Source organism: Lichenostomus cassidix, chromosome 3 (genome assembly GCF_008360975.1).
Source record: "Lichenostomus cassidix isolate B80296 chromosome 3, HeHo_3.0, whole genome shotgun sequence".
In the NCBI taxonomy this organism is placed as follows: Eukaryota; Metazoa; Chordata; class Aves; order Passeriformes; family Meliphagidae; genus Lichenostomus; species Lichenostomus cassidix.
The window spans coordinates 77,876,698-77,948,786 of record NC_139483.1 but is presented as its reverse complement, the minus strand read 5'-3'; the positions used below and the strand labels follow the sequence as shown (position 1 = coordinate 77,948,786).

Genomic DNA, 72,089 nt, shown 5'->3' with positions numbered 1-72,089 from the left:
TTTCCAGCCAGTGTTTTTTGACGTTAAGGCGTCCTGGAGGGAAGACCCCAAAGCCCATTAATCACTTCAGGATGTCTGAGATGTGGGCAATAGCACTGCAGAGAATTCAGGCCCTCTGACACTCCAGTGCAGTATCTGAGCATTTAACAATAACAGTCAACACTGCTGATGCCTGTGAAAATACAGATGTAAGCCAGCTGTCTGTCAGGGTGAAAAATGTGTTTGTCTTTTCGTTTTAACGTGTCATTTCCCTCTTGGACATTTGCTGTGTTACTGCCAGGATATCACGTGCTTCCAGCACAAACTCTATCCCAGGAAGAGAACCCCGTTCACATTGGGGGGGGGTGGGGGGTGTCACTGTCCTGTTTCTGCAAGGTTTTTTCTTCATCTGAAGCTGAACAAAACATATCTGACATAATTCCTTCAATTTTTATTACTATTGAAGTGATTTCCAATATCTATTTCAATACAAATTCACAGATTTGTGTGTAAAAGGATCATAGGAGGGGTGAAGGCAAGTGTGTGTGAGCTAGGGGTTGTGTCAATATTGAGATTAGTAAGAGGAGATGGAAGTATATATGTCATGATCAAAAATTAATAGGCTTAAAATATGCTTATGGTGGGATAATTGAAAGAGGGCAGATTTGGATTACATATTAGGAAGAAATCATTTACTGAGAGGGAGATGAGGCACTGGAACAGGGTGACCAAAAAAGTTGTGGATGTCCTATCCTTGGAAGTGTTCAAGGTCATGTTGGATGGGGCTTTGAGCAATCTGGTCTAGTGGGAAGTGTCCCAGCCCATGGCAGAGGGTTGGAATGAGATGATCTTTATTGTCCCTTCCAACCCAAAACGTTCTAAAATTCCCTAATAACTGATGATTGGCATATTAGTAGAAAAGGATGCAGATGTTCATGAAGGACCAAAAAGGGGACTTCAAGGACACAGCTCTCAATATATTCAGAGAACAGGCAGATAAGTTCTTATGTAAAGACATCTTATGTAAAAAAGGAGTTAAGGAAAACTGACTTTTTTTTCTTTTCTTTTTTTTTTTTTATTGAGAAGCAAATATTGCAGGTAGATGCATAAACTATTCCAAAGCAGGTGAAGAAGAAGCAATGATAATAAACCAAAGTGATTACACCACAAGCTCTTTCTTGACTTCAAACACTGGGATACACACAAGCAGTGGAAACCAAGCTAGACTACTAAAGCCAAAAATAAGTAGTTTGACAATAAAAGACAAAATCAGGAAGGCAAAGGCACAAAATGAGTATAAGTCACTTTGTAAGAGCAAAATCACCACAGTACTGAAGGAAAGGTATTGAAGAATGATCTCCAGAAGGCCCAAAGCTCTTTTGCTTCAGCCTTCATTGAAAATAATTACTATACTGGGTGGCTTAAATACAGCACAGCAGACAGAAGTAAGATCTGCTAGAGTGTGGGAAGAAAAAACAAGGGAGTGCTTACATAAATTAGAGCCTTTCAGATCAGCCACACCTCTACTCTAAAGTATCTGGCTAAAGTGCTCTCAAAGTGTTACTGGTTGCAAATACACTGCAAAACTTGCAGAGTTCAGGTGAGGATCAAGAGGAGGGAGAAGGCTAGGAAACATTCCTGTCTCTAAAAGACAAAGCTGAAATCATAGCTGCCACACACTGTATTGAATTCTCAGAACTGGACCAGAACAAATAAAAATAATTCATAAGAACCTGGAAGTTAACAATGCAAGTAACACTTGAATACACTGAATCAATTTGAATTATTTCCCTCTCTGACAGTGTAACAGACATCATGGATGGATAGAAAAGAGCTAATAAATGTAGGTGTAATGTGATTTAACAAGATTTTTGACACTGCCACATAACTGAAGGACAGAAGCATGGTCTAGATGAAATCAGTATTGAGTAAATGTAAAAAAGTGTGGAACAATGTCCTCAGATAATAGTTAACCTTTAACTTACTCTGAAACTGGTATTCTTTAAGAGTCTGTCCTGAGCTTAGCAACATTTGCACATTCTTTCATGATCTGGTGTTATATTTTGAAGATTTCAATGTGGGAAAATCTGCAGGACAGAAATAGCAAATTGGAGAAATTATCTGAAAAAGAGACAGGATGTTGTTCACTTTGGATTCCTGCCTACATGTTACACCTAGCCAGGAATAACCACCTGGACAGGTAACGGATGGATGGGCTCTCTGGGAAAGTCCTTCTACTTGTGGCAGATCATAACTGAGCGCAGCTCAGCAACACATTGTTTCTGCAAAGAAGACAGAGGCAATCGTGGGCTCCATGACCAGGTCTACACCCTCAAGGCAGAGCAGGTCAGGTCAAAAAGCATCTATAAACTATATAAAGCTTTTGGAGCAGGTATCAGGGAGGCAACTGTTGAGGCTGGCTGTTTTTTATGTTTTAATGCAGTTCTGCCGTCCCCCTGATAAGCACTTTTAGCCAAGAGCTTTTCGTACCTAGAGAGCAATTTAAGCAATATAGGAGCCAGCAGAGACAGTCTGTCAACCACACTGGAGATGTTGTCTGGAGACCTGCAAGTTAAAAAGTCGATTTTGGTTTTGTTGTCCAGCAGAGCTGATTAACAGTGTAAATACATGTAAATATATTTGACAAGGACAGCTATCTCAGGTCTGTTTCAATTCATTTTAGTTCAAGAAGGAGATAATTCCCCCTGGAATCCAAATCACACAGATCACTTAGGCACCATGACAACCTGTATGGAGGAAGTTGTGTTGGGGTAGCTGGCTGCTCTGTTTCATTTTTTAGAAGTCAGAAGAAATTATCTTGACATTCTTTAAAGGGAAAAATTGCCAGAAGTTTCATGAGAGATTTTTCCTTTCAGTGAGAGTGAAATCTTTTTTAACATGCCGCATTGTTGCACAAGATGGAAATCTTTAATTTCCAGACATTTCTGCTGTTCAGTTAACTCCTTCTAAAAGCTGCTTGCTCTATTAAAAAGGAAAAATAGCTTCAAAGTTCATAAGAATTTTAACCTCCTCAGCTGTGGAGGCCTGGGACACAGATATTGCATCTCAGAGGTCCAAACTTGCTTGCTTACTCCATTTAACTTCCACTGACACTTCAGTGCCCTGCTGCTACAATTGCCTTTGGAAATATTTTTCTGATTTATTTTGTCTTACCCATACAGGAAAACTACTACAAAGGCAGGTGTGAGAGTCTAATTTTCAGAAACTGTGCAGGGAGAGTTATTCCTCTGTGTTCAAGTCCATCTGCTCTGCAGTATTCGTGGCACCTAAAGCTCAGTTTCCACTCAGTTTCTATGGTTTAATAATCATCAAATTCTCATACAGAGTCTGTGGCCTGAGCCAAGTTTCTCCGTTAACCATCCTAAAACATCTTTGCTCCTGAGATGAAATAAGATCAGATTCATTAAGTCTAGCATGACCATAAGGAAAATATATAGATATTTATTTGGAAAAAAAAAAAAAAGAAGCCTCAAATTCTTTTATCCCAGATAATTTTTTCCTGCTAAATATCACGTGTTGCAAACGCCTGCAGTTCATAAAGATTTTATGAATCAGAACTTGGGAAGGCTGATTAATGTAAAATGGGTTATGTGGCATGGACCAGGATACAGGAGAATGGTATGACAGGAAACTGTGTGGGTGATTTCAGGTTCTGATGATACTTAGATAAATGCTAACATTAAATCCACCTAAAAATCAATAGAATAACACACCTCTGCAAGCAGAACTTTCCCCCAGTGACTTATTTGTTGAACACTAAGTGTCTTGGATTTTCAATGGTCAAGAATATTTTGAGTTTGACAAAGGCATAAAGTAATAAAATAATACGTTTCTTGTTTTTCTTTATCCTTCAGGTATCTTTAACCTTTAACATTAATCACAGGATAGATGAGGTGAAAAATGTAATTCATTGTGTTATATTGTATTCTTGCTGATTTTTTCCCCTGTAATATATCCAGACAAGTTGCATTTTGATATTCAGGTCATTTGAAGATTTTTTTTTTTATCTTTTTAAGCAACGGAATAGCCATACTGTGCTTCACCTTTTACTCACAAAATTTTTTTTGCAGTGGTCCTCAGGACAAATCTGTTCTATTCTAAATCTGCTAAACTGGAGTTCTCTGCAGTGCCATAGAGCAATGGTACTTCTTCACCATGGACCTTGTGCTAAGTATTGACCACAGACAGACCCAAAAAGACAGTCTAATTATAAAAAAAGTTGAAAGAGACAATGAGCCTGATTCTCCAGAAGCATGGAAGGAGTACCAGAAGAAATCAGCTATGAATGTTTTAATTGGTTATTAGATGGAAGAAAATTTCCTAAATATGAAGTTATCAACACACAACCACTATTTAATGAATATAAATGCACAAGGGGCAAATATTTGTGGATGATACTTTTTTAGTTTCAACCTGACAAGGAGTTGGGCTAGATCCTTAGGATCAATTTCATTTTTTTTTCTAAATATATCTTTTTATTTTAACATATTATTTTATTCTAAATTATGGCAAAGACTAATTTCTAAAGAAGAAATGCCCACATATTGGGCATTGTATGTTTAGTAAAAAGCATTATGGTCAGCTTCAAATAATTTGGGAAGCAATCAAACTAAAGCTATTTTTCTTTAAATTGATTCCTTTTCTTTTGTATCTGCATATAATGTAAACATGCATAAAATTATAGATCATTCAAAATTTCAATACATCTTTAAAGAATTTGCATGGATGCAGCATTAAAGAGGCATCCTCTCCTACATGGAAGAGCAGCCCTGTTAAGTTGTCCCTGCTGTGACATGGCAGAATTCAGGTCCTCCAAAGCCAACTCACACACTTTCTCCACAGGCCTGGAGAGCTACTCAGTCCTTCAATGGACAGTTTAGAATGCCCTTTAGACTTTGGAATAGAGGAAAAGGACAAGTTAAAAGTGGTGATATTTGTTGCTGTTTGGTGGCAACAGCGTGTCCAGGGCTGAGATTATGTCAGCATTTGGCGGTAGAGCTGCAAAAGTGCAATTGCTTATCACTGCTTGTAGAGAGAGTAATATAGAAGATAAGGGGCCCCCATCTCTCCAGGGGACCTCAGTACTCACCCTTCCCACTCCTTAAAGAGAAACAAGTGTGATAGTAGGGGAAACTGAAATCCAGAATCATCAACAGCCTCACTTAAAAAGCTGGAGCTCTGCATAAGCAAAGACATTAACTCTCTATTGTATGGACCAACAGCTTTCTGCAGCCTTCATGTTCCAAAACATTCAGAAGCACTGAGTCAGGCCTCAGCAGAATGAATAATTACACAAAATCAGGCCATTTTCAACACTGGCAAAGCTTTGTTCAACGGAAATGCTTCTGAAGAGTGGAAAAATGGTCTCCAAGCTGTCCCACTGACAAGGGACTAAGCAGTTATAGGGTCAGTACTTCTCCAGGTACTGCCTCTATGACATTAGGTAAGTCAGCTGAGGTTTGATTTCTTCAGCAGTGCCAACCAGGCTTTATTATATATCCATTAGCAAGAGGTAGAGAGAGCCGGTGTGGCTGAAAATCAGGCATTAATCTCCTTGTGCCTCACCTTCCCCTCACTAAGAACAGCAGTGGTGTTTCCCCAAGCATGAATGGCTAAATTCACATGAATAGGGTAAAAAGGGCAGTTTCAGTCCAGCATGGAGCTGTGTTCCTTTCCCTAGGGGAACAGCTGCACAGCAGCTCCTTGCATTAGCTGCAACCACATAGACCTGCATTATGGGCCCTCAACCCCAACCTAGCAGCAGTATCCAAAAGCTCAGTATGGAGCAGATCCAGGTCCTTCAGCAGTTTTACAGCCTGTGCTGTTTACAGCTCTGTGCTGCCTCAGGCAGGCTGTTACCAATACCCAAGCAAGCAAGTTTAAAGCTGGCTTAGCGTTTGTGGGTGACTACCACCCTGTGTTACTGCTTCAGTATAAACATGACCCTAGAAAAACAATAGCTTCCATCCACCGCATTCCTTGGGGCCCAGGCCCCTGTAGCCATGCTCTCTCACTGGGATCAGAATCCACTGTGCTATGGCAGCGGCACTCTGGCAGCAGCAGAGGGTGTCACTGTCAGGTTGCAGTCTCCTGCAGCTTTCCGAAGTAGCAGCATCCTCTGATAATGCCAAAGGCTGTAATTTGAACGCTGCAAACTGCAGGGCCTCAGCTAGAAGGGAAACAGCGAAGCAGGAAGAATGGCCATCTCTGTACAGATTATGAGAGATAGATTACAGTCAACTGGAAAAAAAAAATCACCAAGCAACAAAGGTGGCTGGAAACCTTGGAAAAAACCCAATTCAACAGAACATCAGTATTTTGAGAGTCCCAGCCAGGAAGCAGGACACAGATACCATGCAGCAAAGTGCTGCCAGACATGTTGGTTATTGATTTTTCTGAAGATCCCACCTGAACTGAATGTGTGGACTGAATCCCAACGAGAGTCCCAGATGGAGTAGGCAATTGTGGAGGCAATGGACTTATTACTCTTTAGGACTCAAGGGACCAAGATAGGTTTTTACAAGCAGCTAAAACGAAGAAAGAGATCATATGGGAAGGTGCTAGGCTCCTATTGTTTCCGGACACAAGTCCTATAACCCAGGGCAAAAGGGAAGAATTAACTGTGGTTAAAAAAAAAAAAGAAAAGAAAAAGAAAAATATTTGAGATATAAAATGTGTCTGCATCAGTTTCTCTGGCTTGCCAAAGTGTACAGTTCACACAGTGAGAAAACCAGCATCTTTGGGGAGCAGAGGCAACAGAAGTTGCTGTCAAAATCATTGGAGACAAAGAAACTCTGCAACTGCTCTCTGCAATGTGCTGGGTCCCCACTGCTCCCCACAGCAGGGAACTGAATACTGGCGCCATGTGGGAGTAGAGGAAAAGCTTATTTCTTTTTCCTTTCTCTTTATTTTATGTCTTGTAGGCTGTGCTACCATGCTACCATCTGAGCAGTTAAAAGTACCTGCAACTGCTGCCAGGAGTTTTAGGGTAAGCACATCCAGTCCATCACAGAACTGCATCTGGCACTAGTACATGTAGTGGGCGCAATTGCTGTGTAAGCTCCAACGTATGATTATCTATTTTGGCACTTTCATCCATGTCCTGACTGTGTTTGATGCATAACAATACCATGTCAGTAACATCAGAGCCCCCTGCCTTTCACAGCAGGGATGAATCCAAGAGCCCAGAGAGTGTCTGCTTGGGATAGCCTAAGCATTAGCCTTGATTAATATCAGCCTAGGTGCCCAGAAAGGTTTTTATTTCAGTGCCTGTCCTCCTGCCTGGAAACCTGGGGGTTTTCAAAGGGGTAAAATATGACTGCTCTCCCTTCCCAGGATGCTCTACCTATGGAGGAATAACCCCAAGTAGCAGGAGAGGGTGGGGGCTGGCCTACTGGAGAGCAGCTCTGTGGAGAAGGACCTGGAAGCCTTGTTGGCTGACAAGTTGACCATGAGCCAGCAGTGTGTCCTGACAGCCAGAAGGGCCAATGGGATTCTGGGGTGCATCAGGGAGAGTGTGGCCAGCAGGTTGAGGGAGGTGATCCTGTCCCTCTACTTGGCCCTGGTGAGTGTACCTCTGGAGTGCTGTGTCCAGTTCTGGGCTCCTCAGTGCAAGAAAGACAAGGAGCTCCTGGAAAGTGTCCAGTGGTGACCATAAAAATGATTAGGGATCTGGAATATCTCTCTCATGAGGAGAGACTGAGGGAGCTGGGCCTGTTTAGTCTGGAGAAGAGAAGATTTAGAGGGGATCGCATCAAAACATAAATATGTCAAAAGCGAGTGCCCAGAAGATGTTGCCAGGCTCTTTCCAGTGGTGCCCAGTGACAGGATGAGGAGCAGTGGCCATAATCCACAAGAAGCTCCACCTCAACATGAGGAAGAATTTCTCTACATTGATGTGGCAGAGCACTGGAACAGGCTGCCCAGAGAGATCATGGATCTCCTCTCTAGTGACACATTGCTGCATAACCTACCTGGACACATTCCTGCATAACCTGTGACCCTGCCTTGCCAGGGAGGTTAGACTGGATTATCTCCAGAGGTTTCTTCCAAACCTAATGATTCTGTAATTCTGTGATTCCCTCGACTCTGAGGGAGCCTGAGGGCCACTGGTGACTCTTTGCCCCTCAAAAGCATGGCCTGGGCTCCTGGGGGAGATGAAACTCAAAGGAAAAGGCCTTTATGAAGCTGAGCAGGTGGTAGGTGGAAGGCCACAGAGAAATTGCGTGCAAACATCCCATTCTCTGGCAGTGGTCCTCCTGGGCAGCTGGACACTTGTGGGTTGCAGGAGCAGCACAGGGCTTATACATCCTGGGTGCCCAGGTGCTCCTGGTAGTGACTCTGCTGCTGGCTGCATGCAGCATCCCTAGAAGCCACCCTGCCCAAGCTGTTGGCTGGATCCCCTGCATCTAAGGAGGGCTGCTTCAGCTGCTTTAATTTTATGCTTCTCCATCCTTCTCCTGGCATCTTTTCTTACATGCACAAGCACAGCTTAAAGCCTGCCAGGAGGCTTGCTGCTGTAGCTGCTGCTTCTGAAAACACCCTAGGAGCCCCTAACCCTCCCTTCCCCTTTCTCTCATCCATACATCCTCCTCCTCAGAAGGAGGCAAGAAACAGGCTGGAAAAAGAGACACATTTTTTGATGCTGATTCTACAAATCTTCCTGCCTGTGATAGTAGTGCTCCATCATTAGGGGCTGGACTCATGTCCCCAGTTCATGTGAATACTTTCAAATGCGTAGAACCAGAATAGAAAGAGAGCCACTTGCTAATAATATCCATTGAAATACACTGGCATTTGACTGCCTTCTGCTTAATCCTTTCATTTTCTTCAACAAATGAGATTTGCTGCTATAGCCCAGATTACAGTGCAGTAATGAGTGAGGAAGGAAGCTCCCACATGCAAAGAGAGGCTTAGCCAGAAAATAAACAAACAAATCAAATAAATAAAACGCCATCCCACATTAGATGAAGTTGTACTGCCACCTCAGGTTACCATCTGTTTCTACTTTGATTCCAGTGTTTCTTTCAACCATTTTGTCTACTACTTATGAGTTCAGCTGGCGGCTGTTGTTTCTAAACACAGTGGGGCCCCAAGAGAACCACAGTGCCCCATTCTCCTAGTCCCAGATCCTGGGATATGATCTGGGAGAGAAAGAGAGAAAGAAAGAAGATAATGAGAGGGTGAAAGAGTGAAAGATGAGAGATAAAAAGAAAGAGAGAAGAAAGAAAAAAGAAAGAGGAAAGAAAGAGAGATCCTTCCCACTATCCTACATTCTTCTAATCCCTTTCTTTTTCTTTTTAAAACAGCTCTTCAGTTTGGAGGGATATTAAAAATAGAAGAGTGTTAGATTTGGCAATAAATTAATGTCCAGATGAAGGGAAAACAATTACAAATTGGAAACAGATTTATTCACACTCAGTGTATTAATGAAAACGTAAAAAAAAAAAAGAAAAGCTAAACTGGGTATACTGTGTGGAAAAAAATAATGGCCCAGCAGGTCTACTTTTTATTAACAACTCATCAGTAAGCAGGTTGTAATTCATAACAAAGAATTTACCCCAAGGAACACCACAGGACTGTGAGCTTTTTAGTTTCCTAAGAAAATACATATGTTGTTCCACTTGGTTTCCTTTCAATAAAACCCACCAGTTAGCACTTCATTTTCGAGCTGTTCTGACAAATCAGGTGAGTTAGCTTTGTAGAAAAAACAGAAGCCAACTTTTCAGCTGAGAATTTTAGGGAATTTTTTAATAACTTAAATAAATTTCCCAAATGGCAAGGAAGTATGATAAAAGGCTGTGAAATGAATTTGTTTGGAACAGCTTGAAAGGATTTTTCTTTTAATTTGCTTCATTAATTTTTCCTGAGGAAATATTTAGGGATACATCCCTTACTACTAAGGTATGTGTTTGAGACAAAAGGAATTTTTATGATTTTTGTTGTGTTTTTATAGTGTCTTGAAACCTGATTAAAGAAACTGATGAAAACCTGGCCACTGGTTTGCAGCTATGTGCAGGGCCTGAAGGAGATTGAGACACCGAGAAATCAGTTTCGTGAAGGTCACTCTAATATGATGGGCTTCTTACTGCACAAAATCCTGTATTGTTTCCTTCAGCTACCCCTATCACCTACATACAGAAAAGCCCTCTTTTCTTGAAGGAAGAAAATAATTAAGGAGGCAAGTGGGAAACTGGAGAGAATTATATGAAATGGCAAGAAAGAAAAAGGAACTGAGGTGCAAAATTGGTACAGATTTAAATAAATCACTCCAGTTTGAGTTACTATGGCACAGTGCTGGTCACAACATGCCCCATGCCCAGCTTGGGCTCAGTAACAGACCTTCCACAAGTGCCAGAGCCTCCCATCTGCACCAGTATCTGTTATACCTGAACAGAATTCAGTCACTTTTCAGAAGGAAAAGAGCAACTTTCCCAATATTTCATCAGCCTTTCTGCATGGTTTGGTAGAGTGGAGATCTAGTGCAAGGCTGCAGGTGATCACTGAGAGCTTTCCCATCAACTTTTCGGTTCATATACACTGCTTATCAAACACCACTGGAGGAAAAAGAACTACCTACTCCAGGATTTCCAAGCATTATACTGAAACATAATATGAGATGCAGAGGACACTGTGTTCCTAGTTATTTATCATTCTTGAGTTGATTAGAGAGAAACACAGAAAAAACAAGGAGTATTAAGGAACACAGAACGTACATGGAAAGACTCTTTACAGACAACAACATATTTACACTGCATAAATGCAATTGCAAATTAATTCTAAACCTCCTCCAAAAGGAGAAGTAATTGTAATTGAGAGTCAACTGTTTCTCTTGCATCTGCTGTGTCTCTGATGACCATCACTCCCTTGGGTACAAAGTTCTCAGTGGAAGAGATGTGCACAATTACTTGTTTCAGAAATAGTGAGATGTGGGAGTGTGCTGGTTCACTTGTCACTACCAGAATTGTGTGTTCCAAAAGCATGTACATCAAGTGGCAAAAGTCTCTGTGACACACATGTAGATTATAAAGCTCATATGAATAAACCCAGGAAGATTCTCAGGCCCAACTGTAATCTTTCAGAGGGACTGACTCTGCATACAGCTGTTTAAAGGAGTTTAAAGTGGTAAAGACTGTGTCTGAACATAATACTAGAACATTTCTAAGGTAGCACTCTTAGGTCTTTACCTCCAGACCCACTTTGCAGGATCCAGCTGCAGAAAAGGATCAGCCCATCTTGTCAAGACCAACCTATTACTGTGACTTTTGGGGTGGAGTTGAACTTGGACATTGACATTTCCAAAGCACTTCATCTGAGAAATGCTGGTCAGGCAAGTGGTTAATGCTCAGAGACCTCTGCAGTGACATACAAATGGAAACAACCTACTCCCTCTTCCATTTCAACAGATACAGACCATGGTATCCTCCATAATTAGAGAGAGTATAAGTGCTTAAGGAGGCAGCTCATTGCTTGGAAAGTGTAGGCAGCTGAAGCATTTAGGCACATGAAATCACTGCAAGATTAAAATACTTATTGTGTTCATCCACTTTTAGCCAATCTCCAATTTGTAATCTGTCCAGAAAAAAATGAGATCATATATCTGCTACTCAAATTATTTTGCTATCTGCCAAAGAATGCTTCTGGGAAGGGTTATACTTCCCAGCAGAAATGTAGGAAATAAGTTGGAAAACATTAATTCATATTAATAAAAAAGGCCTGTGAAGACAACAGCTGTTTGATCCTTAGATAAACTGTAGACAGTTTTCACTATTTAAGTCATCATGAGTGATGTACTGTAGGCTTAGAGGGAAAAAGGGAGCCAAGAAAAAGAGCAGAGAAAAGAAAAAAGTCTGGAGAAAATATTTACTTGCATACTTTTCCTAGGAAAATAGAAATGTAGCTAATGAAACAGACTTGTTTAGATACTCCATAGCACTCCCTGAGGGATCTGTGGGAGGTACTTTCCACCTCCTCCTAAGCTCACTTCAGCAGTCATAGTTGGGGTTCTGAGGTGAGACCCTCATGGGCAGGGGCTTTGCAGGCATTTGCAGAAATGTGGCTTTGGGGGATAGACAATGCTTTGGGGCTGGAGGATGGCAGTGGTGCTGACGTGGCAGTCACTGATCTTTGACAGGGCAGCTGCTCAGCCGGGTGTCCAGCTGCAGGGGGGACCCTGCCTGGGGGAGCCAGGAGCTGCAGGGAGCCTGGGGTGATGGGGTGTCCACATCCAAATAGAGCTACAGTATGTTAGAGGGAGTCCAAAGCACGAATTATTAGTTTCAGCTGCCCTGCCACCTGAGAGGGGCTGTAGGTCCTTTTCAAGGTGGGCAGTGCTCTCAGGCAGACCTTCACATCCCTTCCTCTGCTGCAGTATCTCTCCCTGTTCCCAGAGGACACTCCTCAGTAGCACAATGGTGACTTTAAAACAAGAAGTATACTGAAAAAGAAAACAGAGGCTAGCAAGTGGTTTCTGCTCCAGAGGCAAGCAGACACATGAGGATGGACATGGCCCCTTAGCTGCTCTCCACTCCACTGCACTTTGTCCAGGGAAAGGATCTTCTCAGCTTTGTCTGCCCTGGTGTGGGGTATCCAGGAACAAAAGGGAGGAGACTTTCCCCAGGTCACAGCCAGGAAAGAAGGTGGCCCAATGCTGTGGTTTTCTTCAGCCTAAGCCCCAGATGGAATACCTGGGTAGCAGGAAAGCTTAGTCACTCCCAGTCCTGACCTCTGCTTCTGCTGGTGAAACTAGTCTGGGTAATCTTTTTGTGGTTTTTTTTACTTGATTGCTCTGGATACATGGGCTGGATGTCTCATACATCCTAAGTTTATATCAAATGCAAAAATTCCAGCTTGGGCATTGTTTTTTTCCTCATAATTAATATTTATTCCCTGAGGTCTGCATGCAACTCCCTTTCCTGAGTGCTTGGCAGATGCTGGGGTTCACTGCAGATGTTCCCACAGGGGTGGACCAGGTGATGTGAGGAAGCCTTTGGGAGGCCTGTTGATAAGTGTTTGTCAGTGGAACAGACACCTCACTGTGGCTCCCATTTACAAGCTTCTTAAACTAGCTTCTAAACTAGCTTTTAACAAAGAAAATGTGTCAAAGTACCAATAAAACTGCTCTAATAAGCCCTCCATAGCAAACTCCTAATTGAAGCTCATAAAGAGAGCTCTAAACAGTATTTAAAGTGCAAAGCAAATATATTGGTCCTCAATGCAAACAAGTAGATGTGGTGCTGATGCTTTTTATTTGACCAACATGAAAGCTGCAGAACACAAAAATGTAGGTGTGGGATGTGTGTGGTTAGAAAGCTGGTTATTGGACTTACAGGCAGGTTTAAAACCTCTCCTTCAACAAACAGGCAGTTCAACTCCAGCGCATTCAACTTGCCTAGAAACTTGTACGAATGCCTGTTTCACTTGCACCCTTTCCCACACACGTGTGTGCCTGCAAATGCAGGAACAGAGCATGCACACATTTCATTGACTACTTACTGACTTACTTTTGTATTTCAGCTACTGCGAATTGTGCTTCTCCTCTCAGTGCTCTTGTGCCTCAGTTTAAGCTCTCAATATCAGCATGGAAACTGAAATTTCTCTGCCTCCCATTGAGGGCATGCAGTGACTTTTTGTGGCTCCTGCTGAAAGCATCTGGAGGGCTTCTAGCAGTCTCCTTTGAGAGCTCCCCCATGAGTGATAATGGTAAGCCTCTTCCAAATCTACAGGTTTCTCTGCGGCCTAAGGCAAAACAAGCACACACAGATGTTAAAGAGGAGGGAGAGGGAAAGGAAAATATGTTTGAGAATGGTGCAGCTTGGGAGAGAGCAGAGCAACTCATGGCAACCCATCTCACCTCCCTGCAACTCCTTCCCCATGAAGAAGAAAAATTAAAATACATTTCCCTCCTAGTTGTATATCCTGCTATGAGCTCTACAGAATGATTTTCCCAACAAAAAGTAAGTTCCTTGCTCCTCCAGTTGCTGCAGCGCTTGTTCCCACTGAAAGCAATAAAATTATGATGGCAGGGTTACCAAATATCCCTCTAGACAGGACACAGCCCAGGGTGTGTTTAACTCAGGATGTGCAGGTACCACTCAAGCACATCAGAGAGCTCCAGCCATGCCTGCAGTCTGCACGGTCCTTGGCTTCCCTCCGTGGTAGTGGGAAGCAGACGGAGCGGCTGGGCAGCCACATGTGGAAGGGAGAGGGGATGGGAATCAGTTTGGTGGGGGCAGGGAGAGTTAAAAATACCATGGGATGAAATTTTGGGATCAAAGGAGAGGAAATAATAGACTTTGAAGATGAGGAAGAAGGGAAAAGGAAGACTTAGAAGACACCATTAAATTAAAAGTCTTTTGAAAAAGCACTCAAACCTTGTACAGCATATTTAGGCTGTGAGGCTGATATACCTGGTGGTGGTGTCTCCTGATCTCTGCCTTCCTCAAGTTCTTTTCAAGGAAGAGCTGCATTAAAATCCATTGTGTTGCTGATGAAACACTTTGTGGTTTTGCCTCAAGTAATTCACTGGTTTCCACAAAAACTAAAGGCATCTTTTATAGGCAAAAGCTGTCATTTCACTGTGCTAAGCTGTTTCTGCCATAAAAAAGGTGTGATTTCACTTCCTGCACATGTGTGAAAATTTAGGATGTGTTCCAGTATAAAAGAACATGTTGCCACATGAAAAGCGGTGTTTTTAACAGCATTTGCACAATCTCACCCCTGACCAAATTTGTCAGTTCTCACAGAATCCTGAAGACCAGACCATGACCTGTTTTTCTGTAAGTGCACAGAAGTGTTAAAATACTGCAGTGATTGGAAAAACAAAGAAGATGGAATAGAGGAGAGGAAGAAAACAAAAAATAAGAGGAAAAGGGAAGGGAAGGGAAGGGAAGGGAAGGGAAGGGAAGGGAAGGGAAGGGAAGGGAAGGGAAGGGAAGGGAAGGGAAGGGAAGGGAAGGGAAGGGAAGGGAAGGGAAGGGAAGGGAAGGGAAGGGAAGGGAAGGGAAGGGAAGGGAAGGGAAGGGAAGGGAAGGGAAGGGAAGGGAAGGGAAGGGAAGGGAAGGGAAGGGAAGCTTTGAGGCATACTGCCCATCTAAGGGATGCTGCAGTCTTCCTGTTGCACCCAGAACCCGGAGGAGAGAACAGCAGGTTCAAGTTGATGTTGGCAAGACAAACAAATCTGAAAGTTTCCCTAAAATCAGTTACATACTTTTTGTCAGGTTGGACTCAAAAGTCTCTCCATGTATTGAGAACACACAGGCTAAATAAGACTGGGATGCATCATGTGGAATAAGGTTAAAAGAAGAAATTGTTGATGAAAGCTCTCAGGCCATGAGTACATCCTATAAAATCATCCTAAGACCAAAATAGATTCTCATTTTCAGCTACAAGTCTAGAAGTATTAAAATACAAAAGGCTGATAAAATTACTGGACTACTGAAAACTGGATACTTCTGAAGCAGAGAATCGAATGCAGCTGTTTTCTCCACACTGAGTAAAACAAAAAAAAAAAAAGTAAAATGGGAATTTTAGACATTTGTTTACTTCAAAGTGGCCTTGTTCTGTGTGATACCCATGTTCTACATATGGCCTACAGTATATTCCTCGGTGCCTTGCTAGCAGTCAGATGTACTCAATAATGCTTTATAACGCTTCATTGGGAAGTTTAAGAAATTATTTAAAACACTATCAAAGGTACAAGGCACTGCAATGAAATTCACCAAAATCAGCAAGAAATGCTCCATTTCAGTTGAAATTGTGAGTCCTTATAAAAACTAAAGTCAATAGAGAGCTAGGGATCAAGCTGTGAATCAGCTCTTCAAAACAGGTGCAGAACAGTGAGTTAGTCTAAGGCTGAAGTCAATTAGACCCACTCAGGCTTGGTCAATTAGTCATTCTTTTGATCAATTAGTCATTCTTTTGATCTTTCAATCTATCAGAAAAAAAAATAGCTCATTTTTACTCAATTCTTTAGCTATAGGGAAGGCGGTCCTCTCTTAGTGTTGACGCAGAAAACTTCTCTGGACTTCTTTTTCTTTTGTGTCTCACACATTATTAGGCTTTCGGCAAGAGGGCAGATTTGCAGATGCTCCGATGGAAAACTGAGGAACAAGCTCCTGAAGGGCACTGGGGACAGAGCTCCAGGATATTAAAGGAGTGTAATCTGCTATTAAACCAGCATGAAATGACACTGGGCTGGGCTCAGTGATGAGGCACCTAAACTTTCACACACTGAAGCCAGGGAGCTCACATCCTCAGTAAATACACTTGGAGATTGAGCTGGGATAGGTCCAACAAAAAAAAAGAAAACCCACAAAATATGTTGCTTACATAGGATGAGCTTTATAACTGGAAATGACACAGAAAAGAGCATGAAGAAGTGGGTCCAAAGAAGAGGTATAGGATTGCCGTGATGAGCCACTCAGGGTTCATATCTTCAGGTACAGTCAAGAAAAACATCCTAGTTTCCCTCCCCATCACTCCCTTCCCAAAGCTGCCTGGCATAGCACTTTCCAGCTCCTCAGGGAAACCCTCTCTACCAAAGTAAAAGTAATTAACTCCAACTTTGCAGGTGGAATATCCATTTTTTTAACAAGTTGTCTTTATCCTACAAGGTAAGTAGTTGTATCCCATAAGTTAGTCTTATCCTATGAGAGAATAAAGGAGTTATCCTGCTATTGTTAAGTTAATAGAAGTGTCCAAGAAAAGCTGCTATTTTAGACTGGCTAATTCTGCATACTTAGACAAGGTCTAAGACCTTTAAATGATAAAATCAACGTAAATGTGTTTCCCAAAGTAGAGCTAAAGAAGGATTATTTATATTGATGGACATATGTAGAGTTTTGCATTCAGACACAAAGTACAGTCTGCCTCACTGAAACTATTGGTAGAACTATGGAATAATTTCCTGTACCCTGGCATAGTTGTGTGTACTCCAAACCACAAAGACCTGTAACTTCAGACCACAGCTATCCCTGTGGAGAACAAAGCACTGGATGTCTTCAGGATGGCACCAATACAATACTGAAGGCTCAAGATGCTGGATAAAAGCCAAAGAACATAAATTAAGAAACATTTTGCAGTCCAAATACGTTGGAAACCGTATGCAGAGCTGACCCTTTTAGGGTGATTAGAAAAGCACATGGTTTTAGATTATTTTGGTGGATTAAGTATTTCACTGAACTGTCTGCTTTAGCAGGTTCTAATTAAATTTCAAAGAATAAAATTCTACCATGTTTTAAAATATTTTAAATATTTGTGTATCATGGGATAAATAGAGTGGAAAACTTGGCCCTACTGACATCAGTAGGAGTTTTTGTTTTGGAAATTCATGTTTACTTCTAAAATGGCAGGATTTTATTCTTGAGAAAATACTTCTATATTGAACAAACATGGTACAACTTTTCTTTCTACTAAAGGACTCTGGAACTAAAAAAAATAATAACTTTTTTCCAATAAAAATATTTCATATAGGGTTGTTTAGAACAGAGGAGACAGAAGCCACATTAACACAATAAAGTCGCCATATTCCTTCCCCATACAACTGGTTGTAGGAAAGCTCTCACGCAGTATCTGTTGAACCTGACAGTCTCATCATTCAGTTTTTATCTCTGTGTGCACCCAACCCTGATAGACTCAATATGCAATACAGCTGACCTTACTAATCTGCAGTTAAAGTATCAATTTTTGGATAAGCAAGAGCTGGTACAGTTGCAGTGAGCTGGTTGCTAGAGCAGCCTTTAAACATGTCCGTGTTTCTTCACTGACAATGAAGAAACTGGCCTGAACCAAACAGAAAGGAGAGGAAGGCACAGGCACCACAGAAAGAAATTTTACCAGGTCAGTTGTCATTTATCAGCAAATGAGAGGCCAGTGAGATTGTCCAATGGCACTCTGCCCAAATTCATCTGCAGATGTATTTCTTTATATTGAAAAAGTCCTGTATCTTCTGACTTATGCGCCAAAAATGTGGCTGAGCAGTTATCTCTCTGGGATAACTTTGGAATACTATCAGGAAAGTACTTGGTCTCCTGTGATCTGACCTGATGCCACAGTACTTGGCTGCACAATTCCCACTGGCTTTGGTCAAACCCTTGTGACTCTGCTGAGGTCAGAGAATCCACAGGCAGATCTCTAGTGGTCCTAGGACCAGCTGTATTGTTGACTCTGGCATGTTTTTTATGTGCAAACACACAGAAAGACCAGAGCCACACAATAACTTAAGTACACAGCTTCCCACTATTTGACCCTGGGGGTCTGAGCCCAAAATTAATTTCCTCTAAACGACACTTGATTGCCCATCCATCCCCTTGAAGACGGTGAAGTCTTTGTGTATCAATATTTCCTGCAGTCAAAACCACTGGGCTTCCAAGTTCCTGCTGCTAATGGCAGTGGGAAGTAGCAACAATCCCTGCTCTGCTACTAGGGTGCAAGCCTCTCCCTATCCATGAAAGATTTCTCCCTGTGTTTGGGGATGCAGATGTCCTCCTCTAAACTGTAGTATGAGTAGAAGGCAGGAATGTTTCTCAGTGATGTGAGAGCCTGGCAGGCAGAGCCAGTAGCCCTCATGCCAGGAGCACACAAAGAGCTGATGAGTGGACTGAGTAGCTGAACCTGCAGCTCCTGATTCTTCTCACCATGAGGGGCAGAGATGGTCAAACTTCTCATCTGGAAACAGAAAGGCTATTTCCAGCACTACTCCTGAGAAAAGGTAGTGTTGCATATTTCAATATTCAGCTGGAGTTTTTCAGTGCCCCCAGAAAACTGAACTCCGGTGGAAAAAGCTACTTAAAAGCAGCAACAATTATTCAAAACCTAAGAGAAGGCAGCTTGCTTTTTTCCTCTCTCTTTTTCTAGTACTCACAATCCCAAATTGCTTATGAGCTTGTAGTAGTGTACAAACTGGTGGCAGACACAGCTGTTAGCACTGTCAGGGCAGCTGCCACTTTGCAAATGTCTCCATTTGCAGGAGTTACTGCAGAAACATCTCCTCACCCCTGATTTTATAGATGTTCTGAAAGGTAGAATTAAAATAAGAAAGCAGTCTATGCCATTTGTAAAACAAATGTCTGTCTTTGCTGTTGCAAGCTCTACTTCCACTGAGGGTTTTATCAAGATACACATTTCCTAAAAGCTACCATACTGCAGACTGACATTACTGCATCAGAAGTCTCTGCACAGTCAGTCTCAGAAGCAGCAGAAGTGGGAACTAGCTTTTTCCAGCCCCTGGGGAGGGAGCCATTCCATGAATTTTGTACATATAGAAGTTGTTGATAAGCCCTCTTGCAACATCAATGCCTTTCCCATAGGCATTGGAGTAACCACTTCCTTTCTTCTAGTTTGCAGCTGCCTGTTTAACTCAAGACAGAGAGCAAAGATTAAGACCAGCTTAATAGGAGAGAACACCTGGAGCAAAGCCTGTTAGCAGCTCCTGGATCCCCAGGAACAGCTCTGTGAAATGAAAAACCCATGGCAAGGTCCATTCCTTTGACAGGGAACAGTGACATTATCCTAATTGCAATCGGGAATGGAGTGACCCTCCTGGTCTGCTCCACAGAGAGCTTGACCACTATAAATTTTTATTCTTGTGGTATTTTGCTTTCCTGTGCTCAGAAAGTTCTGCGTTTGTTGACTTTGTGTCAGCTGATTAATTGGGTATTAGTAATGCTTTGGGTGAAATCCTGGTCCTGCCAAACAGGAGGGAAATTACGCCAGTGAAAAAACTCAGAGCTTTAAATTGAATTTCCAAACTTTTACTTTATATATGACAGCCAGTGTGACAGGATCTCAGGGTAATTCACTAATAGGAATACACTTCCTAATTGTTGCCCCCATCTACGAATACGCTAGAAATATTTCAGGTATTGAAAAAAGAGGAATAACTTTCCTTGGATGTGAAGATTATATGACAATGTGCAATGCAATGTGGAAAAGTCCTTGGCTACCTTCTGTAGGAAGTATGTGTTATGTTATTTATTTTTTCAGGGATATGAAAATAGAGCCGAGAGCAGGGAGAGCCAGGACTGCCGCCTTTGTTTGGGCTTGAGTCAGACCTGGCGAGCACACTGGTGAGGACTTGCCCTATCTAATTTCAGTAGCCAAGCTGATGCATGATGCGCTTCCTTTGGCAGTGAAGTCCCATTTTTCCTGGTCCCCTCTACGTACAACTGTTCCTTTCTGTACCCTGTTTGCCAGCCCTTACCTGAAGAGACAAGTGTGCATGTGGGGACTATGCGTGTTTTAGACTGAAAACAAAGATGACCTTCTCCTGGAAAAGATGTGCTGGTATTTTTTTAACCCATGTTGTTATTGTTATTTTGGTTACAGCATGGCTCCCCAAGCCAGCCTCACTGCCAAGGAAACATGTTGCGAATGGGGAGCAGAAGAAAGCAGCCAGGAACTGCTTTTTTTGCCTCTTTCTGCCAGAGAAAATGTATCCTGAACTGCCTGCAGGCAGGGAAACACCTCATCATTACCTGCTGCAGAGCAGGGACTGGGGATGAGAAGCTGCATATAGCAGAGATGATGTGGGATAAAGCATCCCTAGATTTCCTGAGTACAAAAGATACAGTGAGCCTTAACACTTCCTACCTCATTCAGGTATTCTCAAACATCACAACCTGGATTGGGAAAAAATTAAAAACATGATGGGTACAGTCCCACGCATCACATCTCAGGAGCAGAAACCCCAAGCTGCTGGCACCCTGGTCACTGCCCATCTTGCCCATGGAGTGTGAGGAGGGACCCAGCCCTTTCATTCACTGGACCATGTCCTTGGGCCGCAGGGGCAACCACTGTGCAGAGAACACAGGAGGCTGTGAAGAAGAAGGGCAGCCAGTTGGTACCTAGGATGTGGCAGCAGCAGCCTGGGCAGCACAGAAAGCCCTGGAGCACCAGCAAGTGTTTCCATGGCACTTGGAAACCCTTTCCAGCCTTAGAAGATATGACGGCAATATTGACCATCCACAATGCTGAATGTCACCTGCTCCAAAACCACCAAACATTTTATATTCCTGCACCTCCCATTCTGGCACCCATGGCACAAAGTGCTTTATATCTTGGCAACCCCTGGAAAAGTGTTTTCATTTTTTGCCTTTCAGGTGGCTCTTGCTGCACTCAGGCCTGCTGCCAGCAATGCCCACCGGCAATGTTCAGCAGAGGTGCTTGCACTGCACACCCACAGCTGGTGGGGAGGAGAGGGGCTGGATCTGCCCCTCATCCAGAAGCAGCAGCATGGGGCAATTCTATCACTTCCCTGAAGTCCACTCAGCTTGCTGTTGCTATTAGGCAGAATCCAAGGTACTAGATGTGATATAGAAATCCTGAACGTTTTTAATGCTGGCTATCTCTCCCAACTAGGTGTGAGTTCTCAGGATTTTTCATAGGGATTACAGCACTAGCAAAGAATTTAGCAGAGAGCGAGAGAGCATGATACTGTGAACAACTGAGTTTCTCTTCGACTAGTTATGGCCATTTTATTCCTAAGAGACCAGTAATCTGTGGCAGAGATGACTGAGAAGCCACTTCATGCACCAAGAAGAGCACTGATGTTAGCCTGACAAGTTATGAATAAATAATATCATTATTCCCAGCAAGGCACTGCCAAGAGAAACGCTGGACTACACTTGTTTTTTCAGCTTTCCTCATCAGAGCAAGAAACCCACCACCTGCTAATAAGGTTGGTGGGGCTTTCTGTGAGAGGAAGGCTCCCACTCAGAAAGATGCTGTTGTTCAGGGCAGCATGGAATGAGTAAAAACAGAGTCATCAGGGAGCCCTTCAGCTCTACTCACTAGTTAAACCCCAGTGATGCAATGTTAAGCACATGCCTAGAGGATAACTTAAAGAATAGGGCCTCATAATATTTGCATTCATTTCTTTAAGCTGAATCTTCTATAAATCTTCATCACTCTAAAAGTGGTTATTCAGCTAGGCTCCAGAAATGCACAGGGTTTCTTCTAATTGTCTGCCTTCATTGCTTGTTAGAAATAATCACATCTACATTTTCAATCAATGACCTGTGATTTTATTTTGACCAGGTTTCTCCTTTCACCCGAGGGTTTCTTTTTGCTGTTGTGTTCCAAGATAGCTTCCCCCTGGAGTTGGAAATTATGGGACTGTTCTTCCAATTACTGTGTGAACTTAGGTTTCTAAAATTCAAAAATGTTTGTACTCGATGAGTTTGACAGGCAAGCAAAACCTGGGGCAAAAAGAAAAAAAAAAGAAGAAAAAAGAAAAAAAAAGTGAAATAACAGCAAGACAACAGTTTCATAAATTTGGAAAGACGGTTTCTTGCCAGTTTGTTTTTATTAACTGTTATATAGGAAATGAGGCTCAAAGTATTGAAAAGATGGTGGGAGAGCAGGATCAGGTAAACAGATTGCAAAGCCACTACAGAGAAGTTTACATTGGTTCATTGAAGAATCAGGCTTCACATGCCTGAGAATCAATAACCAAGAATCACCAAAGGCTATAAAAGTGCTCACAACTAACCCATAATAACCAATAATGACCACCTGACTTCTTTTTTTTCTTCTCACCATAAAACACTCAGAAAGAAACAAAGAAAAAAATACCTACGAGTTCATTTTGTCAGAAGTCTGTAAGAGTTTCTGCCTGTCAGACCAGTGCTTTGTTGGCTTTCCCTTGAAATGCTAGGCCCATTGGCATAACCAGACTTGCAAATATTCCCAGAGCAACAAATACAGGAGATATTGAAGGGTACTGCCACTGACAACTATATAAACAACACACTCAAAAGTAAAATAGACCTGAGGTGGTTTGGGAGGGTGAAGCCACTGGTGAAATCTGTCTTTCTGTTTGGGTTTTGTTACTATGGTTTTAGGACTAGTTATAGTAGTTGGTCATCTAATATCTTCCACAGAAAATGCCTATTTTCCAGTGAAGTTTTCCCTCTGATTTCCCTGTAAACCATCCTCAGCCCTCCCAATCACACTCTGATAATCTTGCCTTATGTGTACATTAATCCTTCTTTCTGTCCTTACTGCACAGATTTTTAAATTTGAAATTAGAAGTGATTATTTTGTTGCTGTAATTTGTAATTTTTCACCTGAAAAAAAACTATGTGTATTTTCTATATGCTATAAATAACAAAATATATTCTCAGATTGAATAACAGTTATAATTCAATCTTGGAGCTTTTCTTGGAGCCATATGTAGACCCTCAAATTGTACCCTGGTGGTTCCCAGTGTCAGTAGAAGACCATGATTGAATTCTACCCATGCAGTCAGTCAGGGACCACTTATTAGTCAGGGTATTTCTATAAACAACAGGTTTTGAATGCCCTGAAATACAGGGCAGTGATAGAGGAAGTAGGATATTAATCATAATGAAGATGGTTATTTTTTAATGTATTTAATAAGATGGTGGCATGGCTTGTGGTTTTTCTTTTTTCCTTTTATTACTGGGGAAGTAAATCATGACCTCCACATACAGAAATCATATCTTGTAGATAAGCAAATGTTTTTCAGTTCACTACCAAGAAAGAAATTAGCAGGGAAAGGAAGGAAGAAAAAAATGAAGAAAGGATGCTGTGAGGAAGGGCAGGAAGGTAGAAGGGAAGGCAGACAGGCAGGCAGGAAGCAAGCAAGCAAGGAAGGAAGGAAGCAAGGAAGCAAGGGAAAATTAGCAATTGAGATGTGAATTAAGCTCTAGTTTTCTGTTACAAAAAAAATCTCAGTAGAATTACAAAAAAAGCTCATAAGGGCCCATGATCATGAGCTCATGATCAATGCCTGTGGCTCCTCTTCCCCTCATGAGGAGGTTGTTGACTGCGATGAGGTCTCCTCTCAGTCTCTTGAAAGCATGAGCATGCCCTGTGATGCACAGGTGGGTCCATCACTGAGACTTCAAACATCAGGGCCTTTATTGAAGCACCTCAATTATTCACAAGCCACATGGGGTTTAATTTGAAAGCCCTCCGTATTTTTATAGTGGCAAAGAAGATTCACAGTTGTATCGGGGCAGGGCTGTTTTTAAGATATTCACTGGAATATTGTCAGATGATTCTTTGAAATATAATCTCGGATGTGTCTCTGAGAGCAGAACTACTGCAGTCCTAGTACTTAGCAACATAACTTCAATTTGGTATTGTGATATAAAGACGCATTCCTTTGTTTTTTGTTAGTATGGCCAGGAAAAAAATCATATTCTTTCTGTGGCCTTCAGAAGTGACCTAGTCCTTTTTCAGGATATAATAAAGGAAATAATTAAAGTCCTGGGAAAGGTTTGTTATGGAATCACTGTTTCTCTAGAGCCAGATCAAGTAATAAAGTATTTTACTATGATACAAAAGGCCCTGGTAATTTAAGAGAGGAGCAAACTTTTTTCCAATATAGTTTCAGATTATATCATCTCTCAGGAATCCTTTGTGACTGGTCTTCTATTTAAAGAGAAATAGCCCCAAACTAATAGGATACTTGACCCCCAATTATAAATTGTTCTACTGTCATAGTGAGTACTATTTTTTTATTACTGCTCATGTTTTTTTAATTTCTCTTTCAAATAAATCTAGTCTTTCCACTGTTTTCACCAAACATGGGCCAAAAGAATCATTTTTTGATTCCAAATTCCAAAAACCTGATGTCTCAGAAGCTGGTTCCACAAACTCTTCCTCTGTGTTATTTTTAATCTTGGGAAAATGGATCTGTGGCAACAGCCAAATCTTCTGTTTCCTTGGATAAGTATCCTCCCTCAATAGATCCCTACCCCTGCAGAGAACTTTCAGTTACTTTCCTGTGTTTATGCAAAGGATTGCAGTGGATTTTTTTGTTTATTTCTGAGTGCTTTGTCAAACCTGTAAGATGTGGCCCAAGGCATAGCTCCATTATCACATGGATATATGTATTTATTTGTCTGACATTGCTGACCATATTTATGTGAGAGGCAGCAAAAATAATGTCATAAGAAGTTTGTGAGAGCACTTTGCCTGAGGACATCCATCCCCTGTATCTCCCTCCCAGTCTCCCAGTTACACTCACTTTCCATATGTTAACACAGACACAGGCCTCAAAATAGGTATTTTGGGGGGTTGTTGCCTTAAATGTTGTGATTTTTCCTAGATCTTTGGCTTATTTCTTGCAGCATTAGCAGTTTACATCATCTGTTTGTGAGATTTCTGAGCCAATGGTGGTATAAAAGTTGCAGGTATGATGTGCACCTAAACTTAACGTAGCAGCACAGTCTAAATACCAACTAGAGCAGCTTCAATGGCTAAATAGGATGAATTCAGTACAGCACAGTATTAATGAATCAATAATTGCTTGTGGTCCAGGTATTATTCTGTGTAATTCCATTATTCAACAGCATAATTGTGTGTCCTGCATCCTGCACGAAGGACCAGCTACTTCTGTTTCTGCAATACCCATAAAATGTCAAGGAACTTCCAAATGTAGAAGATAGGCATGGACTTTTTTCCCCAAATCTTTTATGTTTTAAAATAATCATATTCACTTAATTTTACCTATGGTTGCTTTCTTCACCACCAAAATAAAGAGCTGAAACAAGCCCCAAGCCCAAACATCTGGGGAAATGCTCATGTTGGGAAAAACACACATTGGGCCTCCTCAAGAAAGATCAAAGGGTAAATCCTGTGTCCTGTAAACCAATTCTGAACCTGGACATCACAAAGTAAAGCAGAGCATGCTGCCTTTCAAGGGGAAGAAAAGGTAGGTTCTCATATTTAGTTGCCCTTCCATTTAAACCCAAATTTGACTGTTTTAACCCCATCTTCCCAGTTCAATCCATTTAAGACATTTTGGAGGTTGTATTTTAAGGATTATCTCACTAAAGTCTGCTATATTACAAAAATACAAGGTGGCATCTCACACTCCCTACAAAGGGAATTGACAAGCCTGTCAAGGATTTTTTTCTGTTGGGCTAAAAAGATTGTGATCTGAGAATCAGTCAGCACAGAACTATTATACACCAAGACTCTGATATTTTATTTTTGAGCTGAATTGGTTTCAGTGGTAGTTAAGGAGAGTCACAGCTATGCAAGAATAGGTGCTAAATCTACTTTGCCTACAGAAATTGTATTTTGCTTTGGAAACCCCAGTTGAATTTTGAAAAGACTTTACAAGCTCACAAGCTGCACCTGTCAGTCTAATGTCTGCAGTGCTTTGTAGAGAAGTCTGTTTCTCACAAGAGTTTCCTGCAATTACAATCTCATCTCCTGTAGCACCTCTTAAGCCCTGGATATTAGCTATATCAAGTAAAGCAGTAGCTGCAGTTGCACCTCATCCCCATTGTACTTCACTTCATACTGGTTCACTTTACCTAGGAGAATCCTCCAAAGTTTTCACACGAAAAATTTTGGTAAAATGTTTCAAGAAAAAAAAAAGTACTCTTTAAAAACAGCTGGTGTTGTTGTACCACGTCCAAAAATGAGAACAGCCATTAGCTGGCCTGTAAACCAGACCTTTGTTTGGACTGGGTTGGTTTGGATAGTCTAGAGTGCTCCGCTGATATTTTTGCATGTCAGTATCTTCGATTATACCTCTAACTGTCTTGTCCACAGAAGGCATTTGAGGCGAGGTAGTCAAAACTGTAGTTAAGACTGTCATATTCAAAGAGCTATGCAGATATTAAATGAACTTATCAACATCTGTGTCAGCTGGGAAAAGATCCATGTATTACCATCAGCATTTCAGAGGTGGCAGAGGTGAAGTCAGAAATGCTAAGAACAGTATTTCTAACACATGTCTACGAAATTGCAGAACAAGACACACAATCAGAATTGTTAACAACTTTTTATGTAAATGGCAAAGTACTCAGTTTTGCCATTCTGCATCTCCTCTAATTTCAAGCATTTGGGTAGTGTCTGTGAGATGAAAGACTGTCTCTGCTTCTGGCATTTGTTATAAATAATAACAATACATTTGCAAGGGGCTATTAGAAATGATCAAGAAAAGCCCCAAATCTCTTTCTAAATAAGAAAAATAGAGTCATAGTACTAAAACTTTTTAAAGAAACATAAATGCTTAAAGGAAAAAGTTGTCAAGAAAATTTTTATTCTCTGGGATAGAATTACTCCATGGGAAAACCACCTTTGTAAAGCCAAGATCCCTCATTTCACCTTGAATGGGGAGATGTCATGTCAAGTTCCTCATCTGAACCATTGCCCTATACTACTAGACTACTAAGCTTTTTTTTTTTTTTTTTTTTAATATGCCTATTGTTTTATTTTCTCCTCGCTCCCTTGAAAAAGAAAAAAAGGGAGAAATATCTCATATTCTTTCTGCACTGGAATGAAAACAAATTTTGAAACCGCAACATTTTTCACAAAACAGAATTCTTGTTTTCTGGCCAGCCCTATTACTTATTATTATTGACCTTTCAGAGACTCCAGTTTGACATTTTTTGCTAAGTTTCAGAGGGAATCAGTGCCAGAGTTTCAGTCAGCTCTTCAAAATCCCCAACTGCCCATTCTTCTAGCTCTCTCACACCAAAGATGCCTCCCCTCCCCAAAAACAGCCCAGGAAGAAAAACCACTAATGATCTTCACCCTTGCAAAGAAAACCATCTGAGTTTTGCATTTGGGCAGCAAGAACTTCTTCCGTCCTTTCCCATAATAACCTGCTCAGATATTTTTTAAACAGCTGTAACCAATGCCGTCCTCAATAAAGTAAATGAAAGAGAGGAAAAACACACGCTGCGGCACATTTGACTGTCAGACACCTAGGAGAGAAGTTGGTTCAGGCCCCAGGGGACACAGCATCAATGCTCTGCTGCTTGAAACTCCCCACTCTGACCAGGGTTGGAAAGTGTCATGTTTTTAACACCTTTCTCTCAGAAATGCTCCCCTGAGGCAGATGCTGCTGTGATTAACATTAGGGAAGCTCGGGATGAGCATGACATCATTGTGATGTCATCTCTCCTGTCCCTGGGGTACCTGGGAAGCAGAGTTTCCACATGCACTGCAGCACCCACAACCGCCTTCTCAGGCGCGTTTTGAGGCAGTGACGCTTTTAAAGCCTGTCCCTCGTCCTTTCACATCCGCAAGGTTGGCGTGAGCATCCTACCCAGATTTACACTCCCCCTTTTATTAGCACATTGGGCTGGGACATACCCTCTGGCAGAGAGGTATGGAATGTAAGTGACTGTGTTACTTGGCAAAAGAAAATTTCTCTGAGAAGCTAAAGATCTGAGGGTTTTTACAGAAAGTACTTTTTTCCCCCCTGAAGAAAGGTCAGAATTAAAGCTTTTGGAACAGTCTAACATGTTTCCCAGATCTGTCTGACATGCAGTCCTGTTCCCATCTTGCTAACCACTAGCCCTCCTCCACCTTATCCTTTGTTGGAAGCTTAAGAACATCTTGTGCATGTATACATAGCTAGAAAGATGCTGAAGCCTTCAAAATGGTCTGTTGACTTGGAAAGGACTAGGGCAGGCAGTGCTTTTTTTCTTGGATCCTCTCAGTAATGAGCATTTGATTAAAATGTTCTTGGCGCCTCCCTTCTATTCCATCCAGAAAATAAAGCCTCTTTGAAAAAATCTAGTTTTCCTGTATCAAAACTCAGCATCTTTGAGGGAAAGTTTGTTTACTCCAACAAAATGGGGCAGGATGATGAAGCTCAGTAAAGATTTAGTTGATCAATGAAATTAGGGGTCGTGCCCATTCCTAATGCAATGCAATTACCTGTAGCAACAGTCAGGGGTTGAATTCAACCTCTTGAAACCTATAGGACTAGATCACTCTTGGGCAGGAGCCCAGAAAACTTATGCCCTGCCAACTGAAAGCAAAATTGGAGCGTGAGCTTGTTCTGCATATACCTAAGTATCCAGTGAAAAATAGTTGGGGCCCAGTTGAGCTGGTCTCCAGGACTCTGGTGGGGTTTTTACAACTGTTAAGAGGAGTATTTTATCAACAACAACAACTAGAGAACCTGCTTGCAGATACGATCTCAAAGAAACTGAATCCTGGACATCCAGAACCAAATACAGGTCATGTGTACATGACCAGAACTCCACTCTTGTCTGTCTTTTACCATGCATCTGACTGTGACTCTGTAGGACCCTTTCATGTAAATGTGGGGCTCACGACCTGGATGGTTTAAAGAGATTTGCCACTTCCATAAATGATACAGTCCAAAAGAGAGATTTCCTCTTTCTAACACAGTGGCTTTCATATCAAAGGACAACTTTTGCTGTGTCATGCTTTTTAGTCAACTCAGAGAAGACACTACATGTCTGGCTTATATTTGGCATGTCCTCCTTGGGGAAGAAAGGTAATTCCCTGTGACTCACCATAGCTCTTTAGAAAAGACAAAATATTTCAGTGAGCAATGGTCTGTTAAAAAGACTGATCCTCTGGAGAATAGCTTTTCCATAAAGAGATGGCCGCTGGAGAGCAAGAGTAAGAGGAGAGGTGCTGAGCACTGTCAGATGTGGAAACCACACGCTGGTTATAAATCACAGAGATATCCTTGGCTGTGATGAGGCTTGGACTCAGAACAATTCCCAACAAGGGGTTCTAGATGCATGCTATTTCAGGATCTTATCTTGATGAATGGATGATGGCACTTCAGTGGATATTGCTTTAGCCATTCTGCACTTTTACTGCTAATTGGCTGTAGGGTGAAGACAAATTGTCTCCTTTCCCCTCTGAACAGTGTCAAGATTAAACAGTGAAAGGACATGGAAAGAATAATTGCTTAAGGCTCTGGCGTGATGTTTTCTCCTGTACAAACATACAATTAGGCTGTCTTAACCTCCCAATGTAGCAATAAACACCACTTCACAAACTAATTTACAGGCAAAAGTCAGAGACAGGGCTGGAGCTGTGCTCTGCAAGGCGAGGGCCCTGTCATTCAGCCAAAGGGGCAGTTCCACTAATTTAAGCCAGCAAAAATTCTTGTATGCTTTCCTCCAACTCAAATGAGACTGAAATAAAGTCTATACATTTGAATCATTGAGCAAACCAGCTAATAAAAACTGCCTTTCTGACTTGTCATAAAAAAAGAATGTAATTGGTCATACTCAAGAAACTACTCAGAACGGGGAAGCAAGGGGAGCAAGGTCTTAATAATATTGACTTTTCTAACACTTTGACATTTTTCTGCCTCCATGACTATCTGTCAGTCAGTAACACGTATGGACAGGAACTGCCAGCACACATTTCTTCAGCAAGACTGATGGCAAGCCCAGGCTTGCACCAGAGACACTGCACCTTACACGCACCCCACGCTGCCCTCCTCTCACTGAGGGGTCACTTGAACCATATTCATTGCTCTATTTGCTTTTACCAGCTTTTATTCTCTAAATGTGAAGAGCAGTACAACCTGTGAAATATGAATGGACAAACCTTGGCATGGGTTCAGAAGGAAAGCTACCCCAGGTCCTCACTGGACTGGATGGGGTCCCACATCCATCCCTGTGTCACACTGGGCACCTCTTGCAGCCATAGGCACTGCTGTGACTGTATGGACACTGAGCCACATACAACTCTGTAAAGGACAGAATTCTGAAGTGATCTTACAAATTTTCTGGACCCTAAAGCTCTTTGCTCCATTTTACCTGACTTAGGTGAGAAGAGCCCCAAAGCCACCACAGCCTGAGTGAGCTGCTCCAGACTCCTGTATAAACCTGGTGTTAAGACACAGGCATTGCCTAAAACCCAAGTCATGTGGTTTTCCCAGTGAAATCAAATCAAAAGAGCAAAGTTGGATTATCTAACCAGAGTTAGGAATGTACTTTATTTGGCAATGTTACACCATCTGTGCTAGACAAAGAAATCCACAGTGTAAACTTTGAAAACATAAATAATTCCATTTGTTACCTGTGAACCCTGTGGCACAGATTCTCTGTGAACCTGACTGGAATCCCAGTGTCACTGGTTACACTGGAAGGAATCCAGCGCATCCAGTCCTTTGGATTCTGACTTGAGTGTGTTCTAGTTTCAGGTTTTGGTCCCTGTCCCAGGGAGCAGATGGAGCTCTCCTCATACCCACTGCATCTCCATGCTTGGATTCTGCCAAGACTCCAGGAGAAGCTGAGGGTCTTCTCCAATCACCTCTGGGTCTCAACAGACTTCTGGGATGGTGTATGGGGGCAGATGAGCATCCCCTTTCCAGAACTGGCACTTATGGTGACTAACATTCATTGCTCCAGGATCCTTCAGCATAAGGAGAGAAGAACCTAAGTAATTTTGTTTCCTGTGAAGCTGGAAAAGTGACTAAACTAAACTAGGTCTTAGGTTCTCTATTTAGGAGAAACAAATCATACACTCTAAAAAGAAGCAACACAAAAATATTCCCTTCCTTGAGGGGATCTGCTCACTGGCTTAGGCAATGTGCATCATGTGTTATTCACCACATTCATCACAGACTGTTCACTGCAGTATCATCTCTTTTTTCATATACTCAGCCTGCACAATAGGTGTTTTCACTTTCTGTGACAAGCCAGGAGAATCGATAGTTTTGCCACTTGCAAAGCCATGAAGTACTAACCTTTGTCAGCTCTCTTTGTGTCAGCTTCACAAAAGCATGGGAAGCTTTATTTCTTTCATTTATTTCCTCCCATAAGCTGTCAGTGTGGCCCACTGTCCATTGTCTTTTCTAATGTGTCCCCTAAGGATAAATATGACTCCAGATGAAAATTACATTTTGCTGAGGCTCCTAACTAGCCCTTTCTGGAAGGCTGTGCCTGGTTTTGTCAAAAACAGTATCACTTTCTTCAGTAAAGTATTTTTGAAAAGCAACAGCACCTCTGTATTTTCAAAGGTGAGCCAGCTCTAGCTGTGCCACTGAGAAACTACAGTCTTTCCATTCTTTCACAGCATCCAATAGTATAACAAATAATAAGGTTACCAGAGGCTATGCAGCTTAGTATGTAAAAAAAAACCCTAATCAGATATCTTTATTTCCCATAAACACTTACAGCTGCAGCTTTTCTGCCAAAAATAAAGGGTGGTTTTTCCAATAGGGTTGCTAAATTCAGTATCTCACTGGGAAATTTCAATGGAAGGGAGGGCAAAAGAGCATATGACTTATGAAGGCAGGTCCCAGGAGGAGTGAAAGACCTATCTCAAAGTAAAAGCTACCTGTGCTTTTCTGAATTGGGGTTTTACCATGGGGTAAGCAAGCACTCATTCAGCAACAAAGACATAACCTAACAACAAATTTGTTACCAAGAATTAAAAAACTGATGCAGAGGTCTTTTTCTCTGAAATGTGAGTAAAGGCCGTAAGTGATGTCACATCAAGTCCAGACTAACTTGCTGGTTTTCTCTTTTAAAGACAGTTCACATTTTCTAAGAATTGCTGTTCGTCATCAGGTTCCTGGGACTGCAGAGGTTCACCCAAATCATGCTTATGAGGGGTTTTGAAGTTTCATCACTACTTGTGATTATCAGACATGTCCTTTCTGTCTGTTCTTATAGCAAAAGCCTCCTGATGGGGTCTGTGTGAAAGGAGTATTTCAGCTCTGCAGGTGAGCTATGTGGGGATGCAGGCAGCCAGAGACAGCTGAGAGCTGTAAGACCTCTGGGAGGACAACCCAGTCACTCTGTCATCCCTTGTGCAGGTGCTGGACACATGATCTATCTGATGAACAGAGCAATTTCCAAAGGGAAAACACAAAGAGACTAAAATCCTTTGTCTGCCTCCCGCATCCATCTCACCCCACCCAAACATCAGTCAACTGGATGGAGCCACAAAGCTGTTGCCTGTATAAAATCATTGCCTTAGAGGGTCTGCAGATTCCTTGAGGTCCTGTGTTGAGCTGCTGTGGGAGATCCAGTCACTCAGCTTCCTCTGTCTTCCCAGGCTTTGAATTTTGGGGAACTGCATTTTATTCTGGGAATCTGCTTTGCCTGGAAACACATGCCCTCGGTCTCAGCAGGACTAGCAAGCTGTTCACAGCACACAGTTTCAACAGCATTTGGACCAAAAGTCAATGAGACTTTACTCCTGAGGAACAAGACTGGGTTATCCAACATAAACAAGCAGCTATTTCTGCAAATGTGTGACAACATGCCACAAACCTACAGAGCAGTCTTCCCAAGAAATGCCACCAATGCATCAGGCTGTCTGCCATGATATTCTGGGCTTACGAGCAGCAGCAAGGCAGCCTGGGATCAACTCAAGAGCTGAAGCAAAAGCTGGGGTTTTCCTGTGAGCAGCATTCTTCTCTAAATTAAAACCCTGATGTTTTATACTATGGAAGTCAGTCTTGGAAAATGGGGGATTCATCAAGGTAAGGAACAATTTAGTAGTTTAATTATGAGCCCTTTAATGTCTTTTCATAATCAGTTAATAAATACCTTAACAATAAAATTGAATTTAAGCTTTTAATAGGCTGTGTTGGATTGAACCTAAACAAAAGAATTAGCAGCTCCAGGCATTGTGCAATAACTTCTCACTGCTTGGTGCCAGGAGAAACAAAGCATTTCAAGTACATTTTTTTTGTACCTCACTATAATAAACGCTTGTAATATTCCCCAATTTCTGGAGTGTAAGATGCAGATCTTATTTATCACAGTATGTGACACATCTGGCACATGGATCAGGAAACAACTGTTTTACTTCATTTCTGTCATCACCTTCCAACAGATTTCTTTCACATTCCAATTTGGACGAGAGAACTTGGACTTTCTCTCCATAAGTTCTCCATTAACAGTTTCACAGCAACGAGCACTATTGGTTTGCTCTCCTTCCACAGCAATTAGTTACACCAAGCTGCATATTTTGACTTTTACTGCAAGCGAACATGTAAAATCACTGGTATTTACTCCTATCTGCTCCCAGCAACTCCGAGGCAGGCAGACCAGAGATGTCTGCTGACTGTCATTGCCTCTCTTTAGAGCCTCTTTCAAGTGGCATCGCTGCCTGGGTGCGTGTTGCCGTTTTCTGCCGCCTCCTGTCGCTGTTATGAGCATGTGTTTTATTTACAGTGGGGCTTTTGTTATGTCACTGAGTGTGTTTCCCAGCTGAAGGGAGAGCTCTGTCTTCTGCTCGAGCAGGGGCGGGCATATCAAACTTGCCGAGATGGGAGCTTTGCAAGCTGCACAAACGACTGTGCACTAATAAAGCTTGAAAAGCTTGAATTACACTGGAACCCACAAAAATTTTCAAATTAAAATTCCATATTTAGAGGCCCCCTGTGGGCCGTGATTTTATTTAGTTTAATCCCCTCTTGAGGCCAATTAGGTAGACACTCTTCTGCACATGCACACACTAGCACAGAAAAATAAATATATAAGATTAGTTAAAAAGGAGAGGGTAGTATATCACTCATCCATTCAAAGACAGATTTTTTTTCCCTTCTGTTGTCCCTGAAAATAGCATGGCTGTCAGAAATCAATAAAAGTACATGCAAACAGTACTCATTTTTTATTTCTAGGCTGTGCTTTAACTTTCCCTTGCTTCTTTCTGCAACATCTAGTAAATTTTCACTGTCGCATACTGTTTCACCAAATGTACAATAAATGCAAAACCTCCAGTGTTACTGGCAGAGAAAGGCCGGATGCCTTGTTTCTTAGCCTGGGAAGTAAAGAGGTGCTGTGAAAATAAATTCCTCAGGCAACTGATTGAAATTTATCATCGCTGCATAAAGTGAGTGCAAGGAGTGGGATAAGGATGCACTCCACTTTCCCTAGCTGAATCCCATTAAGTGCAATAGGTTTGTTCCAGCAGGGAGCCCAAAGACTATATATGCACAGATTTAATTCATCCATATCCACAATTTTTTAGGGGTTTTTGTATAAACTGTTGGGAAGGAGCCAGCTTTCTCACTGTCACTCTTTGCATCAGAAGTGCAAACTTTATCTTCTTTGTACAAACTGGCAGACACCAGATGCCCCATATGAAAATGGAGTTAATAAAATGCATGCTGAAAGTATAAAAGAAGGTCAGAGGTGATGTTTAGGTAATGAGGATTTCTCCAAGTGGAGAAAACAAAAAGAACAAAGTTATTATAACTGTTGCAGCTGTCTGCAGCAAGGCAAAATAACAACTTGTGCTTTCACTAACTAAATAGGTTGAGTCCAAAATTGTAAGTTCTTTGAACTTTGTCAGATATTTAGCAACAAAAGCACCTTTCCCAGAGGTAACACACTTGTGTTGAAGTGCTTACAGAAGAAGGTCTCTCCTGGCTGGATGAAACAGCCACCACAGTATGCTCTGGATTGAGCAGCTTCCTGGCATGGGTGGGGGGCTCAGGGCAGAGGCAGCATGGGGATTTGCAGAGCATCTCCTGGCTTATTTTGGGAACAAACATGAGCTGTGGCTAGGAGCTGCTGGTTGCCACCATGCTACAGGGAAAGGAACCCCTGGTATGGAAAAGAAAAAGCCAGTTCGTGAAATTCAGCAGCTCAACTGAATTTTCAGAATAAGCATCTTTCTGATTTTCCAAAGAACTGCATGGGGTCTGTGCTCAGATACAGTGGCTTAAATCTTTGAGAACAACATAATGAAAACAAGAGTTAAGGAAATGTGCCTGAAATAAATGCAATTTTATGGTACTTGAGATTAGGGCAAAAAGTCTATTTTGTTTTACAAGGGCTCTTATCCTGTGCTCATTGCTATGGCATTGGAGCAGCATTTTGCTGCTCCCACATGTTGTTTATTCTCTCATCTGCCACACAGGGGCAATGCATCTGCAACAACTGTCATGTCTGGGGAGGCTCCCACTTTGCCTTTTTAGGGAGATTACACAGAGGCATGGAGGGGAGGCATGCCTTCACTCTTTGTTTGGGATTTATGTTTGAGGAAGGTGCAAAAGAGAAAGCTTATTTAACAAAAAAAGCCCAAACTCTGAAGCAAATTCAACCTTTTTTCTTCCAGACCAAGGATAAGGCTGCATGGGAGAATCCTTATTCAAGATATACATCAGGTAACAAAAACTCAACTAAACAGAATAATCTAAAAAGAATAAGGTTGTTGTAACTTTGCAGGTACTTTAAAGCATTCAACATACTTACCCAGAAAATGTATATACCCATCATTGGATCTGATTCAAAGTCTGGGAAAATATGTCTCTTAGGCTCAAACTGAGATATGGGCCAACTGAAGGAAGAAATTTTGCTGCAAAAAATGGCATTTGGGAACTCAGTCACCTTAGTGTAGCACAAGTTTACCCTGATCTTTCAGGAATCCATCTTTGCAGAGTGCAAGAAGGAGGAGGAGAGGGTAGAAAAGGCTAACATGCCCCCCACACATACACCTCAAACCAGAGAGAAAATCATGGCCTGAATTGCCAGTCTTCTCCTTTTCCCCCCACAGAGGGAAAAGGAGATCTGCCTCCCATCAGACACTTTCATGTGCACAGGGTTGGGTCTGGAGCAGTCCCCAAGCTCAGTTTGTGGGCTGAACAAGGCTGTAGTGATATGAATGAGCAAATGCCACTTAATCTCATTTGCACCAGATGAACAGATTTCTGTAGATACTTGACAGAAATTACATCCCCCTGTCTTTGTATATTTTCTCTCTGTGTACATAAGCACACATAATATAGGGAGCATTAAACCCATCCAGCATACCTTTATGGCAACAACGTAATTTTATTTTATCCAAAAACATAGAAGATCTCACACTGCCTATTAGAACTGCAAGAACTCAAAGGTTGTAATTTACAGCCAAACACTGTGCTGATGTGAAGGTCTGCCAGGGTGCCTGGAGTGCTGCATGGACACACAGCTCCCACCCCTCCTGTGCTAATGGCAAGACTGGAACATTCATGTCATTTGCCTGATGTTTTGTGAGGGGCACCTAATGACGACTGCAAAAGCAGTCTGTAGGACAACTAACTAGAAAAGCTGTTCCATTTGTAAGTTAAGGAGGCAGATATTAATTTTGTTCCATGGAGAATGCAAGCCCTAAATCCTTACCCATCCCCCTCCCATGGAGAAATGAGCAGGAAGCTGCATGCTGAAATTCATTGAGTTTCCTCTACCCTGCATGTGTTATTCCCCTGTAGGGGAGAATGGGGCCCTTTATACCTCCATAGCTCTGGGCTCTTTGAGTAATGAAGGGAACACATTTATTGGTACAAGGTTTGGTGTTTATTGATGCTACCCATTTTTCACCAGGTTTAGCACTCTGTGGGGAAGGCACATGGACTTTCCAAAACACATTTTATAATCAAGCCATTTCAAGGTTTATGCGGTATAATATGTTTAACTGTTAAATTGTAAGTAAAAGTCACTGCCCAATACTAAGCCTCCTTCAAGATTATAAGTCAGCGACATCTTTAATTATCTGATTTATAAGCAACTCTGTTGCATGTGTTACATGCACATGTTATTTGTCTGGCATATGTAGTGTGCAAAATTATCCTTCTAGAAGAGGTTGTGGGCTCAACCTGCCACAGCCTCACTGTCCGGTATGGGATGTAAGGGATGCCGGGTGTGCTGCCTCACTGTCCGGCATGGGATGTAAGGGATGCCGGGTGTGCTGCCTCACTGTCCGGCATGGGATGTAAGGCATGCCGGGTGTGCTGTGTCCCCAGGCCCTCCCCAGCCGCTGCGCTCCCTCTTGTGGCAGCACAGACCCCAAGGAAGCCCCACAGCACCGGGAATTTACTCCCAGCGCGCGGCCGGGAATACAGCACAGCTCTACATACACGGAGAAGGTGGACTACACGCATATGCACGAAAGACTAGGCACCCCCACCCCACACCAGGTATTTCCCGGACTGTGTTCCTGATATGAATCTGTGGGGAATTACGTTGCTGTGGGTAAGCAATCTTGCGCTGTAGTTTAAGGGAGGAGACCCTGCTGCCCATGGGGCGGCAGGGAGCCCCCAGCACACCCAGCAGTGCTCACCAGCTCTGCTTGAGACCATGCAGAGGGGCCCATCCAATAGGCATGAGGCATACTAACCATTTCCAAAATCCTGCATCCAGTATTGATTTAACGGTCTGGCCATGGCAAACACTGCTAGCACAAGGAAGGCTTAAAAGGAGTTGCTCTGTCCCCATCTGCCCTTTGACTGCCAGCTTAGCACTGCCTGTTCAAAGACCGGTCAAGTACTCCAACTATTTACTGCTCAGTGTGTTATTCTCCACCAAAAAGCAAACTCTCTGACAAAGGAATAAATGAATAAAAACATACCATCTCACATTAAGGCTGAGAAATAGGTATCTCATCAGTTTTAGATAGTAAATCAAAAATCCCCAAAGATGATGAAATAGCTCTTTTTTTTCCTGACAGCACATCCAGATCAAACACTTCTGGCACAGGACAGAAACCCACAGCGGGAAGCTCTCCTTTGCAGAGATCCATTTGCTATCTGATATTGATGTGCTACTTAATTTGTTGATCCACAGAGGAACGAGAACCTGAAAGCAGTACAAACTTCATTCTGCACAGGTTGTCACGAAGAAAAGGGTTTTACCTCCTTTACTTTCTTGTAACTACTTCTGAAAATGGGCATCCCTGTCATGTTCTCACAGTATTGTCATGATATAAAAAATTCCAGGTCAGTTTAAACCTGACAGCTTGTCAGTAGGGCTGTACAATAGGCCTTACTCTCCGTTCCTTTTTCTCGCTTTGTTGGTACAAAATCTGCAGATGTTCATTTAGATAAATAAATTAAATAACTTGCATGTAAACATGGTCTCTAGTCCTTATTCTTACTTTTAAAACCAAAAAACAAATCAATCTAATGGAAAGGTGTTGAGGGTACAACCCTGGTAAGACACATAGAAAATGGATTAATATTTTCCATTTTATTTTATTTTATTTTTATTTTTTTATCATTTTAGTGTCATTCAAAGATTACATGCATGCATGTGAAGCTTACAGCATGGTACAAGGGGTCCTATAAAAGGGCCATCTGAGGATAAAGAATGGAGATTGCCACTAAGGCTGTGTCCTCCACAACATTCACAGAGAGTTTAGTTATGCTATGAAAGTCTCGTGCTGTTATTTGGGGTATTATGTTTTCCCTTAATCACCCAAACTGTATTGACATCTCTTCTTTTCTCATCTGGGAGCAAGGACAGGTGTCACAATAAGAGTTGTCTCCCTCAAGACTGATTAACCCCTCCGTAAGAAGAAAACACAAAAGCTGCACACTCTTTTCCCATTGGAAAAGTGCAGGAACCAGGTGTCACTAAGATCAAGGGATACATACTTTCTCCTATCTTCTTACACTTCAACCAGGTAAAAGTGACTAGACTCCAGGTTGGCTGGAAAATCGTACCACTGCAGGAGTTTGGGTATCACCCGGGCACTGTCTCTTAATTTGAAAGTTCACAAGGAACTCACCCTCACAGAAGTTGCGGAGCTTGCAAAGACAAAGATCTCTGCAGCTTTCATTTTTCCCTGTGCTCAGTGACCACACAAATGGTGGCCACCTGGCCTCAAAACAATGCCACTGTAGAAAAGCAACCTGTAAACAGCATATTATATTTCTTGCAAACTACAGTTCAACAAACAGAAGATGCAATTCAATACAGAACTCAGCAGCAGATGGACAACCAAGAACATGGATACTGTAATATAATTCTTTGTATTGACATCACAAAAACATGCATTGATCTTGTACAATTTGTGACCTTTACATGTTCAGTATGTTGGTAATATTGGGGGCTGGGCAGAGGGCACCACTCCTACTCCTGCATGTCTGTAATCTCTGGATGGTGAGGACTGAGAGTGCTGGAAACCAAGGAGAAATCTCACAACCATATGAACTAATGGCTCTCATTTGCCTGTTTTCTGCCAGCAGTATATTAAACCTCTGAACACAAGCAAAATGTCTAAGATTTTTTTTTTTTTTTTTAATTGTCCACCCTTCTCTTGGTCTCCAATAATCATTATTAATTGCAAGTCCAACATATGTTCACATTAAAGTCTATCAGGAAATGGTATGATCTCCACCCATCTTCAGTGGGATTTCAGGACTATTTATTGCCATGATTTTGCTTCCATTTCAGTTAAAGGTAGTTTTTCATTGACTTGAGCAAGGACAATGTTAGTTCTATACTGAGAGTTTTAAGGGAGAAGAAAATTGCTGATTACAACAGGCTCAAGACAATAATACTATCACTTTCTTTTATTCAGAGCAGTAAAGCAAATATAAAACGAGCAACAAAAAACTGACAAAAAACAAAAGGGAGTTCATTCTAAGTTCAGTTCATTAAGAGTTGCGGTTTGATATTGTTGATTTCCCCTGAGTTCAATAAAGACAAACTCACAAGAAAAGAACATAGCTATCTTTTTCCAAAAGACAATAATGGAGAAAGGTAATAATGAGATCGGACTTTATCTAATTAATGAATAGCCCTTGCAATACAACTTCATCTCCTGAAGTCATCAAGCTGCTGACAATCATAACATTAAATGTAAAACTTCACAACACTGTGGTGATAAAAGCCCACCTTTAAATTAGCAGGTTATCAAGGGCAAAGGATTATCTTCACACACACAATTAGCACACTGAGGAGTGTTTTCTGTCTGAAATCAAAACTCCTACATGGAAATTCCTACATGCAAGAAGAGGCCCAGATTTCCTGCTGTACTCCATGGAGATCCTAGCACAGCTGGGGAAGCCTCAGCAGTGATTCATCTCATCCTTATCTTGGCCCTAGAAGATCAGTGACATTGGCTAGCATAGCTGTCCAGTTTTACTTGAGACACTCCATGGGGGGAGTGTCTCTAAGACACCCCTGTGGGGCTGGCAGATGGCACATGGGATCCTGGGGATAACCATGTCTGTCTTAAGCAGAATCTGAAAGCTGACAGGATACCTGCAGGTAATTCAAACACTTACTAAGTGCCTAAATTTAACAAACAGATGCCCTTTACTGGCCCTCATCAGGACACCTAAATGATCAAGTTAAGGTGTCTTGTTCTTTAACTTAATTCCACCAAAGTCAGATGGAAATGCCAGAGGTCAAAAAGTAAATAAATAACCCTAGCAATACCCCATTTCTGAGTGCATTATAATTTGGTCCTTCCCTTCATCAGGCTATAGGTAAACAAGTGAAACAATCCAGATGCTATAGTATTTGCACCCACCTTGGCGAGTATCTTGTTCCAGTCACAAAAAAAGCCCAACAGACCCAGCTCCTAACAATCTGCACAAAATGCTTATTATTCAGGGAGTAAAAAGTAAACTGATATAACAGGGAAAAAATTGATATAGCCAAAAAAACAAAGAACTCCAGTTTCAGCAAAATCTTTGAAAGTCTTCACTTCAGCAATCTGAGGCCCCCTCATGACTCTGACCACACATTCTTAATAGCTTACTGAAAAGAGTAGAATATCTCAGTTCAGTTTCCAAAAGATTAACATAAACATAATCTATGGGCACTTTTGATGGCAGATGCCAAATATTATTTCAGTTTGGGAAATTACTCTTGCTTCTATCATCACTGTTCCCTTCAAACTAAATTGGAAGTAGAATGCAGAGATACTTCTACCATTCCTGGTCCACGCACAAATGAAGGACTAGAACTTCTCATCATAGAAAACACTGAAGAGTAAGTTGAATTTAAGGATAAAAGCTGTGGGTACTCATAGGGTTTGAAAGACAGTGTTGTAAATAATGTTGCAAATAGTCAACAGAAACATTTGGCATAAGAAGCCCTTGAGTGGGCAAGTGGTTGAAGCTGGGATGTGTTTCTGAGAGGTGTCACATAGGCTTCACCTGCCATGCTCAACTCCAGGTACCTGTTTTTGGCCTTGCTCAAAAACTTAGGGATGCTTTTTGGATTTTATATCCATGTACACATGCAAGAGCCTGACACAATACTGAGACATGAATGAAATTATAAGGCTTTCTCAGGGAATCAAATAAGGATTACTAACCCAAAGTTGCCAATATGTTTGAAAAACAGAGACCCACACTTGGAGAAAATGCATGTCATAATGTCATACATGACATAAATACATGACAGAAAATACATGTCCTACATGACAAATACTTCATCTAAAATCTAGCATTAATCAATACTCATGGACAATTAATAAAACATGCAAGATTTCATTTCCTAGAAATGGAAAATGGTTGTAAAAGAAGTATTAATGTGCATGAGAAACTGCTTGCAAACCTGATAAGGATATATTGCATTGCAGAAGACAAAGACTATCTGCAAAGTAAACCTATTCATCTTTAAATTTAACCATGAGCCTAAGGAATCTATGCCAAACCAGATGTAAATTTAGTGGTGGTGTGGATGGCACAAGTGAAATAGATTCATAAGTGACATCTTGGAAGTACTCTTACATGAACTAAAATTTAATATATTATGAAGAATAAAGTCTTTTGCACTTTAACAGCCTGATCCAAGCCCTGAAGACAAAAGAAATATTCCCATTTACTTGTGTGAATGCTGGACCAGATTGATATAGAGAAAATAACAGACCATGTGTTTCTGATTCCACTGATTTTTTGGTGGTGAAGAACAGACACTTATTTGACAGAGGAAGTACTAGGACTCTCAAAGACAGCAACCCCTGATTTACTCCATCCTGGGAGGAGAGTGTGACCTGCCCTTGAGTGCACACCTTCTTAACTCCTTAACACGTGGCAGCAAGTAAATCCTGCAGAAAAGCTGCTGAACTTGCACATGCAGTAACTTCTAAAGTAAACTCCATGGCTGCCAAAAAGTGTATGAGAAGTCAGAAATAACTCACAATATGGCAGGTGTTACAGTGCAATAAGGGCATATCTTCAGTACATTATAAAACACAGACTGAACTGATTCCAGGATCTAAGAGTTATTACAATACAGACTGTGATGTTGCTATTTAGATTAAATTCCTTCTACCATGTCTTCAAACCATTTTCCCCCCTTATTTGCTCAATTCACCACATTTAGGTGCCACCATCTTGGATTTCCTTCTCAGAAAAGGAAATCCCCACTTCTCAGCACGAAACCTGAAAAGCTTTCAGTCTTAGAAGGAGCTGCTGAGTCTACATCCTTCAGCCAGGTAACCTAAGCCGTGTGGAAATACGAACTGTTCACAACCTTCAGGACCTTCAAAGTGTGCCAAACTCAGAGCCTAAGCCAGCACCATTAATACCTCAAGCAGCAGACAGCACCAGTTAGTGGGAAAGTAGGAAGTCAAGAAACTGGGGAGGATTGCCAAAGCACCAAAAGAATATGCATGCATTAAAGCACCACTCTTGGAAAATGCTTGCATTAGTTCTGCACATGCCAATTCACTTCCACAGCAATGTTGATCCAGGAGATGCTGACTTTTGTCCTGAGTGCAGAATGCTGTATCCCAGTTAACCAGACCTGTCTGCATTGGGATGCTGACTAATGAGCCTTGTTTCCCAGCCCACTGCAGCATCACTCCAGCACAGCAACACAGGCTCCACCAAGATGGCATGCCCTCAGTGCCTGTGAAAAGCACATCTCTAGGTAGGGCATTTGCTCTGCAATCCCAGAAATCCAGGTTTTGAGGGAACTCTTGAGTCAATGCAGAGCAACTTCACAGCTCTAAGAATCTGCCTTTTTAGCCCTTTTGATACACCTCACACTAGATCTTACAAAACTGGCAGTATTCACGAGAGTATAAATTAGGACTTCAAAAAGAATTCCTCCAAGAAATAAACCCCAGCTTTTCATCAAGCCAAGGCTCCATCCTGCTATTTTGCAATAGCAAAAATCAGAAGCCTGGACCGCATTGCCTTGTCTTCTCAAGGAAGCAGAACTGTCTCCTCTCCCACCACACCCCCAAATGAGTGCAAGGTAGTTAGTCCACAGGGCTTGATTGGGGAGGAAGGCTGTTTGTTTTTTGAAGCCACTAAGGCAGTCATTCCTTCCTAACCCCTCCTCCTTGCTGGAGATTATTCCTCATTGGCACCTCTTTTCTGTCAGAGATCTGTTCTGTTTGGTCTCTCCTCACACTTTTTTTCACGTTGCAATGCAGCACATCCCATAACAGCTAAACCACAGACCAGAGACACAACTAGCACTGGAGGGTGGCTCCCTTCTCATCCAGCATTTCGGCTTTGTTTGGCTTGTGAACAGTAGCCATTGACTCTCTAACACAGAGATGGGCTCTCTTATGCTCCTTCTGCCCTAACCCACTTTTTCAAATCATGCACTGTGCCAAAAAAAATCACTTTGAAAGGTATTTGGCTTTTTGATTTCAACATTTTTGAAGGTGTCAGGCTGGGACTTTCCCCAAAAATAGCAATAGTTAAGTTAGCTAGCTATCATGTTTTAAATGTTTGTTATGTTTTTTAAGAGGTTTTTTCCTTTCTTCTGAAATGTGCCAGAAACATGGGGTTTCTGTTCTGTACAGTGGTTCCCCCCACTTTTATTATCCTGTTTTTAGTGGGAACAGTGGTTTAGGAAGACAGGAAAGAGGCAGAGCAAATAGTAAGCACAAATCAGGGACAATTTCCTTGTTCTTCTCTTCAAAAAAAAGTCACATTTATCTCAGGCTTTCTGTAATGAATAGCAAAAAGCATCCTAAGTCCCATTTCAGCTGGGCAAGAGATATATCTCAAGATGTGACAACCTGTTTAACTTAGTAGGACTTTATCTATTACTTAGACAGTAGGAGACAAGTGTCTTCTTGCCCTGTGCCTGCAAGCAGCTGCATACAGATGGTGATGCACTGAACTCACCCAAGAGAGTTTGAACTGCAAAGCATACAGTAAATCCATTTGGGTGTATAAGCACTCTTTTTTTTAAAAATTCCTTCTAATTTGCACCCATCCTGGGAAATTGTTGCCCTTCTTGAGCTTCATAAGTCAAATGAGGCAAACAGGACACTGCTTATTTTTCAATTCCAAGTGATGAAGGGTGGAGAAAGGATTTGTCATCGCACTAAGTTCTGGGAAGGGCTTTGGGTCCCAAACATTGTAGTCCGTGGAGAGAGAGGGCAACTCCCAGCTCAAATTGCAGGTATGTGAAAGCACTCTTTGGAAAAGCTCCTTTCTCTCTCCATGACTTTGGAAAGAACCCAGGTGATGAAGACAGATATAGATAGACAACAGCTATAGAAAAGAAAAAGCTTCGTTTTTGGTTTTATTTTTAAAAGTCATTGCTGTACAGAGGAAAAAGCTCGCACTCACATGTACACACAGACAGGCAGAGTCCCCACCGGACAGAGAACAAGAATTACATCCCATGAAATGCAAAAACCTCAGGGAGACCTGGAGTCAGACCAGGACTTAAATGTGCTACAAGTGCACATATATTTATATGTTTTACACAACAAAAATATAAATGCTTGCACAGCATTAGGTACATAACTCAGCTTTGCCTTCTTGCCACCACGGTGTTTTTAGAATAAACTTGTGTCCTTGCACACCAGCCATCTGTGTGTCAGGAAAACTGTAACTCAGTTGAGTTTGGTGCAATTTACACTGAACATGTTTTTAGGGAATTATTGTAGGAAGAAGAGAGCATTATATTCCAGGCTAAGGCTGGGATTATATGTCATCTGACTTGGCAGTTCTGGGGCACTAATTGACATTGCATATCAGGTTAGGTTAATAATCTGCCACTTGGTTCTGCTTGAGCAGATCTGTGTGCCTAAACTAGGGATCAGTTGACAACCTGGAGTCTCAGGGAAACGGATTAGTTTCTCTGTGATCAGCAGGATGGCACTTGCACCACGAGATGTTCAGACCTAATTCCTGGATCTGCCGTGAATCAGAAGCTACATCTGGAAAGTAGCAATACAAATCCAACTCTCCAGGGATGCCCATGGCAATGAAAGCAGGCTTGGATGACAAAATGACAGATACTGGCAACTTGGATGAGATATTACCAGAATGGGAGAAAAACCTAAAGGATACAAAAATGCGTGGTTTTTTTAACAAGATGCCCCAAGAGACTGGGAAGACTTTCCCTCACTCCAAACAAGTTGGGAATTACCTAGTAGGCAAAATGATCAACAAGGGCTCCTTTGCCAAGGTGATGGAGGGACTGCACATCCCCACAGGGGAGAAGGTAAGCTCATAAGAAGAGGGTAACAAGCACTAGGAATCACAAGTAACCTCACACTAATTTATGGCAGAAAATTTCAGACCATTTAATCTGAAAACCACAATCTACTCAGTGAATTATCCTCTGAACCTTATCCTCATAAATTAACCTCATAAATTTAGTTTATTGCTGAGGTATAATCAATCACATGTGTGAATACGTATTGAATGCAACTATTTTCACAATTATAAAATACAGACAACAAAGACAGCCTCCTGCTGAAAGAGAGAAGCATGCTGGCATAAAGACAATTTCAAATCTGCTTTGCTTGATAATCCTCACTGAGCAATTAGTGCTGTGCATCTGATCTTTAAAGTTATGGACAACTCTTAGTGAAAAGCCAGCCACTCCAACAGCAAATATTTATATGGCAGGACACAGATAGCATCTGTTATCTCTTGCTCAGTTGGGCTAAAATAACATACCACAAGACACAAGTGTGGAAAGTTGGGTTACTGTCAAGTGACTTTTGAATTTTACTATTTTTGTGGTTTTAGTAGCTTTGCTGTCTGACTAACTCACCAAACTGCAAAGAGTCCAATCCAAGCCCATAATAGCCAGTATCTGGAATGGCTTTCAGACTAAGTCAGAAGGGAGCATGTTGGGGGCAAAAAAAAAAAAAAAAAAAAAAAGTGGTACCAGTGTGGTTTCAGATGTGGTTACCAGTCAAGCATGTAGAGATTTTTGCATTTCAGAATATTTCATATGTGCGTCTTTATTAATGCAATGACAGGGACAGATATGACAGACTTCAGCCTTCTTCTTTTAGCCTTCAAGAGAAATAAAAAACATATTCTTCCATCAGGAATGTCTCCCTCTGTCATACTGATTATCAACATCATGTCAAAAAAAGCCTCACCCCCATGGCAACTTACTCCATGTCCTTCTCAAAACTAATCCTGGTTGCAAAGCTTGTTGCTAATTTGCAAATATCCTGCCTTTTAGGTAGCCATAAAAGTCATTGACAAGAGGAAAGCCAAGCAGGATTACTATGTTTTGAAAAACATGAAGCGTGAGCCACAGATACACCAGATGATTAAGCATCCCAACATTGTTCAGCTATATGAGACCTTGGAGACTGACAGCTCCTATTATATGGTGATGGAGCTGTGCCTTGGTGGGGACCTCCTGGACAGAATTTGTGACAAAAAGAGGCTGGTGGAACAGGAAGTAAGGAGATACACCAGGCAAATTCTGTCTGCAGTAGAGCACCTGCATTGCCAGGGGATTGTTCACAGGTAAGATGTTTCTCCTCTTTCAAACAGTAAGAAAAGAAAATGTGCAAGAACACAGGGTGCTCTTCTTCACCAAGAGCATTTCTTTATTTTTCCCAAATAAAAACAGGGATTGAAAAGAAGACTATGTCCTCTCAGCTCATGTTAATAAAGTGTTTTATTCTCAGTAGTCGTTACTATTGTTATAAGCTATTGTGCACTCCTTGGGCAGTAAAGTAGCAAAGATACTTATCCCAGGGGTAAGAGCTGATGAGAACAACAAACCAATACTTTGCCACAATTATCTCAGAACAAGTTCATGACAAATTGTATCTACTTCAAATATTTCAGTTCAGCAATGCATATAAATATTGATGTCCTTTGGTTAACCACGACATATTGAAATAACTTACACCACTCAGGACAGAAAACTGAGAAATCACAATTTATTGCTTGTGAAGAAGACATGTCCTGCAGATCCGGGTCTGTGACAGGTTTCTGACCCTCCATGTTGGCTTTTACATTAGGAGGACAGATCATTACTTCAGTCACTGCTAGAGGAACCTCAGCAGCCCACACCAGGAGAGCTGATCTTCCCCACTACCAGGGATCTTGGCACATATGTCAAGAGCGGCAGAGTAAGACTTCCATTTTAGCTGGAAGAATAGGCAAGAAGCAGTTTTTCCCACCATTTTTCTGTTTTATTTAATGATTCACAGTCAATCAGATTGTTAATTTTAAATGGCAAATACACTCACCAAGAAAGCCCACAGGACCTAACAAGTAATCCAGTTGACTCCATCGTTACAGCAACCATGAAACAAATAAGCTGTAAATGTGATGTCTCAGCATTTACAAGTGCTTTGTGACTTGAAATGTTTGCAATCCAGCACTTCATTATACTGGATTTGTTAATAAGGAATGCACAAGAAAGAAATAGTCAGATGACCTAGAGAACTTAAACAAACAACAAAAACAAAAAAAACACCAGAAAATAAACCCAAGGGGCTTCACCCATTTAGTCCAGGCTGACATCCCTCCCTTTGATGGTTCCTTAACTAATCTATTTTACAGCATTTTTTCAGTGCTCACGATCATAACATTTATGTTCTTCTCATGACAGCATTCGCCATTAATTTCTCAAGTCCTTTCCCTTTTTTTTTTTTTAATAATTCTTCACAGTGAGCTGGAAGAGTAGCTTGACATCTTGCCCTACTTCTTCCTTCTGCTTTTCTTCATGCTTTGCTGGAAAAGCTTTGTGAGAAAAGAATTTTGCTGCACACCCTGAGAGTAGCCAGGTACAAAATGGCGTGAGCTCCTCTGGTGACTTGATTTACTATCAAACTGCCCGAACCAAAGGAAAATTCATTCCTGGCTCTCAAGCACTTTGTCATAGAGTTTATGAAGTTGTATGATCTGGCAGGAGCCCAGTCACAGGTGTAGGGTCAGTCAGCAGTACTTCAACTTGTGACCTGCTGCTAGCTTTGAGATTCAGAGCTGTGGCCTTGACCTCTTACCAGAAGCAGATTGGGAAGTATCTGGAAGGACTTCCCTGCTCAGCTCCAGCTGCAGTGATTTATTGCAACTCGCTGCAGAGGTTAAACCAGAGAGGATAATTGTGGGTGTATCCTCTTCTGAAAAGAAGGCCTCAATGTTTCCAGAAAGATGAACAAAGAAATAGGAAAGTTACCTCACAAATCCAATCTGGTTTTCTCATCTAAGCACTGAGCAAAGCCCAACCCCTTGCATTGCTTTAACACAAGGAAAGGAGGGCTCCCAAGCTGCCTGTTGGGAACAGCTGCTGATCCATGGGGAGGGTCCTGGTAGAATGACACCAGGTATGAGTTCATGAGATGGATAATTGCGTGCCATTGCTTGGGTCCATGCCTGGGCCCCCTTTATTTTACAAGAATGGAGGTGTCTGGTGATTGCAAGGTCTCATCCCTAAACTCATCATTTAGGAATGTGCTAATTTGATTTACTTTTCTCAAAAGTGTCCTATGGGCATTCCTGATTTTTAACCCTGAATACATCTCAGAAAAACAATATTTTCTACTGTAATATTATACTTGATGAAAAACTGGCCAAATTTGTAACTGGTTTTAGTCCAAATTGTTATATCTCAACAGAAATTTGACACTATGTTCAGACAGCTATTTGGTTCCTTGAGCTTTACTTCTCCAATTCATCACTAAAATCAGCGCTGATCCAAAAAATCATTACAGGTTAAATTAAGTTTGGGTCTACATTTCACAGGAAAGGTCGTAACCCTTCTTGTCCATGCAAGATCATGGTTGACCTCTTGCCACAGTTGCCAAAATGACCCAGAAGATGGGGCATTTACTCACTAGTTTTCCCAGCATTTTACTGTGCCAGATACAAGAAGGCTCAGGCACAAGATCTGGCTCAACAGCTCCACAAGCTAACACTCATCAGCTGAGTTCTGCTTACTATCCCTGTGCCTGCTCTGGACACTGCCAAGCAGTGAGGTAATGTATCTGAGTTTAGAAACTTCAAATAAAGAAGTGTAAACTGAATCCCATTGCCTTGCAACTGGATTTGGATTGGGATAGAGCATGTGCAGAGTCAGCTACCAGCCCCTACAGCTGGCACTTGCTAGGTGACAGTAACTTACTTGTATGTACAGTTCCTAATTTTTCCTGGCTGTTTTTCCTGGATACTTTCCCTTCTCTCATATAAAAATGTCATATATCCCTTTGAGTCCTACTGGACCAAAGTCCTGGAGAAACATCACAAGCTGCCCTCTAGTTTCCCTCTCTGAAGTCCCCATGGGAATGAGGGGGAAAAAAATCATGGTGTTACTTAAATTTACAACATTCCTTGGAAAGTTTCCTTTGGGAAAAAAAAATAACAAGATGTATCTTTGATGTAAGATAACTTCTGACATTATGTAAACTTTCACAGTAGCCATTATCAGGTTTTTCAGACAAGAAAGTCTACATTTTTATTAATTCTGTGAGCAATCAGCTCAGCCTACAGAACAGCAGTTGTAGCAATCCAATAACACATTATTTAATGGCAGTGAGTAAAAGTCATCACAGTGCACAGTGGGATGCAAAATCTGATAGAAATGTCAGATTTGCAGCAGCATGAAACACAAATAGTTTTAAACTGCAGCATTTCAGTGCACAGGGTTATGACACAGGCAGGCTATGAACAAACTTACCTTAAATCTACCTCCCAGCTTTTGGGCACTGGCTAATTTGCCACTCCAGAAAACATGCTATTCAAATTAAAATTTATTAAAGAGATATCATTAAAACCATCCCCATTCCCATTCTCAGCCTGGGGCAGCAGAGGGTTTTGAATGCAGTGCTGTCCCATCCAGAGCCACAGAGTGAAAAGGATGCTCCCCTAAACCCACCCATCATGACCACCTCCAGACTTCATCCCCTGCAGCAATGCAGTGCTGTTCATGCAGCACCAGTCCATCCAGTCCTTGTTCTTTGTTCCCTTCACTCCTTCTGGTTTGTCCTCCAGTGCTCTTCAAGGTCTCTCCAAGGGCTGACAGACACAATTCACAACGTTGGCGCAGGTGGGAGGGAAATCCCCATTCCTGGACCTGTTTCTGAAACTTGTTCTGTCCCCTCCATGGCCCCTGCAGAACTGAGGGAAGCCCCCAGCAGTAAGCTTTGGTTGGACTTAGCAAGGCATCACAGGCTCTTGGACTGGCTCCCAGCTCTGGAATTACTCTGGCTGAGGATTCCTCCATGATGAAAAAGATTTCAGTTGCCACTTCAGGCATTCCCCACAGTGGGGCATTATTCTGGCTATGGCTTTCAATTTGGAAATATGTAAATGTTCACACAAGTACCTGAGCTGCATTTTTCTTGCAGCTTGGATTACGTCCTCCTAGCAGGGGGCAGCTGATACTGGTTGGTCTTGTTTATATAAACATCACTGCAAATGTCTCCACTGTCAGAGTATCTGTCTCCAGCCCAACTTGATACATCTCCCCTCTTCTGTAAGCAAGGGGAATCTCACTTTCCAGTTCCCTTCTCATCCTTCACATCTCCCAGCCATGATTTACTTGCAAAGAAATCAGAAACATTCAGCAGTACTTCGTACTTCAAAAAACCAAAAGAATTCTGGTCCCCCAATATGTGCAGCTTTTTTATTCAAAAGAAGAAATAAATGCAATTCATTTTTTTTAAATGTCTAAATCAGTAGAAGAGATGATTCCTAAAATTAATAGTCTACTTAAAATATATATTCCTATAATATTCCCTGAAATACAGAAAGTTTCCATTTTCCTGACTGAAAACTCCAGGAAGGAATAAGGATCTTGTTACAATTGTAGGCAAAGCTTTGCAGAACTATTGTTATAATTTCCTAATTGAAATTGTGCCAAAAACTGTCTGCAAATGGTTAGCTGGGACATCCTAAAGTTTGCTTTCTGTCTTTATTTCAGAGACCTAAAAATTGAAAATTTTCTTCTTGATGAGAACAACAACATTAAAATCATTGGTAGGTGCACCACTATCTGTGAAGCTTGTTTTCTGGTTTTTTTGTGTGTGTGCAGCTTTCAGTGACAGTTCAGCTACCATTCAAACACCATACTTTATGAGTGAACTTGCGATTATTCAATAAACATATCTGAGCTTTTAGAATAAACAAAAGTTATGAAGTATAACTTAACAGCTTGTTTATTTGAACTTTAACTGAAACATATTTTTAAGAGAAAAAGGAAAACAATTTTGCCTATTGTTTTCTCTTGTGTATTGCTGGAGAAGCAAGAAACAATTACAGCTTTTATGTGTAGAAAGCTGTTCCTAGCAGAAGTGATTTGTAGACAAAGAAATAAATCTTCTGGTGTGAAACACAGGTATGCGCACATTAGTTTCTGTTGAGTCATTACTTCAACTAGAGACCTCATCATTTGGTATGTGTTTAAAAAAAAAAGACTGTTCTGGTCACTAACAGAAATTTTGCTAGGGCTGTGAAGCAAACATTTACAAAAATGAGAGAATTTGCACCAAGCAGTTAACACAGCTCAGAGAAACATTAATTTTATTCTATGGAAACCTCACAGAAAAATCCCCACAAGGGATGCTAAATCTTAGAGAAGCCACATGTTTAACCCAGTATTTCCCAAACTTTTAAAAGCTTAACACCTCTGAGAAAAAAAGGTACCAACTCTTCACCCCTGTTTTATAGCCAGCCAGTCCTTTACAATCACATCTTTCTCTTTCCTCCCCCTTGCATATATGCACATATACAGAGAAAAAGGTTTAAGTCAGCACCTCTTCCCCCACATTTACCATGAGCTGAAGCACACAGAGCTGAGCCCAGTGTTGTGGTTCATTAGGCCATGTTGCTAGGCTCTTGCAGTCAACAGAGGCAAACCGAAATAGCAGAATCAAAATCAACCAGGCCAGGTCCACGCTGGGTAACTTCACCGTAAGTCCTCTGCTAAGTCATGGGTTGTTTATTCAGATCCAACTGGCATCCACAGCTGAGACATCAATAGATGCTATTGCTAGCTGCTGGTTTGGTCCTTCTCCTATTTTCAGACAATTGGTAAAGTAATTTGAGAAGAGACTAAAACTTCTTTGCCTTTGGTTTTGTGACCATCAGATTTTGGACTGAGCAACACTGCAAGGTTTGATGGTCTCTCCCAGGAGCTGTTACATACCCAGTGTGGAAGTCCAGCTTATGCTGCCCCAGAACTCCTTGCTCATAAGAACTATGGTCCAAAGGTAGATGTCTGGTCCATGTAAGTAGATCTGAAAATGTACTTCTTGAAACACTCTCAGTACTGAATGGTTTAGATAAGACTCTGATATAAATGGGTTGGTGGCATTCAGCTTTGGGGCATTAAAGGCAAAAGCAGAGATATACCAGGAAAGGGTTACCAGAAAAAAAAAAAGAGTACCTTGAAATATGCCTCCATTGAAAAACACTGGAAAAAAATGGAATGATCAATTCACATGCTGTTCTGGAGAAATCCTGTGTCAAGAGAAGCCAGCAGAAGGTAGGGCATGTGCATATAGGAACCTGTGCTGAAAAGTCAGAGAAAGAACGTGTACATATCAACCCCCTCAAATGAATGCCCCTACCTTCCTGTCCTTCTGGCAGGCAGTTCCAACTGATAGCTGAGTTACTTCTGCCAAAATCAGAATTCTTGAAAGCCCTGGACTGACAAATGGGCTTTTTTTTTCTAAGGCATATTTTGCCAAAAGAAGGAATCTATACAGAAAAACTGAGTCTCAGGGACACACAGGCCAAAGATGTGGTTATAACAGAGATCTGAGACCTTCACCTATACCTAATTAGGCCCTTTATACTATATTATGATAATAATGTGGAGTTATTTTCTGTCATAAGTGGCACAAACCTCCACAAACTCCATTTTCCTTTTTTATTACATCCCTTATAATAAGAAAGAATGCAGAAGGTGCCAGGAGAAGAGCTGTTTTTCACATGAAGAAACTCAGACTTTTCAAATGCATTTGCAGCCCAGTTATGGGGGTTTTTACATACTTTTTTCTAGGTGGAGCTGGGAAAATGATAATATATTAAGTTGATTTTTGTATTCTTAAATCTTCATGGATCTGGACAGGAGAAAACTCTCCATGTCCATCATTTGACCAAAGGTAGTTCATGTTTATTTGTATGTATGCACACATATATATGTGTATATATGTATATATATATATATATATGGCAGTGTATCAGCTTCTCAGCTTTTTGATAGTGACCAGATGTCTGGGCCTCCACCTAGGAGACAATTTTTAAGCCAATTTCTAGCAGGTATGATTCAAGACATGAAAAATGAGCATGAGTAATATAGAATAAACCAAATCTTTGCCTAGAACATTAAGATTAAACAAAACCAGTGGCTGGTCAAATGCAACTTCATCCAGACCCCACCCACTTATTTACAATTGTAACCATAATTTCTTGCAGTATCCTGAGTAACAAGTGTTAGAATAAAAAGTCCCGCTATTGAAGCCAGTGATAAAACCCATGGATTTCAAATAACTCACAAGGCTTTTAAGAGTAATAGCACTTTGTGGTTTAGAAGTGCCACCTCCCATCCCACCCCACAAGCATATTGATTTTAAAGGATGTTAATATGCTTCTGGAATTGGTTGTCTAAAGAAGTTGTGGATGCCCCATCCCTGGAAGTGTTCAAGGCCAAGATGGATGGGGCCTTGGGCAACCTGGTCTAATGGAAGGTGTCCTTGCCCATGGCAGGGGATTGGAACCAGAAGATGTTTAATGATGTCACTTCCAACCCAAACCACTCTATGATTGTGTTCAACGCACAGTGCTGCATTTCATCTAAACCACTTCATTCAGGACACCTGCAAAAAGGAAAGGAAGGCCTGGATGTACACAGCTGCTCTGAACTGGGATGTTGCATTTGCCTGTCCATCTGCAAGGATACAGAGTCTCCTTAAGGAGTTCTCAGCAGTCTTTACTAAACTGTGTGTTCAAAAAGAACAAAGTGGTCTAGTTTGCTCTATGGGGTTGCTGGTACCAACATACAGGCATCTGGTTCAGCTGCCTAAAACAGAAGCTTAGTGTTCCTATATGCTCAAAAGATAAAAAGGATTCATATACATATAGTTATATAAAGTATATTATTCCTCTCAATTCCTGTCATGCTCCGGCAGACATGTTATATATTTGGGGTTTTATCTAACCATGATTTCTATACCTCAGCTTCTTCCAAATTTACAAGGTATGAATGGCACAAAGTTAAGGATAAAGAGACACATGTTTCCAAACTACTTTGGTATATGTCTGGTTTTCAAGAGTGTTACTCTGAATCTGTGTAAACATAGCACAGCTTAATCAGGTCTAGAGGATGTTGTCAGCACTTAAATAGGATAATAATGATTTCACATTTCAGGTATCTGAATGAGGGCAAAGCAGTAACCTTAGAACCATTTACTGAGCTCACTCTGTTAATAAACAGCAAATAACAGGTCAAGGTCTATATAAGACTTTTACACGGGCCTCAGTGTTTAACACAGACAGATTCTGCACCTCAGGCATAAAGCATATTTAAACCAGAATTGTTCACTTTATCATACTGGGAAATGGAATTCTGATGGACTAAAATACTAGCTAAAAAGATAAGTTACTTCTATTGCCACAAAATAAATAAAGGACTACAGACTGAGTAGGCTCTATAATCAGATTTCAGTGTAGTGCAGAAAGACTGACTTTATGCAGCAGGACTGACAAGGAGTCACTACAACAGGAACCAGAAAGCCAGTCAGTCCAAAGCACACTCACAGACCCAACCAGGTTCAACTGCAATACAGCCAAGGCTCCTGGGAAGCACGAGCGAACTGCAGTGCCTGTTTGCCTAATCATGACCTTCATGAAGAAAATTTTAAAGGTTCTTTGGAGGACTGCAAAGTGATTGGCTTTCATGCATCAGCCGAATTGAGGAAACAGCTGTTGTATTCAAACAAATCCAGATAGCTCAGTAGGACAGAGAAGAAGCAGTTTGTTATAGCTAATAAACTTGCAAGTTTAACATACCATCAGATTTCATCTACAATTAACTACCACTGTTACTGTTTACTAGCTATAATTGTGTGTAACATTTTTAAAGGGATTTTAGACAGCAAATCCATCTCAAGGTTTTTCAATGGTTTGAACACATCAATAAAAATCATAGTTGAGCACATCACAAATTTGTTTCACAGATATCATCTGCACTAGTGTACCAACCAGGTCAATTAAATTAGAATTGCCTGAATTCCTAAAATTATTATCTCTGCTGAGCTCAGTAGAGAAATGGTAAAGGACAGTTGGAGGGATCTCTGAGCAACCTGATCCTAGTGGAAGGTGTCATGCCCACAGCAGATAGATTGGATCTGCATGATCTTTACGATTCATTCCAACCAGGGCCACTCTATGATTCTACAATCCATTCTATGGTGAAAAACAGTGCTGCTGTGGAGGTGCAGTTCAGCTGGAAGGAGCAAGGAAGTACCATGGAGAGTGTTCAAGGAAACTTCCATGTTCACAAACTCAGGACAGCTAAGCAAGTTTTCCAAATGTTTGTACTTCTCCAAACTGAATGGCAAACCTTCACAAAGTTTGCTGATCACTGCTAGCAGACTATTAGTCTTTCGCAAGAGTTAAAATTTTAAGTCTTTAGCCAACAGCTAGCTGTTACCAAATGAAAGCCTTCTAGGCATAAGTCACACCTAATTTAGCAATCTGAGCAAAGCAAGAAGAACGGAATTACTATTTGGAACAAGATCAATTACACCAGTCCCAGTTCTATGTTGTCACTCAGCCTCCAAACCAAAATGCTTTATTCTGATCGGCTGGGTACATTACATTGTCACTCCAATTAGCTTATTTTTAAAATAAACAGCAGGTTTCCACTTTCAACACTGCAGGCTTTCCAGTCACTCACTGTACACTCTATTTTATACACACTTCCCACAACATTCTTTTCTAGATAAAATGGCATTTGTGCAAAGAAAAAGGGTGCAAAATGTGTATTCAGTACAAATTTCTGCTTGGAGGTAATTTGTAATTTTGTTCTTGATGCTGAAAGCAACTCTGCAAAAACTGACTCATAGCTTTGTGGGATTTTTTTAAAAAAGTACTTTTTAGCATTATACGGAACTCTGATGTTTGTCTTTTCCTTTCACAGAGGTGTAAGCATGTTTGCTATGCTAACTGGCACATTACCCTTCACAGTGGAACCTTTTAATATCAAGCAATTACATCAAAAGATGTTAATTGGAGAAATCAGCCCTATTCCATCAGATATCTCCCCTGGTAAAGCACTTCAATTTTTATAAAGAATACTGATGTAAAAAATTTCTAACCCATGTAATAAAGTGAGTCTAATAATAATGCAATCTTCTGGGAAATAAGAGGTACATTTTCTAGTTGTTTTGTTTGCATTTAGAAACAACTTTTTTAAGGCTATGGCAATATCTCTATCTCAGGCTACAAGAAAAGTGACACTGTTGTCTCTTCAAAAGACCATTATCCTTGGTTCTTTTTTACAGGGGGAATAAAATGTACAGTGCTTTTATATAAGTGGAACAGCTCTGCAATAAATGAGAACACTTCCATGTTTACTATGTCACATGCTGTGTGTCACAGCCAGGCATTCTTCCCTGTTTTTCCCACAAATAAGTTATCTAAACCTTAGATATTTTTTCCTGAAGACCTTATCTTTTGGCTACTGACAGAGCCCACAACACTGAGATTATTAAAGAAATGGGAGGGCTATTTTTGTGAAGAGTCTGTTCATATTTTTCACAAGAAAGAACTGAAATGTAATATTTTCCAATGAATTTTACCGACAATCTTTAATGAGGCACAGTCAATGAAGTTTTTTAGGACAACTGGGACAGAGAGTTCTGAAAAATTCTAGCCTCAATTAGAATCCACAGCTCTAAACCCCAGAATTCACATTGGTGTATATATGCTCCCAGTCAGCAGTCCAAGATTTACTTCCTCAAAGTTAAAAATTATGCTGGTTTACAGTGATTCCTATACACCTCTGGCTTTAATCCCTATTTTCTCTCCACCTGGAGTAGCATCTTCTCTGTTGACTGTCACAGGCTTAGGCCCCTTCTCACAGCTGTTATGGTACAGCTTCACTGACCAAGTCAGAAAGCAGAGCAGAATGAGATGTTTTCTCCAGCTATCTGCCAGCAAGAGATCAGATCTCCCCACGGTTTTGAGTAGTGTGGCTATGATGTTAGGCAAGAATGATCCTAGGAACCAGGATTAGCTTCAGTGGCTGCCTGCAGCCAAGCACTGGGAAGCAGCAGACAATTCCAGACTAAGCTAGCTGGATCTAGTCTGGAGTTACAGTATTAAGACAATGTGATGATTCAATTTCTTTCTCTCCCCTAGTAAATGGAATAAGGATATCTACCATAGTTGTCAAGAATGTGTATGCTTTAGTCTCTCATTTCTCTTTCTTTGGAGATCAGTTGCCAGATAGCAGCTTCATTTTTGTAGACTCCCTCCATAGCTGCAATGATTGTATTTCTAATTTTTCTTATTTATTTTATTGTTATAGCTTCTACTAATAAATGCATTATCTCTGCTTTTCTACAAAGCCCACACAGTTAGTGGAAGATTGTGGATAACTCCATTGTTCTCTTGCCCATTGGGAATTCAGTGAGAGAGCAGTAATAAACTAGCTTTGCATACTTTAGATCTAAATTCTTCTGAAGGAGATTACAAGTGAAAGGAGCAGTATGTTCCCAGTCTGATGCTTGCTTGCCATTTTGCTCCTTTCAAAACTTCCCCAAGGAATATGGAAGAATTCAGTAAAGTTTTCCCAAGAAGGAAAAAAAAAGTGAGGGACTTTATGCAGTGTTGCAGCTGAGTGATTGACACATATGAATGTTTGAGCTTTCTCTGTCCAACTCTAGGGAACAAAAGCACAACACATCGTGTGAGCACAGGAGTCCATCCCCACCCCTCACTACAGAGAGTTTTATGGATGCAATTGGCTTCTTTGGGTGAGGAACATAACTCCTGGGTAGTCAGCTGGCACACAAGTGCCTCTTCTCAGGGCCCTGATCAAATGCTGAGTGAGCACAATGCTGAGATTACTGCTGATGCCACAGGCTGCATTCACAGGGGTAAATCAAGCAAATTAGGAACAGAGTCCCAGTAGAGTATCTACAACAGCATCCAAAGGTCCCTAGAAGGCATCCCAGGGTGGTTTGGCCACTGCTGCCCACCCGGTCCTTGGAGGAAAAGGGTCACCCCATGGGACCACAGTAGACTCAAAGAAAAGCCCTAGAGACTGAATTTTTGCTGAGGTTCCTTCAACATGGAGAGGCAGGGCAAGTGCCAAATTTCTGAAACACGAAAAATATGCAGTGGTCAGATAGTGAAATATTACTAGAAAACAAGCCATTTTATTGGAATACTGCACAGGAGCTGTACACTTCATGCAGTCTTTACTTGAGCCTGACCCTGCTAAGAGGCCTGGAGTCAAAGAAGCAATAAAAGACAAATGGTTGAATGAAGGTTTCACCAGGAAAATACTGAACACTGCTGCCAATGAGAACAGGTAACAGTTCTGACATCTATCTTCTACTTTGAGATTTCAGGACTGGGGATTTGGGAGGGAAGTATTTTTAGGATTTTGTTTGTTTGTTTCTTTGTTTGAGAAGATTTTTGTTATCTACTATGGGCTGTTCCAAAATGACAGAGTTTTACTTCAGAAAACACCACATCAACACTTCAAACTGTGGATGAATTTATTTAAGAAGAAACATCCTTATAGAACTGTTTATATCCATTGTATCAATAATTTTGTTCTTAACATGCCTCACAGCTGCCACTAATTTCAGTGTACTTCTAATCCTTTCCTACAAAACCAGGTCTCACATGCCCACCTGAGGAAATATTTTTATATTACACTGAAGTTCTTGTTATTCTAATAATTTTTATTCTCACCCACCTTTGTAACTGGTTTGAAGTAGTCTCCAATTTTTTCTTAGTAAGGCACTTTATGGTTTAAGATTATTATAAAAGTTTGAAATAGATAAGTGCAATATGACACTTCACATAAACTTGGCCAACTTTCAAAATGTTATTCATCTTTCATATTGGGAGGCTGCAAAGCACAGTTTGCATGTCATTAAATGCCTAAATTCAGTGATGGGCTTTTTACATTATAGTCATTGCTGAAAATAGTTAGTAATGGGTCACATATTTTATTTCCAAATTGTTCTTTAAAAGTGGGTATTTCACACTAATTGAAAAAGAGAATAATTTGGCCTATATAATCTGCACCCTTTGCACTGGTGTCTAGAGGACTCTTAGCAGGTTTTTCTACCATGGTAATCCATTGCCAGTGACAGCCAGAACTATTAGAAATCTATGAGCAATTTCTTTGAGAACTTCCCACTGCTCCTGCCTTTGCCCTGCTTCCTTCCCTCAAATGCATTTGTGCTCATTCAGTCAGAAAAAATATTTTAGGAGTCTCATAATCCCAGGATGATATATTTCTGCAATGCCTTTATTAAACTTTACTACCCACAGAAGCCTGTGAGTAAAACCATTATCATTATAACAAAACATGTTTTATTTCACAATCTGATTTATATAAAAATTAGAATCCTATTATAGTTTCTTCAGTTCTTTTTTGTCCTTCAAGATATTCCTGCCTTTGCCACTTTTCTATCTTTTTTATGTACATGCACACATACTATCTCCCTGTTAATCCATTTGAGGCAACTGTTCTGAGAACTGAAATACACTCACTTGATTAAAATGAGATAATGCTTTCCATAATTTAATTTTTGAGCTTAATCCTGGTGGGTGTCCTTTCAGAGTAATCAATTATATCAACAATAGGATGTTTAATGATGCAGTAATGGAGCCTCAGCCCAGCAGTGAAGTTAGCATAGCCAGACGAGGATTATTGCACAACTGTGTATCATAATTTGCCTGTAAAATCAACTTAGCTTACTCCAGCTGCATCACAAGAATTGTAGTGTCTGCTTGCTCTAAATTCGGACATTGAACCTGGTCACATCATTTGCATCAAAATTTTTTTCTCTAATATTTCAGATTTTGCCCCAGTGAATTGAATCCTGTTGTTTTAAACTACATGACAGAAATTATGGAGTTCAGTCATTCAGAAGTTATCAAAATTTTAATAAGTAACAGACCCTCTCCTGCCATGGCTTCTTATTGCTTATTGCTGAAGAAACTGCTCAGGTACCAGAAAGACCACAAAACAGCTCAGGTAAGATATTATGATCATGAGAGGCATAAAGAGCTCCCTGGGTGAGGAACAACGCAGCAGCTACACAGCACACATGAAAAAGGTGGTTGTCCATGGAATGGGGTAAAAGTCACCAAAAATAGTCATGAAATTTCAGATCCAAGTGTAGTCTCAAAAAACCTACATTCTGGCATTCTCAGAGGTGATTAATTTATGAGATTTTTTTATTCCCAGAGATAAATATACCTTTTTATGACTAATGAATTTTAAAAATGAGCTGCTGGTTGTAATGGGATTGAGAAATATTTTGTTTTACATATAAGATTACTTTTCCACTGGGAAAAGGAGCATTAGCATCTCAGTGACCTCGCCATCCCTTTCCTTTCTGACTGGTCTGTGAGGGTTTAATCCAAAGTCTGGGGAGGTGAGTGGGAAGCTGTGAAAGTTGTAAAATCTTTTCCCAGCATCTTTATTTTTCATAGTTTTACCACTGTATCTTATGCTCACACTCCAGCTCCAGCTCACTCAGGGACATGGAGTGAGATCAGAGGGGATAAATATTTTAAAAATAAATTCAAAAAATTATGGTAATCATTGGTAAGGCCACAATTAGTCAAAAAGGCTGTAAGCTTTTCTTTTACAACCGTCTCCACTAAGGGGTTCACAGCTCAGCCATAAAAATTTTGCTTCAGGCAGAAACTAGGCAGACAGGAAGCCAAATTCCAGCTTCTAACACACAAGTGCAATGGGAAAAGTTTCAGCTACAAAAACACACACATTAGCGATTAGCCTCCCATTCAAAGCCTTCACCCTGGAGAAGCTGTATTTTGAGAAGGTCCAGTTGACTCCTCTAGAAATTATTCAGATGAGCTTGAGCAGATCCAGATCTCCATCCCAGCACACAGCCCCAAAGTCGCAACAGTCTGTGCAGTGTCTGCAGACAGAGTCATAACTCAAAAATATGAGTTAGGGAGTGTGTGTGTGCATGCTTAGCAAGACGAGGCTTTTCTTCACATATGTGAATTTTTTCTTATTATGATTTTAAGTAGGATCTGCTAAATCGTAAGTCACTCAAAAAGACCCATATTGTGAAGTATATCGAACAGCTTTGTAATACCTCTGGATATCAAGGTGATTTACAGTCAGCAGAGACCTAGCCTTCCAGGCAAGTGGCAGTGTTTCACATCATGTATGACCTCTTTCAGCATCCTACATGGGTGGAAGCGGGAAGTGATCATGTACATAAAGTTGCAAGCTGATTAAGGGTCTGCGATACTTCCTGCCACTCCTGGCATCCAAAATGCCCTCTTAAGGCAGAGAGTCAAGCTGAATTCAAGCACAGACCCCTAAAATAGCTCTGATTGTAAGTTAATAACACTAAAAATTATTGTTTTGAAGTCCTGGTAAATATATTTCCCAGGCAGACTGAAACTTTTGGTAGAGCAAGGAGGAAAAGAGGGGAAGTTTACCGAAAGAATGAGTGTCTTTTTCTTTCCCCGTGTTGACATTTTTCCAGTTAAAGGTTAAAACCCAAACCAATACTCACCCAAAATAATCTGACCAGCTTCCAGCTCAAAACAGTGGTGACTTTCACAAAATCACATCACAGATTGGCTGAGGCTGGCAGGGATCTCTGGAGGCCATCTGATCCAACCCCCTGCTCAAGCAGGGCCACCTAGATAATCATTCTACATAATTTGCTTCTTATTTTTGTCCCTCCATTCCCTCTTACATTTTTCTCTGTTATGAAAACTAATATTTCTCCCTTGCTAGTTGTTAGGTTCTGCAACTTTTTGCAGTTAATAAAGATCTCTTGGTTGTTTCTTATTCAAGCCTTTTGCACAATTAACCTCTGCAATCACTCCTCCCCAGGAGCTCTTTTAAATCATGACTATCAATGCTACAACCTTATACCCCTCTCTTCGACATTCAATATATGTATTTCCCAGCAAGGCTGGAATTTGGGTAAAAACAGGGAAGAAAGAGAGGAAAGCTGGCTAAGAAATCAAGCTGGGCATTCTTACTCAATCAGTGCTCTTATTTTTCCAGTATCCTCTGGCCTGTTCTTTAGCTAAAGCTACTTTATGCACATACTTGCACAATGGCAAAACTTAGCCCTAAGCATATGTGAAGTATATAGGGAAAAGAAAAGAATGCATCTCTTGGATCCCAAGGCGGAGCCCCACACGGGTGGCATGACGTTTTTGGGCAGAGGCAGAGCCAAGAGCAGCCCCCAGCTTCGCTGGAGACTGGCCCATGCTGCGCTGGCTCGGCTCTCGAGGAGGCAGCTGGCAGAGGATTATCTTGTGGGGAGGATTCTCTGCTTTGGTCTAAAAGAGGCAGAATTCAACCACCTCTTTGGCAGGCTGCAATGCACTTCTTCGACCACCCAGCCACAGAGAGCTGAAATTGAGGAGGAAGAGTAAGGATTGTTAACTGAATGCAAGGGAGAGATTTCCCACTTTTTATTCATCTTCTTGTTGAGATCCTGATGTTACTAGAGCTTAATTACAACAGCATGGGTATTTGATATTTGTGTTATAAATTATGCCAAGGATATTTCAAAATGCATAGATAGATGGTCTCTCTATTCTGCATAAAGCCAACTATTTGCTATTTATTACTAGCAGTGTGTGATCCATCTTTAAATCACATAATTTCCTTTCAGCTCTCCAGATCTTGCAAATGTATGCATCTGCTTTAACTTTAAGGATATAGATAGTTTCACTGAGCTCAACAAGACAACTTGTGTGTATAAAATTAAAGCACAAAAATTAGAAATTGCATATAAATGAGTCCAAATTTCAATCTAAATTATGGAAATGGATAAGTAACAACTAACAGTCACAGGTAAAATGAAGCAACCTGAAAATTAATTGACATTGATTTACATTGTTTCTGTCTAGGACCATAAAGATTATTGCATATTTCTGTCTGCCTATGAAAAGAGATATTTACAGGGAGCTAATATCTATAAAGCGGCAAATTTATGGTAAAAAAAAAAAATACTACAGTATATTTGAGCAAATTAGAAACCTCCTTTCCTCTCAGTGACTTGCAGAAAAAGTTGGCATCTGGATCTTCTGAAGATTCTGTTCAAAAAGAATGAAACTTATCAAATATCAAAACAAACAGAAAAGGAATTGCATTCATAACAATGCCTATGAATAACAAGCAATAAAATATTCTACCAACACAATCAGCCCAAAACATTGCTTGGAATTCAAACACATATTCACATATATATAATTCAAACACATATTCACTAAACAGTGCATTCAACCCATTCCAAGCAGCAGAATATATTATGATTTTTCACACAATACCAAGAAACTTACAATTTCCTAGGGAAAATTTTCAGTAGAAATTCTAATCTAAAACAAACAAAAAAAAAAAGTCTGTGGAAACTACTTTTCATGTACAACCCCCCTGCATTTGAAAAACCAGTGTGAGTAATTGTATTTGCACCATCTCCTTGTATACAGAAGTTTACATTTGTACATGCAAATAATAGTTTTGTTGTATGCAAACAGATGTGATTCTCATTTTTCTGGCTGCAATTAGAAAAGTCTGTTGAAAGCTTTACCCTTAAAAAAGCATAAGATCCTTTCCATGTTCAAATTTGAGCCATAAGTCATTGGATAAACTTAAAACACAGCCTGTCCTTTTATGTATCGTAGTTTCTCCAAGCAATGTATTTACATTTTATGTGTTCTGCTGTAGAAGAGGGAGCTTTAATGATCACAATTTGCCATCCAGAACTTTATAGCTAGTCCTTGCAGAAAATAGCATTTCTGCCAAAAAGCTTCCTGCCCAGGTGCTTAACCAATTAGCTCTTAAGAGGTCTGGCAGTAAAACCAGTCATGGCAAGTTTTCTGATATACTGTATATAAGGTGACAGCTTGCAAAATGTAAGATGAAAATTTGTTTTCTTAACTAGCAGTGTGTAAAATCCTGGGAGACTATTTGATTGCATGGCCTAAAATACTTATGACATCTCAAATTCCCAATTGATCTAGTGTGGTTTTAGCAATATGTTGTCCACTTAAACATATTGTGTTTCTTTTTATGAATACTTAAAAAAAAATTTCCCTAATTGTGATTGGGTACTACAGGCATGTAGGAAGGATGGGGTGACCCCACAAGTTTGAGGTTTGGGGCCCTTCAAATTTTTCCAAGCATTTTTGCTAACTCACAAAATACATTCATGCTATCAAAGTGCCTTTTCTCCACAAATTACACTCACTTTTTTAAATGGCATGTTAGATTAAAAACATATTTTTCACAAGGGGAAAAATGCAACGCAATTTTCTTCTACTCTTTGCAACGCAAAGAGTAGAAGAAAACCATGAAAAAGATAAATACACCATAGCAAAACAGATTACCTCTGATTCTGGAAGCAAGAAGTTTGTATTATGTGGGGATGACAGTAAAAAGATCAAAACTCACTACAGATAATCCTTGAAGTGGTAGCCATGTAACTACAAGGTGGGTCTGTCAAAGATGATATGGAGAGCAGAAAAAAAAAGCTTGGTATTGGACTGGAATATCCATGTGGGTAGTTGTCCTCATTTCAGAAACTACATTTAGAAATTTCTTTTTCAGGAGTGCCAGACCTGAAAGAAGATGTTCTATGACAAAAGCAGCACACCGAGCAGCCAGCTCATGACAGGACATAGTTCTGTAGGAAGGGATTTATTTCTTCTATTTTTTGCTTTGCGAAGTGCTCCCCTTGTGAAAAACATTTTAAATCTAACATTTTATTTCACAGCTCTTGCATTTTCACAAGGTTTTGATAACTGAAACTCAGTGTGAAGCTGACACAGTGAGAACTCTGAAAACTTGGATCAGAGGACAGACAAGTGACCTACATATGAGAACATATCCCTTTTCCATGGAAGATGCATGTAGGAGTGAGGGAAATGGTTCTACAGCAAGGAGTGGGTCCTGAAGCCCATGTTCTTGTTGGGATGGACAGCCCTGTTACCACAGCTCCATGGAGGTCTTCCTGCCTCAATTCCACTGCAAAACCTCCCAGATCTGTTCTAGGCTTGTGCTGACCACTTGCCCTCACAGTAAACAGCAACAGTCCCATGATAATCTTCCTTCTGGATCAGGGAGCAGCACACAGCATTCTGTAATGTTTCTGCTTTGCAGCATGAGCTCTGTGGTACCTTGACTTTCCTTAAACATCTCAGCAGACTTAGTGAGTCATAAGCTTTGAAGGAAGTGCTATGGGCTCTCCAAAGATGGCATTCTAGTGTCCAGTGGAATTTCATGAAAACTTTCTCTCCACAGTCTGTGTGGTAAAGGGAAGGGTCTGCCAGCCCATGGACAGCTGGGTTTCAGAAAGAGCCTCCGGCATAGGGTCTGTTCAGATGAAATGTTGATGTGTGTGACTAAGACTTGTGTGAAAACAAGGTTTCCCGTTACACATTATAGTGTGATTTCTTTCAAAGTTTAATGTGCTTTTTTCTTCCCTACATATCAAATGGTGTCTGATCATTTTACAGAGGGAATTTGAAGCAGAGAAACACAGTATTAAGCCTGATAAACAGTTGAAGGAGTCAGGAACTAAAATTTCCCAGAAGGCAGAAATGGATACTCCAGAAAACCTCAGAAATTACAGCAGTAGGGCATTTCCTCCTGTACCAACCCTGGCAATGCCAAATGCTATTCAAGAAGATGAGATCACAATTGCATTTGAAAACCAAGAAACCTTGTCAAAAGGTAGTGTTCTGAAATAAGTCTCATCATGTTAGTTCAAAAGGGTAAAGGCATATCTGTCTGAGGAAAAAAAGAGAACATGAATCCCAAAAGAAAATGCTATAGAAATATCTCTGCATTTTGTTTTGAAATTATGAGTATTTTGAACAATTGTCTCCTAGGCCCAAATCTGGTAATAGGTTTATTTTGATCAGGTGAAATAGTTAGCAGATGAGTACCTGATCCAGTGCGTACTCTGCAGATACTGATCACAAATTACTGTTCCATGTCCTTGTGCAGGTTAGTTCCTCTATGAACCACCCTGGGACAGTACTAGTGCCTCTAAGGCACTTCCAAGAATAGACATTTATGGGCAAAAAAGGGCACTTATTTACATTCCCAGGGTGAATCTGAGCATGGTGCAAGTGTCACAACTTCACTATATTCAGTGAGGGGTTGTACTCATATTCATGACATCATTTTCCACAGTCTCAAAAATAGAGAAGGCACACGGTACTGAATAATCATACTCCAGATCTGAATTTATTTCTGCTCCAGTTATTTCATGCCCACATCTATTCACATATGTGCCATGTTTAAAAAGATGTGATAAATATCGCCAGAAGCATAAATGGGTAGGTTGGCCAGAAGAGGTGTGTGTGCCCCAACCCTGGAAGAATTTAAAGCCACATAGGATGGAGCTTTGAGTAACCTGCTCTAGAGGTCCCTGTCCAGGGCAGGGGGATTGGAATGAGAAGATACTTAAGGTTCCTTCCAATCCAAACTCTCTATGATTCTTTGATTCTATAGTACTCACTGAAATTACGCCAGACCACCTTATGCTGAGATGCTCATTTAACATTGTTCACCCAACCAAAAAACTGAAAATTGCCTACCTAAAGATCACCATTTGCCTGAAATCATTAGCACAAAATTTTATTCTCTGTCAAGATCTACTTTTATATATGCCTTTACAAATACTGATTTTTATTACGGAATTAAGCTGATTTGATATTAACATGTTATTTTCTTGAATATACCATTCCAGCAGAAGCTGATCTGATTTTTTCTAAATTCTATTCAGTTTCCAAGTTTGCAGACAGAGAGTTGGTCCACTGTGGGCCTCCTAAGTCATCAAGCAAAAGTATGCCATGTGAGCCGATTTATCAGTCACTTTTGGACTCTCAGAACAAGCAGAATGATTTTGAAGACTTCACAGAGGCCAGAAAACCATATCTTCGGGAGAAGTCCCCACCCACACCAGCAAATAAACAATCTCCCTTTTCCAATATCCAAGCACTAACAAGTACAAGCAAAGTGCCTACACGGTCCCTGATGGAAAACAGAATTACAACCAGAATTACAACCAGAAGTCCTTTGCCTCATCAGGACGTGAGGATTAAAGATCTTGTAGAGGCAGTAGATGACAATATTCACATCCCAACACAGAGGCAACTTGATAAAGATGTCACTGACCTCCTCATGATTGACTCTCCCCAGCTGTCACCCTTTCCCAGGTTGCAACAAGCTACCCTGAGAGAAACCCTACCTAGAAAGATTTCTTTTCTGGGGGCAGCAAAGGAACAAACAGATATCTGCCCTCTGGTTACAGTCAATGGTTCAAAAGCATCAGCCTTCCCCATGCCCCAACAGCAAAAGCTTACCATAAGAAGTATGAGGCAGTTTAAAGACAACCCAACTCATTTTTTCAATAAGAAAGCTAAGAAAAACTTTATTCAACTCAGACACATACCTACAACTACAGATGTAAATCTTCCAGTTTTATGCCCACCTTACCAAACCAGGCCAGGGAAAAAAGCAGAGATTCTAAGATTGAATTTTGCATAAATAAAACACCCACAGAGCATCAGAAGGAAAAAGGGGGAAGAAGCAGGTATGAAACAAAGATAGACAGAAAGAGAGAGCAAGAAAAGGAAGGCAGGAGAGATGAATACAGTCTTAAAATGAGAAATCCTCCAAACACAAAAGAATTGTATGATTAAAGCTGTGTATCCTCTGATATCGACCAAACACCGTGCTACAAATTTTGTGGAGCACACCAAAGACACAGAAAAACAGATGCCACTGTAACAGAACAACATCATGTTGGGACACTGAGGGCGGAAGATGTGATTTAAAATATTTTGTATCAATACATATATCATCCTAAACTTGAGTTACTTGTACTTATGCATTTCATTTAGGGAAATAAACCTGGGCAGGCAATTTTCATTAAGCTGTGAACATAATGCAGAGGGTAAAAAGCCAGCAACAATGAGGGAATAAACAGTTGGAGGGGGGATTGCCATGACACACAAAATAGTCATGGCACTGATAAATTATTTGCTTGTTTCTTTGCTTGTTTGTTAGTTTTAACTGTGTGTATTCCAGTGGACACCACGCAACCTAACTCCCCTGAGAGTTAGTTGCATTTTCTTTGTAAATTTAACAACTTAATTAGTGTTGCCTATTTGTAACTGTTTGCCTTTGCAATGTTTGTGCCTCACTATTGAAAACATGCATTTGCTTTCAGTTTCAGTGTATTATGGTTCTCTGTTAGCTTGTCACAGTACTAAACTTTAAGCCTGTTTCTGTCCTCAAGCAAGTTTTATATCAATTTAAATCCCTTAAGTTCAACAAATTTGAACTTGACTGACAGCAACAGAGGTGAGAATACAATGGCAACCTTCATATTTGCTGCTCTGTGAGCTCCCACATAAAAGATGTGCAAAGGGTTTTTCTCAGAAAATCTGATTTCCTTTTAATTTAGGAAATGTTTATGTCTTGAAAATGTTTTAAGCTTTGAATTGCCCTTAAAAAACACTTCTTCTTTGAATATACATTTTGAAACAAATGGATTCTGCTGCAAGTTTAGATTTCTATTCACTGTTTCCTTTCACAATACTGAAATGCTTCACTCTGGACATAAATCATAGAACCATAAACTCATAGAATCATTTATCTTGCAAAAGACCCTTAAGATTATCATGCCCACCACTAAACCATGTCCCAAAGAGCCATACCTACACATCTTTCAAATACCTCCAGGGATGGGGATTCAACCACTTCCCTGAGCAGTCTGTTCCAGTATTTGACAATCCTTTCAGCAAAGACATTTTTCCTAATATCCAACCCAAACCTTGCAGATGACAGACACAGGAGAATACCTGTTCCCAACTAAAACAAAGCCCAGAGAGATCAGCATTAAGTGTCTGTGCACCACGAGCTGAGTGCAGAAGTGGAAGCTCTTCCTGAAGAAACTCTGAATTGTCATATCTCTCGCAGCCTCATTTGTCTCCTGTTCAATCTCTTCTCTGTGACAGAAAACAGGGGCTTCCAAGGGGTGAGATACTTACCAGTGGTCAGAGAAAACTTCAGGTCTTTGTGGGGTCCTGCCATCTGCCTGTTCTTTCCAACTTCGAAGTAATATAATTTTCTAGTGGGTGACCCCGGCTGGATGCCTGGTGTCCACCAAAGCCACCCTAACACTTCCACTCTTCAGCTGGACAGGGTAAAGAAAATATAATGATAGGCTCAGGGGTTGAGGTAAGGGCAAGGAGAGATGACTCACCAGTTACCATCATGGGCAAAACAGACTCAGCTAGGGGACATTAATTTAATTTGTTGCCAATCAAATCAGAGTAGAGTAATGAGAAATAAAGTTATATTTAAAACACCTTCTCCCCACCTCTCTCTTCTTCCTGGGCTCAATTTCACATCCAATTTTTTCTACCTCCTCCCCCCTAGTGGTGCAGGGGGAAAAGGACTGAGGGTTGTGGTCAGTTCATCACATATTATGTGATGTTATATAACTGTTCCATCCTACTCAGGGGGAGGATTCCTCATACTCTTCCACTGCTCCAGCATGGGGTCCTTCCCATGGGAGACATCCCTCCACAATCTTCTGCAACATGAGTCCTTCCAATGGGCTACAGTTCTTCATTAACTGCTCCAGCATGGGTACCTTCCAAAGGGTGCAGTCCTTCAGGAACAGGCTGCTCCAGTATGGGTCCCCCATGGGGTCACAAGTCCTGCCAGCAAAGGTGCTCCAGTGTGGGGTCCTCTCTCCACAGGTTTGCAGGTCATGTCAGGACCCTGCTCCTGTGCAGACCTCCCATGGAGTCACAGTCTCCTTTGGGCATCCATCTGTTCTGATGTGGGATCCTCCAAAGGCTGCAGGTGGATTTCAGCTCCCCCATGGCCCTCCACGGGCTGCAGTGGAAGAGGTACCTCACTGTGCCCTTCCCTACAGGCTGCAGGAGAATCTCTGATTCAGCACATGGAGCACCTCATCCCCTCCTTCTTCACTGACCTCAGTGTCTGCAGAGCTGTTCCTCCCATGTATTCTCACTCCTCTTTACCAGATTGTTGGACAGGCTTTTCCCCGCCCCCTCTTAAATCTGTTATCCCAGAGGCACTACCACCATCACTGATGGGCTTTGCCTTGATCAGCTGTGGATCTGCCCTGCAGCCAGCATTGGTTCTGTGAGGCATGGGGGAAGCTTCTGGCAATTTCTCATGGAAGCCACCCCTCCAACCTCCTGCCACCAAACCTTGCCATGCACACCGAATAGAAGGTTTCTTATTTCCAGGACTGTTTTGCTAAAAAGCAAGTAAATATCCCTCCTTCTGCCCTCTCTAGCCCTTTAAAGGTAACAACAGGTTCCCAAAGAAACAGTTTTTGAAGGAGCATTTAGCTATTTCATTCCATCAATAGCAATTCCTTGTACAAAATAATTTCACATAGGGTAGCTGCTGGGATGACACTGGATCTGTCTTTACATCCTTCAAGCCAGTCTCTATAAGTGGATCCTGCTATTTTCACAGTCTGTCAATGCAATCACAAGAAATTCCCAGACCTCAGTTTCATAGGTTTTCCATTTACACATAGGAAATGGCACCTTTTACTTCTATCCTGTTTCTGAGTCATATTAATAAGTTCAACTGCTTTATGTATTACCAGTTTCAAGGCTGTTCTGTTTTTCAAATCACAACGGTTTTCATGTCAGCAAAAGAATTTCAAACCACAGGAAATTCTGAGGATGAGGTACAAATATACACTTAGACAGAACTATCAGGAAGCAGAATCAAACCTACAATTAGAAAAACATGAAAAGAATGTCACTGCTTTCACACTCCACTTTTAATTTTGCCATTTTTTAAAGACATAAATGAACAAGATTAATAATTCAGACAGTAAAGGAAAGCTTTTGAAAATCCCTCAATAATTCAGAAGTTCTGACACTACATAGCCTATGTCATACTGATCCACCCACCCTGGGTAAGACACTGAAGAGAGAATGAAGTGACTGATCCATTCTCTCACAACCCTCTCACATTACAGTTTATGAATAACAAAACTCCACAAATCAGAAAGTCACAAAAAGAAAAAAAGCAACTCTTGTTCACCAGTGATCAGTACCAGGAAGATGATGAGAAAGGGCAAACAGAAGCATTATAAAAATGGTGTTAAAACTACAACACCTGACCTGCAGCCCTAGGAATTCCACTCTTTTGACTTACCTGGGCTCT

General features: G+C 41.0%; 1 long non-coding RNA gene across 1 annotated transcript; it reads left to right on the top strand.

The window, feature by feature from the left end:
- Window positions 1-33,108: 33,108 nt before the first annotated feature.
- Window positions 33,109-38,431, top strand: LOC146440056 (uncharacterized). Its single transcript, XR_014851341.1, has 3 exons — window positions 33,109-33,211; window positions 35,800-35,848; window positions 38,167-38,431. It is a non-coding gene; the product is annotated as an uncharacterized LOC146440056 (long non-coding RNA).
- Window positions 38,432-72,089: the final 33,658 nt, after the last annotated feature.